The 72,089-nt window shown below is 43.2% G+C and overlaps 1 pseudogene; it reads left to right on the top strand.

Annotated features, from left to right (window-relative positions):
• Window positions 1-19,074: 19,074 nt before the first annotated feature.
• LOC113893408 lies at window positions 19,075-60,792 on the top strand (annotated as a pseudogene).
• The last annotated feature ends 11,297 nt before the right edge of the window (window positions 60,793-72,089 follow it).

Raw genomic sequence — 72,089 nt, 5'->3', positions numbered from 1 at the left:
CCGAGGTCAGGGGCAGAAGCCGGGAGGACGCCATGCCTGAGTGGAGGCGGCCAAGAGGAGCTACCCCACGTCCGAGGCTAGGGGCGGTGGCCGGGAGGAGCAACCCCACCTCCAAGGAGCGGTGGCTGCATGGGCACAGGAGGGCCTAGAGGAGATATTCCACATTCAAGGTCAGAAGGGGTGGCAGTGAGGAGATACCCCTCATCCAAGGTAAGGAGCAGTGGCTGCACTTTGCTGGAGCAGCCGTGAAGAGATACCCTACATCCAAGGTAAGAGAAACCCAAGTAAGATGGTAGGTGTTGCAAGAGGGCATCAGAGGGCAGACACACTGAAACCATAATCACAGAAAACTAGTCAATCTAATCACACTAGGACCACAGCCTTGTCTAACTCAATGAAACTAAGCCATGCCCGTGGGGCCACCCAAGACAGGCGAGTCATGGTGGAGAGGTCTGACAGAATGTGGTCCACTTGAGAAGGGAATGGCAAACCACTTCAGTATTCTTGCCTTGAGAACCCCATGAACAGTATGAAAAGGCAAATGATAGGATACAAAAGAGGAACTCCCCAGGTTGGTAAGTGCCCAATATGCTACTGGACATAAGTGGAGAAATAACTCCAGAAAGAATGAAGGGATGGAGCCAAAGCAAAAACAATACTCATTTGTGGATGTGACTAGTAATAGAAGCAAGGTCCGATGCTGTAAAGAGCAATATTGCATAGGAACCTGGAATGTTAGGTCCATGAATCAAGGCAAATTGGAAGTGGTCAAACAGGAGATGGCAAGAGTGAACGTCGACATTATAGGAATCAGCGAACTAAAATGGAATGGAATGGGTGAATTTAACTCAGATGACCATTATATCTACTACTGTGGGCAGGAATCCCTCAGAAGAAATGGAGTAGCCATCATAGTCAACAAAAGAGTCTGAAATGCAGTACTTGGATGCAATCTCAAAAACGACGGAATGATCTCTGTTCGTTTCCAAGCCAAACCATTCAATATCACAGTAATCCAAGTCTATGCCCCAACCAGTAACACTGAAGAAGCTGAAGTTGAACAGTTATATGAAGACCTACAAGGCCTTTTAGAACTAACACCCAAAAAGATGTCCTTTTCATTATAGGGGACTGGAACGCAAAAGTAGGAAGTCAAGAAACACTTGGAGTAACAGGCAAATTTGGCCTTGGAATACAGAATGAAGCAGGGCAAAGACTAATAGAGTTTTGCCAAGAAAATGCACTGGTCATAACAAACACCCTCTTCCAACAACACAAGAGGAGACTCTACACATGGACATCACCAGATGGTCAACACCGAAATCAGATTGATTATATTCTTTGCAGCCAAAGATGGAGAAGGTCTATACAGTCAACAAAAACAAGACCAGGAGCTGACTGTGGCTCAGACCATGAACTCCTAATTGCCAAATTCAGACTTAAATTGAAGAAAGTAGGGAAAACCCCTATACCATTCACGTATGACCTAAATAAAATCCCTTATGATTATATAGTGGAAGTGAGAAATAGATTTAAGGGCCTAGATCTGATAGATAGAGTGCCTGATGAACTATGGACAGAGGTTTGTGACACTGTATAGGAGACAGGGCTCAAGACCATCCCCATGCAAAAGAAATGCACAAAAGAAAAATGGCTGTCTGGGGAGGCCTTACAATTAGCTGTGAAAAGAAGAGAAGCGAAAAGCAAAGGAGAAAAGGAAAGATATAAGCATCTGAATGCAGAGTTCCAAAGAATAGCAAGGAGAGATAAGAAAGCCTTCTTTAGTGATCAATGCAAAGAAATAGAGTAAAACAAAAGAATGGGAAAGACTAGAGATCTCTTCAAGAAAATTAGAGATACCAAGGGAATATTTCATGCAAAGATGGGCTCGATAAAGCACAGAAATAGTATGGACCTAACAGAAGCAGAAGATATTAAGAAGAGGTGGCAAGAATACACAGAGAAACTGTTCAAAAAAGATCTTCACGATCCAGATAATCACTATGGTGTGATCACTGACCTAGAGCCAGACATCTTGGAATGAGAAGTCAAGTGGGCCTTAGAAAGCATCACTACAAACAAAGCTAGTGGAGGTGATGGAATTCCAGTTGAGCTATTTCAAATCCTGAAAGATGATGCTGTGAAAGTGCTACACTGAATATGCCAGCAAATTTGGAAAACTCAGCAGTGGCCACAGGACTGGAAAAGGTCAGTTTTCATTCCAATCCCAAAGAAAGGCAATGCCAAAGAATGCTCAAACTACCGCACAATTGCACTCATCTCACACACTAGTAAAGTAATGCTCAAAATTCTCCAAGCCAGGCTTCAGCAATACGTGAACCATGAACTTCCAGATTGTCAAGCTGGTTTTATAAAAGGTAGAGGAACCAGAGACCAAATTGTCAACACCCGCTGGATCATGGAAAAAGCAAGAGAGTTCCAGAAACACATCTATTTCTGCTTTATTGACTATGCCAAAGTCTTTGACTGTGTGGATCACAATAAACTGTGGAAAATTCTGAAAGAAATGGGAATACCAGACCACCTGACCTGCCTCTTGAGACACCTATATGCAGGTCAGGAAGCAACAGTTAGAATTGGACATGGAACAACAGACTAGTTCCAAATAGGAAAAGGAGTACATCAAGGCTGTATATTGTCACCCTGCTTATTTAACTTCTATGCAGAATACATCATGAGAAATGCTGGGCTGGAATAAGCACAAGCTGGAATCAAGATTGCTGGGAGAAATATCAATAACTTCAGATATGCAGATGACCCCACCGTTATGGCAGAAAGTGAAGAGGAACTAAAAAGCCTCTTGATGAAGGTGAAAGAGGAGAGTGAAAAAGTTGGCTTAAAGCTCAACATTCAGAGAACTAACATCATGGTATCTGGTCCCTTCACTTCGTGGGAAATAGATGGGGAAACAGTGGAAACAGTGTCAGACTTTATTTTTGGGGCTCCAAAATCACTGCAGATGGTGATTGCAGCCATGAAATTAAAAGACGCTTTCTCCTTGGAAGAAAAGTTATGACCAGCCTAGATAGCATATTCAAAAGCAGAGACATTACTTTGCCAACAAAGGTCCGTCTAGTCAAGGCTATGGTTTTTCCAAGTGGTCATGTATGAATGTGAGAGTTGGACTGTGAAGAAGGCTGAGCACCAAAGAATTGATGCTTTTGAACTGTGGTGTTGGAGAAGACTCTTGAGAGTCCCTTGGACTGCAAGGAGATCCAACCAGTCCATTCTGAAGGAGATCAGCCTCGGGTGTTCTTTGGAAGGAATGATGCTAAAGCTGAAACTCCAGTACTTTGGCCACCTTATGTGAAGAGTTGACTCATTGGAAAAGACTCTGATGCTGGGAGGAATTGGGGGCAGAAGGAGAAGGGGACGACAGAGGATGAGATGGCTGGATGGCATCACTGACTCGATGGAAGTGAGTCTGAGTGAACTCCGGGAGTTGGTGATGGACAGGTTGGCCTGGGGTGCTGCGATTCATGGGGTCGCAAAGAGTCGGACACCACTGAGTGACTGAACTGAACTGAACTGATTGCCATTTTCTTAATTGTTTGGCGTTTGATTTTATAGATCTTTTTCTTCTCTTATGTTTCTTGACTATATAAGTCTGTTTAACATTTGTTGTAAAGCTGGTTTAGTGGTACTGAATTCTCTTTACTTTCGCTTGTCTGAAAAGCTTTTGATTTCTCTATTGATTTTGAATGAGATCCTTGCTGAGTAGAGTAATCTTGGTTGTAGATTTTTCCCTGTCAGTACTTTAAATATATCCTGCCATTCCCTTCTGGCCTACAGAGTTTCTGCTGAAAGATCAGCTGTTAAATATATGGGATTTCCCTTGTATATTAATTGTTGCTTTTCCCTTGATGCTCTTAATATTCTTTCTTCATGATTGATCTCTCTTAGCTTGATTTGTATGTGTCTTGGTGTGTTTCTTCTTGGGTTTATCCTGTATAGGACTCTGTATTTCTTGGACTTGTTTGACTATTTCCTTTTCCATGCTGGGGAAATTTTCAACTATAATCTCTTCAAAAATTTTCTCATATCCTTTCTTTTTTTCTTCTTCTTCCCAGACCCCTATAATTTGAATGTTGGTGAATTTGATACTGTCCAAAGGTCTCTGATACCATCCTCAGTTCTTTTCATTCTTTTTACTTTATTCTGCTCTTCAGAAGTTACTTTCAGCATTTGTCTTCCAGCCCACTGATTCTTTCCTCTGCTTCAGATATTCTTAATCTCAGAATTGTGTTGTTTGTCTCTGTATGTTTATTCTTTAATTCTTCTAGTTCTTTGTTGTTTGATTCTTGCATTTTCTCCATTCTGTTCTCAAGGTCTTTGATCATCTTTAGTATCATTATTCTGAATTATTTTTCAGGTAGTTTGCCAATTTCCTCTTCATTTACTTGGACTTGTGTCTTTCTAGTTTGTTCCTTCATTTGTGCAATATTTCTCTGCCTTTTCATTATTATTATTATTATTTAGACTTATTGTGTTTGAGGTCTCCTTTTCCTGGGATTCAGGGTTGAAGTCTTTCTTCTTTTTGGTTTCTCCTCTCCTAAGGTTGGTGCAGTGTTTTGTATAAGCTTCATATAGTGTGAGGTTTGTGCTAGTTTGTGTGTGTGTGTGTGTGTGTGTTTTGTTTGTTTTTCCTCTGATGGACAAGGCTGAGTGAGGTGGTAATCCTGTCTGCTGAAGATTGGATTTATATTTTTGTTTTATTTGTTGTTTAGATGAGATGTCCTGCACAGGGTGCTACTGGTGGTTGGATGATGCCAGCTCTTGTATTCAAGTGTTGTCTTTGTGGGAGTTCTCACTATTTGATACTCCCTAGGGTTAGTTCTCTGGTAGTCTAGGGTCTTGGTGTCAGTGTGCCCACTCCAAAGACTCAGAGCTTGATCTCTGGTCAGGAACAAATATTCCACAAGTGGTTTGTTGTGGCATTAATTGAGATTAAAACAAATACCCCAAAAATGAGCAACCAAAGATGAACCCCAGACAAATGGCAGTTACAAAATCAGGCAAATTATAATTAAAATAATGGAATATATGTATATGCATATACACCCACAAGCAAAACCAAAACAGTCCAACAAAAATAAAGTACAACAGACTGACCCAGCAGACAAAGGAAACCAAAAATTATATCTACCAATTGAGAATAAAACTAAGTAAAACAGAAACTGGAAAACAAAGCTAAAGCATGGTGCCAAGTGGGAAATAAAGCAATGAAAACAAAACTAACAAATATGTTGAGAGGAAAGGAGAGAAAGGAAAGAAAGAATACATATGTAAAGTTAAATAGAGGTAAACAAAGATTTATATATATTAAAACTTAACTGCAAGGGGAAAAGAATCATAGGAAAAGCAAACAAAGGAATACATGTAGAAAAAAATAACAACTGTTTTTTAAATATTAAGATAAAAAGAGAGAGAAAAAAAAGAGGAAGGGAAAAAAGAACAACAAAAAAGGGAAAACTCCACAGAACTGCAAAAGCCCAATGTAGATAGAAACAGGTTTATAACAAAAATAAAAATGTGATTAAAAAAAAAAAAAACAACTAAAAATCTTAGATTTCATAGTGCCAATAAAATTGACAACTACAACAGAGGCATGGAAAAAAAGGGGGGAAAAAGGGGGGGAGGGAAATCCAAAAGAAACTACCAAACAAGTCAAACCATAAGAATAATGTGTTTTTCTTGAGTCACTGCTGTCAGGGTCGTTTCCCTCGCTCGGCGTCATGGTCCATCTCACCTCCCTAGGATGCCCTCCAACACTGTGCTGTCTCTGGACCTGCTGTCTGTGCAGCTCAGATTCTAATCTGGTCTACTCCTGTGTGTTCTTGCCTCCAATGTCTACAACTATCAGAACTAGTATATTTTCTTTTGTGGGAGCTTTCAATGTCCTTTTCTATATTCTGTAGATATAGGGTCTGTCTAGTTGATTGTGTGGATTTAATCTGTAGCTTGTATAGTCGGTGGGAAGGTTTTGGGTCTTCTTTCTTAGCCACACTGCCCCTGGGTTTCAATTGTGGTTTTATTTCCACCTCTGCATGTGGGTCATCCACTGGGTTTGCTCCTGAGGCTGCTCTGGAGGATTTGAATCTGCCCCAGAGAGGGCCAGGTGTGGAGGTGGTGCAGTTGCTTGGGTCACAAGGCTTCTGGCAGCACCAGGTACTCAAGGGAGTTGGCAGCTAGGGCAGCAAGAAATATAGTGCTCTAGAAGGGTATGGCAACCAGTACTGGCCAATGCACTCCAGTAATCTTGCCTGGAGAGCCCCCCTGACAGAGAAGCTTGGCAGGCCACAGTCCACATGGTGCAAGGAGTTGAACATGACTGAAGTGACCCCTCATGCATAGATGCAAGACTTTTTTTTTTTTGCCTATGGCAGCTCTGTCCCAGTGAGGGTTGAGCATGAAGGTGGTGCAGCTGCTTGTGTCACAGGGACCCTGGCAGCACCAAGTGTGCAGGGACGTGGACTGCTGCAGCCACAGGAATTATGGCCCTGTCAGAGTCTTCTTATGAGCCTTTAGTAGCTGGTGATCAGAAGGCCTCTCTGGCTAGTCTTTCTCTGTAGCTCTGCCCTTTCAGGCACATTCAGGGCTCCCTTGCCTGGGGTCCTTCTCTGTTGTTCCGCACATCAGGCACATAGAGACCCCCCCCTCCCCGCCACCGCCCTGGCTGGGGTCCTACTCTGTAGATCAGCTCATCAGGCACTTAAAGGGGCATGCTTTAAAAGTAGGGTGGGGTCCTACTCTATAGTTTGGCATCAGGTACTTGATGGGCCAGCCTCTTTATTGTTCAGCTGCTGATGCTGGTGATGCTGGCTTGTGGAGAAAGAGAGGCTATGGTGATGACTCCACCTGCAATGCGAGACTCAGCAGTATTGCCTTGCTTCTATGGCTGCCTGGCTGCCTGGCTTTCCTCCACAGGCATTTCCCACCGCGATCTCCTCCCTCATGTCCCCTCCGTACATCTCTCCACAGTCAATAGCAACCCTCACCCTGGGATTGCTCCACAATCCCTAAGCTCCAGCTCCCAGCCGCTACACCTTCTAAGGGACCTGCAGACCTCTGCAGGGTGTGTATGGCTGCAGCAAGGACTGTCTGCTTCTCATTCTATTTAGGCTGCCACAGATCAGCTGCTTCACTCTCAGCCTTAAATGTTTCTTCTGACTCAGACAGTTGCCCCGATGTGGGGATCAGACCCCTGCTTCAGTTCCCACACCCACCGAGGGCAGGTCCAGTCCTAGTAACACTGTTTTCCTCCCTAGTTCCTTTGGCCTACCGAGATTTTGCGTGTTTCTATAAATTCTTTTTACTCGTCAAGTACTCCTGTCTGCTCCCAACTGGTGTTCTGCATGCACTTCTGTGTCTGAAGGTGTATTCCTGATGTATCCCTGGAGAGAGATGTACTCCATGTCCACCTATCCATCCACCATCTTATTCTCTCTCTGTTGAACTTTTTCATAACAAAATTTTCTTCCTGTTTCAGTTGTGTGTTGTTTTATTGAAAATGTGCCTAATGATAAATATATCAACATCCTGCCCACTTTGTCATATCTGATTAAGACCAGAGCATGAGACTTCATCATCTTGACCTGTCAGTACGCTGTGGTTTTTCTTCTGTATCTTCAGATACAAGGAAATTTGCAGTATCTATACATTTTTAGAACTGGCTGTCTCAACACTGCTCTGGAAATGGGCTGTGTTCCTTCCCAGATGTTGGAATTTACTGCATTCATTGCAGAAAGGTTTTGTTGTGACCCATACTTAGCTCATTTCTTTTAATAGTTTTGAAATATCTTTACAGCAAATGATGCAACTTGCATCGTGCTGTCCCCACAACAAGTTGAATTCTGTTCTCAAAACAACTCTTTTTGATAGAAATGATTTGTGTAAAACATCTACTAGAGTACTGTTCATTTATTCATTTATTTATTAGACATAGTTTGGCATTTTAAATTAGCCAGGCATTGGGGATATGGAGGTGAATTAGACACAGAACTTTTACCAAGTAAATTCCAGCTTATAAAGTAAAATTAGCAAGTAAACAATTTAATTCATGATGGTAGGGTCAAGGTTCATGAGCAGTAGAATGGGGGCCCAGGGAGAAGGGGTCATGTGTGAAAGACTCACAACTCTGACTGGCACCAATGACCATCACAGCATGTGGTTCCTGGGAGAGTTCTGATAGCTCCAGTCAAGGCTCCAGGTTCAGTTCAGTTCAGTTCAGTTGCTCAGTCGTGTCCGACTCTTTGCGACCCCATGAATCGCAGCACGCCAGGCCTCCCTGTCCAACACCAACTCCCGGAGTTCACTCAAACTCATGTCCATCGAGTCGGTGATGCCATCCAGCCATCTCATCCTCTGTTGTCCCCTTCTCCTCCTGCCCCCAATCCCTCCCAGCATCAGAGTCTTTTCCAATGAGTCAACTCTTCGCATGAGGTGGCCAAAGTACTGGATTTTCAGCTTCAGCATCATTCCCTGCAAAGAAATCCCAGGGCTGATCTCCTTCAGAATGGACTGGTTGGATCTCCTTGCAGTCCAAGGGACTCTCAAGGGTCTTCTCCAACACCACAGTTCAAAAGCATTAATTCTTCGGCGCTCAGCCTTCTTCACAGTCCAACTCTCATATCCATACATGACTGCAGGAAAAACTGTAGCCTTGACTAGACGGACTTTTGTTGGCAAAGTAATGTCTCTGCTTTTGAATATGCTATCTAGGTTGGTCATAACTTTCCTTCCAAGGAGTAAGCATCTTTTAATTTCATGGCTCCAGGTAATAGAATTTAATTCCTGTTCTAGAGTGCTGTGATTCTGAGGATGAGATGGAGAGAGATGCCCTAATACTGCTTCTCTACCACTACTATGTTCTACTGCTAACTAGTGATTATAATATCACTAATGCCAACTTATGTAATCCTCACCCAAACTCTGTTATCTAGGCATGATCAACACCCTTCTTTGGTAAGAGGAAGCCACTACACAGAGAGAGTGTAAGAACCCTGTTCAAGGTTTCACACATGGTATGTGGCTGGGCTGTGAGTGAAGACAGGGCAGACTGGCTCCCAAGCCTGTTCTCCTGACCCCTGGAGTTCACTGTGAACACAGCTGGGTTAGTGTCCTCCCTAAAGCTTTTCTCCTTCAAATCTTCGATGAGATTGGACACTGAGGTTTCCTTATGTGTCAGAGAAGACTTAACTTCATCAGAGGGTGAGTTGGTTGATGCTGACCCTGCATCCCAAGCTCTGGGGTATAGGGTGCTGGGTATCCCATGCCAAACCCGAGTTAGCCCCTCCTTTCCAACCCAGTCCTCCCTATAACAGAGTCTAGAGTCCTAACAGTGTCTTACTTGTGAGCTCTCCATCCTGAGGTAAGTGAAATCATGTGTACCTGGTTCACTAAACGCATCCCTGTGTCATCCTGTGGGAGGGATGACTGGACCCCAGGAAGCACGTCCTGTGTTCTAGGTGTCTGGCTGGTGGTTTCTGGTGATGCTGTGGACTCCATAACTGGGTAAGGAATGATGAACCTGGGTTCATAGGAAGTAGAGCATCAACTCTAAGTGATTCAGCAGATCCTGGTCCTACTCCAGCACCTGAGTTTAAATTCTGGTTCTGACATTGATGATCAGTTATTATCATTAATGTGTTAAAGGCCCAGATATAGAAGGAAATAAGGTTCAGGTCCAGTCACGGGGCTTGGGAGTGAGAGGACCAGATGACAAGTAAGTGATTCCTGTATAAATAATGGGTAATAGTAGCATATTTAGAGGGAGAAAAAAAATGTGTTCAGTTATCTTTTCTCCCTTTTCATTCACTAGAGGCTCAAGTAGGAAGGATGGGCATAGCAGGACAGAGAAGCTTTGTCTGCTGACCGGAATGAGAGGTCCTTCTGGTGGGGAATGTGACAGGGCTGTGGACTAGCTCATAGCTGCCCTCCATGTTGACTCCACTGAGACCTTTAGGTGTGGGAAGGGGAGGGTGTGAAGCCATCTCTGAGTTCTGGTGGGGACTCTGGGGTGTGTGTGTCAAAGATGTGTCCTTCCCATGTCAGTGCTGAAATGATGAGAGTCAGGGTGAGGGGGCTTCAGGGGGGTTTGTGTGGGCTGCAGGGTTGCATCATGGGAATCCTGAGCCTGAGGGGCCGTGTGGAGTGGGGGTAGCATGTTGGTGACCTTGAATTTTGTCACTATCTTGTATCTCCTTACTGCCTTTCTCAGTTTCTCTACTCATCCCAGGGCTACTTTCCCAGGACTATCTCGGAGCTTCTCTAATCAGTGGAAACAGAAAAAGGCTGCAATGGCCACACTGGACATCAATCCCTTCTTCTTGGATCTGTCTTCTCAACCCACCAGGGCTTCCATTCTTGCCACCATCTTTCCTCTTAAATGCATAATAGGGGAGGCGGGGTCACTGATGGTTCCAGGCAGCATGAACCCCATCTCTTTCCACTTCATGTGAATCTTCTTTGCCCTCTGCTTTCAGCCACCTTCTAGCAGAAGATTTTCTATTTCCCCTTCTGTCTGGGGCAGCTCCCTTTAATTATATTTTGCATCTTCTTTAGTTATGGTTTATAATACAATTATGTTCAGGATCTTACCAAATGAAACTTTCAAAATACAATGGGGAAAATGGGAAGTTTAGAAACTCTTCATTTTTTCTAAACTATATATTTCCTTTTTGAGATCCCAAAATCCTATCTTGGAGGGCTAGAGTTGAACAATGACTCATACCTTCCCTCAGTTTCCTGTAACAGCAATCTTTCTCTCCCTGAAACCTCATTTGGAGACTAATTGAAATACAATAAAGGGAAAGGGATTTAGCATGTTTAAAAAGACCCTTATCCATTCATCTGCTGATGGACATCTAGGTTGCTTCCATGTCCTGGCTATTGTAAACAGTGCTGTGATGAACAGTGGGGTACACATGTCTCTTTCAATTCTGGTTTCCTCAGTGTGTATGCCCAGCAGTGGGGGAAAAAAATAAAAATAAATAAAAAAAGAATAATTAAAAAAAAAAAGCCCCTTATTGCATTCTATGTTTACTTATCTATCTATTTATTTAGCACCATCATCACTGTCATAAATCCATCATCCATCTATTTTTTTGCTGTTCAGCTACTAAACCATGTCTGACTCACTGAGACCCCATGAACTTCAGCAAGCCAGGCTTCCCTGTCCTTCACTAGCTCCTAGAGCTTGCTCAAACTTATGTCCATTGAATCAGTGATGCCATCCAACCATTTCATCTTCTGCTACCCATTTCTCATGTCCTCATTTTTTCCCAGCATCAGAGTCTTTTCTGATAAGTCAGCTCTTGGCATCAGATGGCCAAAGCTTTGGAGTTTCAAATTCAGCATCAGTCCTTCCAATGAATATTCAGGGTTGATCTATTTCTTTAGTGTCTATCTATATTTCTATTTTAATTAATTTTAATAGTTCAAACAATGACTGTTGTCTTCATCATAGGCCATTCAAATATGTTTAAATATGAAAATAATATTATTTGTGATTCTTAAAAACATAAAAAGCACTTAAACTTTACTTGACTCTTTTGTTTCTGTTGTTGTCATTGTTACTCAGTCATTAAAGTCATGTCCAACTCTTTGTGACCCTATGGACTAGAGTACCCAAGGTTTTCCCATCCTTCACTATCTGAGTTTGCTTAACCTCATATCCATTGAGTTGGTGATGCTATCCAACCATCTCACCCCCTGTCACTCCCCTCTCCTCTTGCCTTCAATCTTTCCCAGTATCAGGGTCTTTTCCAACGAGTCAGCTTTTCTCAGCAGGTGGCCAAAATATTAGAGCTTCAGTTTCAGCCTCAGTCCTTCTAATGAATATTCAGGATTTATTTCCTTTAAGATTGACTGGTTTGATCTCCTTGCAATCCAAGGGACTCTCAAGAGTCTTCTACAGCACCATAGTTTAAAAGCATAAGTTCTTCAGCCCTCAGCCTTCCTTATGGTCCAACTCTCACATCCATACTTGAGTACAGAAAAAACCACAGCTTTGACTATACAGACATTGTCGGCAAAGTGATGTTCCTGCTTTTTAATACACTGTCTAGGTTTGTCACAGCTTTCCTTCCAAGGAGCAAGCGTCTTTTTATTTCATGGCTCAGTTGCAGTCTGCAGTGATTTTTGAGCCCAAGAAAATAAAACCTGTGGCTCCAGTTTCCAGGAATTTGTCTTTTCCAGCTCCGCCACCCTGTTGTGATTCTGTAAACTGTAAACTTACAAAGTGGAACCTGATGGTCTTAGACAACCAACATTAGTGTAGAAGTGTAAATGTTCATATGTTGGACAAGGACTCTGCCTCTGCGCAGCTGCACAGAGAGGAGGCGTTGGGAGGGTCTATAAACACAGAAGACCACATCCTCTCTCACCCTGCAGAAGGGGAGTGTAGCCCAGGTGATATGTACCTGACGGACAGAGTGGTCTTCACTTCAGTTTAGTCTCTCAGTCATGTCCGACTCTTTCAGACCCCATGGACCACAACACGCCAGGCCTCCCTGTCCATCACCAACTCCCAGAGTTTACCCAAACTCATGTCCATTGAGTCAGTGATGTCATCCAACCATCTCATCCTCTGTCATTCCCTTCTCCTCCTGCCATCAATAGTTCCCAGCATCAGGGTCTTTTCAAATGAGTCAGCTCTTCGCATCAGGTGGCCTAAGTATAGGAGTTTCAGCTTCAGCATCAGTCCTTCCAGTGAATATTCAGGACTGATTTCCTTTAGGATCTCCTTGCAGTCCAAGGGGCTCTCAAGAGTCTTCTCCAACACCACAGTTCAAAAGTATCAATTCTTTGGCGCTCAGCCTTCTTCACAGTCCAACTCTCACATCCATACATGACCACAGGAAAAACCATAGCCTTGACTAGACGGAACTTTGTTGGCAAAGTAATGTCTCTGCTTTTGAATATGCTATCTAGGTTGGTCATAACTTTCCTTCCAAGGAGTAAGAGTCTTTTAATTTCATGGCTGCAGTCACCATCTGCAGTGATTTTGGAGCCCAGAAAAATAAAGTCTGAGACTGTTTCCACTGTTGCCCCATCCATTTCCCATGAAGTGATGGGACCAGATGCCATGATCTTCGTTTTCTGAATGTTGAGCTTTAAGCCAAATTTTTCACTCCACTTTCACTTTCATCAAGAGGCTTTTTAGTTCCTCTTCATTTTCAGCCATAAGGGTGGTGTCATCTGCATATCTGAGGTTATTGATATTTCTCCTGGCAATCTTGATTCCAGCTTGTGCTTCTTCCAGTCCAGCGTTTCTCATAATGTACTCTGCATAGAAGTTGAATAAGCAGGGTGATAATATACAGCCTTGACATACTCCTTTTCCTATTTGGAACCAGTCTGTTGTTCCATGTCCAGTTCAAACTGTTGCTTCCTGACCTGTATACAGGTTTCTCAAGAGGTGGGTCAGGAGGTCTGGTATTCCCATCTCTTGAAGAATTTTCCACAATTTATTGTGATCCACACAGTCAAAGACTTTGGCATAGCCAATAAAGCAGAAATAGATGTTTTTCTGGAACTCTCTTGCTTTTTCCATGATCCAGCGGATGTTGGCAATTTGATCTCTTGTTCCTCTGCCTTTTCTAAAACTAGCTTGAACATCAGGAAGTTCACAGTTCACATATTGCTAAAGTCTGGCTTGGAGAATTTTGAGCATTACTTTACTAGAGTGTGAGATGAGTGCAACTGAGTGGTAGTTTGAGCATTGTTTGGCATTGCCTTTCTTTGGGATTGGAATGAAAACTGACCTTTTCCAGTCCTGTGGCCACTACTGAGTTTTCCAAATTTGCTGGCATATTGAGTGTAGCACTTTCACAGCATCATCTTTCAGGATTTGAAATAGGTCCACTGGAATTCCATCACCTCCACTAACTTTGTTCACAGTGATGCTTACTAAGGCCCACATGACTTCACATTCCAGGATGTCTGGCTCTAGGTGAGTGATCATACCATCGTGATTATCTGGGTCATGAAGATCTTTTTTGTAGAGTTCTGTATATTCTTGCCACCTCTTCTTAATATCTTCTGCTTCTGTTAGGTCCATACCATTTCTGTCCTTTATTGAGCCCATCTTTGCATGAAATGTTCCCTTGGTATCTCTAATTTTCTTGAAGAGATCTCTAGTCTTTCCCATTCTGTTGTTTTCTTCTATTTCTTTGCACTGATCACTGAGGAAGGCTTTCTTATCTCTCCTTGCTATTCTTTGGAACTGTGCATTCAGATGATTGTATCTTTCCTTTTCTCCTTTGCTTTCACTTCTCTTCTTTCACAGCTATTTGTAAGGCCTCCCCAAACAGCCATTTTGCTTTTTTTGCATTTCTTTTCCATAGGGATGGTCTTGATCCCTGTTCTTGTTCCCTGTACAATGTCACAAACCTCATTCCATAGTTCATCAGGCACTCTATCAGATCTAGTTCCTTAAATCTATTTCTCACTTCTACTGTATAATCATAAGGGATTTTATTTAGGTCATGCCTGAATGGTCTAGTGGTTTTCCCTACTTTCTTCAATTTAAGTCTGAATTTGGGAATAAGGAGTTCATGATATGAGCCACAGTCAGCTCCTGGTCTTGTTTTTGTTGAGTGTATAGAGCTTCTCCATCTTTGGCTGCAAAGAATATAATCAGTCAGATTTCAGTGTTGACCATCTGGTGATGTCCATGTGTAGAGTCTTCTCTTGTGTTGTTGGAAGGTGTTGATGGAAGAGTGTGTTTGCCTTGAGAACCCCATGAACAGTATGAAAAGGCAAAATGATAGGATACTGAAAGAGGAACTCCCCAGGTCAGTAGGTGCTCAATATGCTACCGGAGATCAGTGGAGAAATAACTCCAGAAAGAATGAAGCAATGGAGCCAAAGCAAAAACAATACCCAGCTGTGGATGTGACTGGTGATAGAAGCAAGGTCCAATGCTGTAAAGAGCAATATTGCATAGGAACCTGGAATGTCAGGTCCATGAATCAAGGCAAATTGGAAATGGTCAAACAAGAGATGACAAGAGTGACTGTAGACATTCTAGGAATCAGCGAACTGAAATGGAATGGAATGGGTGAATTCAACTCAGATGACCATTATATCTACTACTGTGGGCAGGAATCCCTCAGAAGAAATGGAGTAGCCATCATAGTCAACAAAAGAGTCTGAAATGCAATACTTGGATGCAATCTCAAAAACGACAGAATGATCTCTGTTCGTTTCCAAGCCAAACCATTCAATATCACAGTAATCCAAGTCTATGCCCCAACCAGTAACGCTGAAGAAGCTGAAGTTGAACGATTCTATGAAGACCTACAAGACATTTTAGAACTAACACCCAAAAAAGATGTCCTTTTTGTTATAGGGGACTGGAATGCAAAAGTAGGAAATCAAGAAACACCTGGAGTAACAGGCAAATTTGGCCTTGGAATACGGAATGAAGCAGGGTAAAGACTAATAGAGTTTTGCCAATAAAATGCACTGGTCATAGCAAACACCCTCTTCCAACAACACAAGAGAAATATTCCCTTAGTATCTCTAATTTTCTTGAAGAGATCTCTACTCTTTCCCATTCTATTGTTTTCCTCTATTTCTTTGCACTGATCACTGAGAAAGGCTTTCTTATCTCTCCTTGCTATTCTTTGGAACTCTGCATTCCAGGGGGTATATCTTTTCTTTTCTCCTTTGCTTTTCACTTCTCTTGTTTTCACAGCTTTGTAAGGCCTCCTCAGACAGCCATTTTTCTTTTTTCTTTTTCTTGGGGATGGTCTTGATCCCTGTCTCCTATACAATGTCACAAACCTCCATCCATAGTCCATCAGGCATTTTGTCTATCAGATCTAGTCCCTTAAATCTATTTCTCACTTCCACTGTATAATCATAAGGGGTTTGATTTAGGTATATACATATTATATGTAATATATATTTATATATTATATGTATATAGATATGTGCTTCCCTGGTGGTCAGAAGGTAAAGGATCTGCCTGCAATGTGGCAGACCTGGGTTCGATCCCAGCATTGGAAAGATCCCCTGGAGGAGGTCATGACAACCCACTCCAGTATTCTTGCCTGGAGTATCTCCATGGACAGAGGAGCCTGGTGGGCTATGGGTTGCAAAGGGTCTGACACGATTGAGCGACTAAGCAAACACACTCACACAGACACACCCACAGACACACCCACAGACACACACACAAATATATATGAATATAATATATATACTTTTTGTTACACTTGATAAAGCATTGGGAAATAACATCAAAAAACAGAGATGGAGAAATTAGAAAACATAAATTAAATGAGAGCACTGAATGTGAAATGAAACAAACTAGGAAAAGATCGTATAATCCAGTTATTTTTAAACATGGCTGCTCATTAGAATTACATCTGAAGCTTTGGGGGAAAAAAATAATACCTGGGCACTTGTATTTCTCAAAAAATTCTAAGATAATTCTAATGCACATCTGGATTTTAGAAACTGATTACAGATTTTTCTCTTAAATGTAGTTTTAGTGATATAGAAGTCTGTTACTTTCTGTTGACCAATCATGATACAGTGATATTAAAATGAATAATAGTTACATAACCACAATAGTAAAAGATGTTTATCAGTTTTCACAATCAATAGTCAGACAAAAATGAAAGATAATTACAATTGCAGGCCATAATAGAAACATGACTAGCCTAACAAGATAAAATAATTACATACAATTTGGGCAGTTAAATAGAGAGATGTGGTAAGTGGAAGTGCATACATGCACATGTTTTCATCCACCCAGCAGGTCTATTTTTGGATATGAGCACAGGTCCTTCATTTTCATTATTAATAAAAGTAACTTATCATGAACTTTCAAGACCCTATTTCAATCCTTTACTCTCACTTCAGTATCTGAGTCTAAAACATCTGAGTAAGCATCACAGGACATCTCCCTGTGTCTACTGTCTCTTCACCTCCTCCTCTTGTATAGTTATTTCCTTCTGAGAATGAGCTTACACAGGTTTATGGACTGAACTGTGTCCCTCCATAACATATATCTTAAAGACCTAGCCCCACAGTGATTGCGTAGGAGATAGGGCCTTTAGGAGGTATTTGAGGTTAATTAAAGTCAGAAGGATGTGGCCTTAATTTAACAGGTGACATTACAGGAAGAGGAAGAGACAGGCCTCCCCCCCTCTCTCTAAGTGCATATGTCCAAGGAAAGGCCAGGTAAGCACACAGTGAGAAAACTGTGGCTTGCAGCCAAAGGAAGAGGTTATAAATGAGCACTGCCTTGCCAGCACTGTGCCTTGGACTTACCACCCTCTAGAACTCTGATAAGATAAATGTATTTCTGCTGTTTAACCAGCCAGTCTGTGCTGTTTTGTGGTAGGTGCTGGCTTGAGTTGTCTACACACCAGGATCTTCTCCAGTTCAGCATTTCCCCAGATGTTCCCTCTGTAATGTACCACTTCTGTCTCCAGAGCACATGGGGTGGGGTGGAGACCTGAGCAGTGTGAATGATGCCCCAGGGATCAAGTCTCTTTAGACTATAAGAAACATTCTCACGTTCTGACCCTAATTCAGAGCTAACGAAGCCAATTCATGGTCACAGGAAACTCACTTCTCAGTTCCCAACTGGAAGATACCACCTGGGAAAATGGGTGAGACTTGATATAACAGAGAGAAGTGGTTTGGGTCCCAGTTCCAGGTGGGACCAGGCAGCAGACCTGGTCACACAGGAAGGAGTCTCTTTTGGATGAAGCAGTGAAGGCTCATGTGTAAATCTCCAGCTTGTTCAACCCCTGTCTTCTGACTCTGGAGGGAAGCCCTACATTAGTCATATGTTGTTGTGCAACAAACTATTGCTGAACTTGGCAGCTTAAGTCAGAAAACACCTAGTATCTCACACTTTCTGTGGACCAGGAATTGACATGGTTTACCTGGGTCTCTGACTCATGAGGTCTCACAAGGATGCAATCATCTGAAGGTTTAACCAGGGGTGGATATTATCCAAATGTACTCACCTGGATGTTGGCAGCATTCAGACCTTAATGGACTGTTGACCTGAGAGTCTCAGTGCCAGGCTGTTTGTTGGCTAGTGACCTCCCTCCATTGCTTGTCATGAGGGGTCTCACCATGAGTAGGTCACAAAGTGGTAGCTGTCTTCATTACAGCAAGAGAGAGAGTAAGATAGATAAACAAGGGGAAACCACAGTCAATTGAAACCTAATCTAAGTGACTTCTCATCACTTTGACCAAATTACGTATCTTCAGTCAGTTCAATTCTGTTCAGTCACTCAGTCTTGTCTGACTCTTTGCGACCCCATAAATCGCAGCACGCCAGGCCTCCCTGTCCATCACCAACTCTCAGAGTTGGTACATATACCAAACTCATGTACATCGAGCTGGTGATGCCATCCAGCCATCTCATCCTCTGTTGTCCCCTTCTCCTCCTTCCTCCAATCCCTCCCAGCATCATGGTCTTTTCCAACGAGTCAACTCTTCGCATGAGGTGGCCAAAATATTGGAGTTTCAGCCTCAGCATCAGTCCTTCCAATGAATATTCAGGACTGGTCTCGTTTAGGATGGATTGGTTGGATCTCCTTGCAGTCCAAGGAACTCTCAAGAGTCTTCTCCAACTCCACAGTTCAAAAGCATCAATTCTTCGGTGCTCAGCTTTCTTCACAGTCCTACTTTCACACCCATACATGACCACTGGAAAAACCGTAGCAGATGCATGTTGTTAGGTGTATTTTTTTGGAGGAGGGGGATTACAGAAGGATGTGAGGACCAGACTACAGGAATAACTGGGACACTTGAGAGCCTGTTACCCTAGCCCTCTGTTCCTGAGCTGGATGAGATGCTCCCTATGGACAGGAAGGGAGAGGGAGGATTCCTCCCTGGATTCTGGGCCATGAGCTGTAACTGAGATGGTGAAGCTGGGCCCCTGTTCTTGGGCACATCTACAGGGAGGGCAGCATCCAGAGTCTCTGAAGGCCTGTCCTCAGTGGTGTCCCTGGAGCTGGTTCTACAGGCTCTTGAGAAATACCTGGCGCCTCCCTTCCTGCTCCAGGTTCAGTGATGGCACATTGGGAGCTTCGAGTTGGCCATGGTGAGAATATTTATACCACAGAAGTCAATAAATGTTATTCACAGGGATGTTTTTTCCCGAAGAGAGGAGATTTTTTTTTAATATTTAGCAGAACACCACTACACTGTCTCCTAAAATCTCTCCTGTGTCCTATGTCTGTATCTCTCTTGCAGCTCTGGAGCTGAGACTAATGGATGAAGCCCACAGCTGTGAGGGAAGAGTGGAAGTGAAGCACCAAGGAGAACGGGGCACAGTGAATGACTACAACTGGAACACGAAGGAGGCAGCTGTGCAGACAGCTGAGGTGTGGACCTGAAGTTGATGCTCCCAAAGGGGCTAAATTTGGACTAGGAATTGGACCCATTTGGTTTCAGTATATTTACTACAAATGGACAGAGTCAGCTATCACTGAGTGTACTTATCCTCTTGTTAAAGACCATCATCCTGAGGGCCATTCTCATAACAAGGATGCTGGAGCAGTCTGCTCAGGTAAGCCTTGTCTTGTCTGGGAATGGGGTCCCAGCAGGTTAGTTTCAGTTTTAGTCCCAGAGTAAATACGAGCATATGGATCACAGACTTTAGAACATACTTGGGAGAAGATTGTACTCACACTGTGATTTCTTGAAAGTTAGGTGCTCAAAGCAACATAAAGACTTGCTAGTCCCTGGAGAGAAAGGCTCCAGACCCATAGTCAGTGGTCCCTCCAGTCTCTGTGATGTGTCATAGAAGGCAGGGGGCTGAGTTCAAATGTTTCATGCAGGTACAACTGCTGGGTTGATCATCTATGAATTAGGTTCATCCTGGTAGCTTGTTGTTTTCTTGCATGAGATGGCCAGACAAGTGTAACTAAAAGAGAGGATATAGGAGAGTTGCAAGCAAGCATAGTTTATTATACTCACAGTTCCTAAAGAGAGTATCATCAGGTGGGTATATGGGGGAGGTACCAATAGAACAGGCTCAGCCCAGAAGTGGTGATGTAAAATGGAGTGTGAAGACCCAAGAACAAGTGACAATGCTAAAAGTCAGTGTGAAGTTATAGAAAGTAAGGTGTGAGGGCTTTCACTGGTGAAAGGTCCTTAGGTCTTTTTGAAGGTCCTTAGGTCTCAGAGGAGGACAAGATGGGTGAGTTGGACAGGATCTAGTCTCATCACACTGGTGCACCTGCTCACCTGGGTGGGGAGCTCACATCCTATTTATGGGGATGCTAAGGGATCAGGAAAACCTGAGGTTTGACAATTACAACACGAAAGCTCGAGCAAAGCTAATGTCAGTAAGGTTAGGAAAACTTGAAATGATACAGAAGAAGGTCCCAGTGTTGTCTACATGTAATTGTCTGGCGACAAGGTGGCAACTAGAATGTGATTGGGTAGTCAGAGTATTTGATAGAGATGTTCCCAGTTGTTATCAGAATGTTTGCTGAATTTTCAAGGGCATAATCCCACCACAATAGCTGGAATGAGGAAGATATTACCAGATATCACAGCAAAGTCCCTAATAGAGGTGGATGGGTCTCAGGAAAGGATCAGCCCAGCTGCTGAGATGGTGGGACAGGGGAACTCTGAGGACATCTGCAGTAAGTTCTTAGCAGGCACAGTTAATCAGCTCTCTGTGGTTTGTTGGGGAAGATCACTGGAAAGTGATCTTTTTCAATCTCGTGTTTAGCAGATCTTTGTTGATACTCTTGAAGCTGTTAAGAAAACAATTCTTTTCCTTTTATAAAACTCCTTTATTGAGGTTATGACTGATATGCAAAAAGCTATACATAGTTAATATTTACAACTTAATGAGTTTGGAGACCTGTATACATCTATGAAACCATTTCCACAATCTACGCTGTAAACCTGTCCATCTCCTCATCAGTTTCCTTCTGTCCTTTTTATTACAATGTTACCATTAAACATAATTATTGTCAAAGGACATTTGAGTTTCAGTACGAATTTTTGTTTTAAGAAAACCTATTTTATAACATTTCAAGTAATGCTGGAGCCATTTCCAGCAAAATGGTGAGATGATGATAATGTAACAACTGCAGGAGAGAAGCCTGGGATCACCCTCCAGGTCAGCTCCCATCCTAGGAGATGAAATGATGACAGTAAAATGACAATGTCTTTGTGTTTCTAAAATTTATTAAGAGGACTCCAGTTATGCCCAGAGATGTTTTGTTTGTGAAAAGCTGATTATTATTATTATTTTTTAGCTGTTTAAACATTGATCTTTGTTGGGGTGGATGGAAGCTGCCAACCCTACATCATCAGTTTAGGGATATAATGTTCTGGGGCTTTACTATTTAAAAAATAGTTTTTCAAGTATAGAGTTTTAGATGGCCTTTCTGGGAATAGCATGAGAAAATGGATCACAGCCTTTTGTACATTCTGGGTGAAAACTCCAGTGATTCCTTGAACATTAGGTGCTCAAAGGAACATCAAGTGTTACTTATTTCTGGATAGAATGTCTCCAGACCCATTTTCCCTGGTCCCTCCAGTCTCTGTGATATGGAGGCAAGGTAGTGAGCTCTATTGTTTCATATGCAGAGCTGATGGATTGGGCCTCTATGAATTAGGTTCACCAAGGTAGCCTATTGTACTTTTCCATGAGATGGTAAGACAAGTGTGATTATAAGAGGGGATAGAGGAGAGGTCAGGAAAACAAAGTTTATGATATTCGCAGATCCTAGAGAGACATCCTACAGAGTTTTATCAGGTGGGTACAAGGCGGGAGGTGCCAAGAGATCAGGCTCAGTGAAGCAGCTGTGACACATAAGAGAGTGAAGACCCATGGAGAAGTGATAATACCTGGGTCAGGGTGTAGTTATACTATGAAATGGCGTGAGGGGATATCATGGGTGCATTAGAAGGTCACTAGATCACAGGGGCGGAGAAGGCAATGGCACCCCCACTCCAGTACTCTTGCCTGGAAAATTGCATGGATGGAGGAGCCTGGTAGGCTGCAGTCCATGGGGTCGCTAAGAGTCACATGCTACTTCACTTTCATTTTTCACTTTCATGTATTAGAGAAGGCAATAGCAACCCACTGCAGTGTTCTTGCCTGGAGAATCCCAGGGGCGGGGGAGCCTGGTGGGCTACCGTCTAGGGGGTCACACAGGGTCAGACATGACTGAAGTGACATAGCAGCAGCAGCAGCAGGTCACAGGGGAGGAAAAGATGGGGGATTTGTGTCAGGGGCTAGTCTCATCAATCTGGTTCATCTGATTGCACCAGTCACCTGGGTGGGGAGCTCACATCCTATTTGGGGGGATGTTGAGGGAACAGGAAAACCCGAGGTTTGACAATTACAACACAGAAGCTGAAGCAAAACTAAGGGCAGTGAGGCTAAGAAAATTTGAAATGATACATAATAATGGCTCAGTCTTGTCTAAATGTATTTGACCTGAACCAGGTTAGAAACTAGAATGTGATTGAGTGGCACAGTGTTTGCCAGAGATGCTCCCAGGTGTTATCAGAATGTTTGATGAATTGTCCAGGATATTAACCCCATAAGAATAGTTGGAATTGAGGTATAAATTATCAGATATCACAACCAGTTCACTAATAGAGGTAGTGGGTCATAAAAAGGATTATGCCAGCTGCTGGGAACCCTGAGGACACTTGCACTAGGTCCTTAGCTACCACAGTGAATCAGCTCTTGGGTGTTAAGTTGGGGAAGATCACTGGTAAAGTGATATTACCAGCCTTCAGAATTATGATAAGATAAATACATTTCTGTTGTTTAACCAGCCGGTCTGTGGTGTCTTGTGGTAGGTAGCCTGAGCCTTCTAATACAGACAATCTTTTCCAGTTCAGTATTTCTCCACATGTTTCTTTCTTTGATTCACCACTCCTGGTTCCAGAGTGAAGTATATATGGGGCTGGGCATAGACCTGAGCAGGTGAATGATGCCCCAGAGACTGCATCTTGTTAAATTTTAAGAATTATTTCATTTTCTGACCTGAATTCAAAGCTAATGGTAATAATTCAAGGTCTCAATTGAGAATTGAGGAAACTCAATTCTCAGTTCCTGACAGGAAGGCAGGAACCTGGGACACTGGGTGAGACCTGATATGACAGAGAGAGGTGGTTTGAGTCCCAGTTTCAGGTGGGACCAGGCCTCAGACCTGGTCACACAGGAAGAAATCTCATCTGGATGAAGCAGTGAAGGAACTCGTATAAACCTCCAGTTTGTTCACCCCCAGTCTTTTGATCCTGGAAGAAGCCCTATATTAGTTATGTGTTGTTATGCAACAAATTAGTGCTGAACCTGGCAGCTTAAGTCAGCAGACACCTAGTATCTCACACTTTGTGGGGGCCAGGAATGGACATGGCTTACCTGGGTCCTCGGACTCATGATTTCTCATAAGGATGTGATCATCTGAAGGTTCAACCAGGGATGGAGATCGTCCAAACATACTCACCTAGATGTTGGCAGCATTCAGAACTTGGTGGACTGTTGAACTTAGAACCTCAGTCCCTGGCTGGCTGTTGGCTACAGTCCTGCCTCTGTTCCTTGTCATGTGAGTCTCTCCATAAGTTTTCACAACGTGGTGGCTGGTTTCATTAGAGCAAGAGAGGAAGTAAGACAGATCAATGATGGAGGAACCAGAGACATCTTGAAACCTAATCTCTTAAGTGACTTCACTTAGGCAAATTTCTTTTGTTAGATGCATGATACTAGGTATATTCGGGGATTACATGGGGATTACACAAGAATGTGAACACAGGTAACAGAAACATTTAGGACACTTTAGAGCCTGTTACCCCAGACCTCTGTTCCTGAGTTGGATGAGATGCTCCCTATGGACAAGGAAGTAGAGGGAGGATTCCTCCCTGGATCCTGGGCCATGAGCTGTAACTGAGATGGAGAAGCTGAGCCCTAGTAGCCTTGGGCACATCTACAGGGAAGGCAGCATCCAGTCTCCGAAGGTCTGTCCTCTGTAGTGTCCCTGGAGCTGGTTCTACAGGCTCCTGAGAAAAACCTGGTGTGTCCCTTCTTGCTCCAGGTTCAGTGATGGCACACTGGGGGCTTTAAGTTGGCCATGGTTGGAATATTTTTACCACAGAAGTCAGGAAGTGTTATTCACAGAGGTCAGTTTTCAACATCTGAATTTTCTTTTAGTACTCACCAGTAAACTACTACATGGTCCCCTAAATCTCTCCTGTGTCCTGTGTCTGTGTCTGTCTTGCAGCTCTGGAGGTGGGGCTGAAGGATGGATCCCACAGCTGTGAAGGGAGAGTGGAGTGAAGCACCAAGGAGAATGGGGCACAGTGAATGATCACAACTGGAAACTGGAGGAGGCACAAGTGGTGTGCAGACAGCTGGGGTGTGGAGCTGCCACTGATGCTTCCAGAGGGGTTCCTTTTGGACCAGAGATAGGCCTCATTAGGTTTCATTCTACTTACTGCAATGGGAAAGAGTCAGTGCTCATGTCCTGTACTTATCCTATTCTTAAAGACTATCATCCTGAGGGCCTTTCCCATGACAGGGATGTTAGAGCAGTCTGCTCAGGTAAGTCCTATCTGGTCTTGGAAGGGATCCCCAGTAGGAAAAACCCTAGTCTCATTCCCAGAGTAACTATGAGACTATGGATCACAGAGTTTAGAACATTCTTGAGTGAAGGTTGCTTTTACACAGTGATTCCTTGAACATTATGTGCTCAAAGCAACATAAGGTTTTGCTTGTCCCTGGAGACAAAGGCTCCAGACTCATGATCACTGGTCCCTCCAGTCTCTGTAATGTGTCACAGGATGCAGAGATGTGAGCTCAAATGCTTCATGCATGTACAGCTTCCAGGTTGGACTTTTATGAATTAGGTTCATCATGGTAGCTTTTTGTATTCTTTTATGACATGGTCAGACATCTGCAGCTGTAAGGAGGGATACAAGAGAGATGCAGGCTAAACAAGATTTATTTTGCTCATAGATCCCAGAGAGACAGGTATCATCAGGTGGGTAATGGGGGAGGTAATGATAGACAAGGATCAACCTAGCAGTGATGACTGCAGGAGGGAGTGGATACTCACGAGCAAGTGACAATACTTGGGGTAAGGGTGGAGTTACACAAGGAAAAGGCACAGGAAGATTTCACTGGTGCATTTGAAGGTTTCTAGGTCACAGTCAGGGGAGGACAAGATATGGGACTTGTGGCAGGGGCTAGTCTCATCACAGTGGTGCACCTGGTCACCTGAGTGGGGAGCTCACATCCTATTTGTGGGGTTGTTTCCACAAATAGCTCACATCCTATTTGTGGAAAATTCTTAAAGAGATGGGAATACCAGACCATCTTACCTGCCTCCTGAGAAATCTGTATGCAGGTCAAGCAACAACGGTTAGAACTGGACATGGAGCAATGGATAGGTTCTAAATTGGGAAAGGAGTACATCAAGGCTATAAATTGCCACCCTGGTTATTTAACTTATATATAGAATACATCATGTGAAATGCCGGGCTGGATGAAGCACAAGCTGGAATCAAGATTGCCTTGAGATATATTAATAATCTCAGATATGCAGATGACACCACCATTAGGGCAGAAAGCAAAGAGGAACTAAAGAGCCTCTTGATGAAAGTGAAAGTGGAGAGTGAAAAAGTTGGCTGAAAGCTCAACATTCAGAAAACTAAGATCATGGCATCTGGTCCCATGACTTCATGGCAAATAGATGGGGAAACAATGGTAAAAGTGTCAGACTTTATTTTGGAGGGCTCCAAAATCACTGCAGATGGTGACTGCAGCCATGAAATTAAAAGACGCTTGCTCCTTGGAAGAAAAGCTATGACCAACCTAGACAGCATTATAAAAAGAGACATTACTTTGCTGACAAAGGTACATCTAGTGAAAACTATGGTTTTTCCAGTAGTCATGTGCAGATGTGAGAGTTGGACCATAAAGAAAGCTAAGCACCAAAGAATTGATGCTATTGAACTGTGGTATTGAAGAAGTCTCTTGAGAGTCCCTGGACTACAAGGAGATCAAACCACTCAATTCTAAAGGAAATCAGTTCTGAACAGTCATTGGAAGGACTGATGGTGAATATGAAACTCTAATACTTTAGACACCTGATGGGAAGAAGTGACTCATTGGAAGAGACCCTGATGCTGGGAAAGGTTGAAGGCAGGAGAGGGGGACGACAGAAGATGAGATGGTTGGATGACATCACCGACTCAATAGACATGAATTTGAACAAGCTCTGGGAGTTGATGGACAGGGAAGCCTGGTGTGCTGGAGTCCATGGTGTCGCAAAGAGTTGGGCACAACTGAGTGACTGAAATGAGCTGAACTGAAGCTGCAAGAAAATCCAAAGTTTGACAATTACAAATGGTGGAGCAAACATAAGAACAATGAAGTTAAGAGAGCATGAAATAATACATAATAAGGCTCAATCCTGTCTAAATGTATTTGACCTAAGCTGAGTTTAAAACTAGAATGGTATTGTGTGGTCACATTGTTTGCCAGAGGTGCTCCCAGAAATTATCAGAATGTCTGATGAAGTTTCCAGGGCATACACATGTGAGTGCTCATTTCACTCTTTGCCACCCAATTGTCTGTAGCCTACCAGGCTCCTCTCTCCATGGGATTTTCCAGGCAAGAATACTGGAGTGGATTGTCCTACCCTCCTCCAGGAGATCTTCCTGGCCCAGGAGTTGAACCTCTGTCTCCTATGTCTCCTGCATTGCAGGTGAATTTTTACAGCTGAGGCATTGGGGAAGCCCATACATGACATGAATTGCACCAAAATAGCAGCAGCAGCAGCAGCTAAATGTGGAAGATAATATCAGATATCATGGCAAAGTCATTAATAGAGGTGGTTGGGTCTCAGGAAAGGCTCCTCCCAGCTGCTGAGGTGGTGAGACGGGGGAGCTCTGAGGATACCTGCAGTAGGTCCTTCTCCAGCGCAGCCAATCAGCTCTCTGTGTTTTGTTGGGAAAGACCACTGGTAAAGTGATCTTTTCCAATCTCACCTTCAGCAGATCTTTGATGATACTCTTGAGGCTGTTAAGAAAACAACTCTTTTCCTTTTTAATAGCTCCTTTACTGAGGTATGACTGACATACCAAAAGCAATACACAATAAATATTTGCAACTTTTGACTTTGGAGATCAGTGTGTGTGTATATGTATATATATATATATATATCTGTGTAATCATTCCCACAATCTATGCCATAAACCTGTTCATCTCCCCAAAAGTTTTCTTCTATCCTCTTTAATACAGTGTTATGATTAAAAATAATTATTTTCAAAGGGCATTTGGTTTTACTTAGGAGTGTTTGGTTTAAGAAGTCTTGTTTTCTAGCATTTCCAGCATTCTCCTTATTGTCACAATGTCCTAATCATGGTTCCAAGTGTAGATAAACATGTGGAAACACTACAGGAAGACTTGCTTGATTTTGACAAATCAGAAATGAATAAAAAATGGACTGAACTGTTAAAATTTTGAGCCATATTGGAGCTTCTCATGTTACCATTTTAAGAAAATTTATGCTTTGTTATTAATTCCAGGTAGGATATTCTTTAAAATATAAGATTTGAGAGTGCTCTGGCATTTATTTATTTTTTTAAAAATTAAATTTATTTATTTTAATTAGAGGCTAATTACTTTACAATATTGTACTGGTTTTGTCATACATCAACATGAATCCACCATGTTCATGTGTTCCCCATCCTGAACCCCCCTCCCACCTCCCTCCCCATACCATCCCTCTGGGTAATCCCAATGCACCAGCCCCAAGCTTCCTGTATCCTGCATCAAACCTGGACTGGCAATTCATTTCTTATATGATATTATACATGTTTCAATGCCAATCTCCCAAATCATTCCCCGCTCCCTCTCCCACAGAGTCCAAAAGACTGTTCTATACATCAGTGTCTCTTTTGCTGTCTCCCATACAGGGTTATACCATGATTGCAGTTTCTACTCTCTGATCACCTTGCTATACTGTATACTCTGACATTTTCATGAAGTATTCCAGTTTTCTTCTATTAATCTCCTCTCCAGTTTCTTCCTACAGGTTTGCTTTTTCTATATTTTCAGGAACATGTGTTAGTGCTGGCAAGTAAACCTAGCAGTAATTCAGCAAAGATAAGATTAGAATAGCATTGTTATTCTAATTTTAATAAGGTCGATATTTTCATTATTTTAATTGAAATTGAACTCTTGGAGTTTTTTCCTCTCAGTTTGAGGAGTTTATGGAAGAGAAATTTTATCCTCTGTAGTGAATTGTTGGAAGTCGTGAACTGTGTTTAGGAGGAATCCAGTTGTAGAAACAATGACATGCTACAGCCAATGGATTCACAAAGAGCTGGACACGACTGAGCAGTTGAACAACAACAATAATGTAGAGGAGCTTGTATGACATAAAGAGTAGACTTCAGGTGGTTCTGGAGAAAGATTTGTGAGGTGCTTCACTAGTTGAAAAAGACTGAGGTACTGAGGTACAGAATGGGGAAGGGCTGAATTTGCAAGAATTGCTGGAGGGAAGACTGGCATTTCTGATGCAGGCCAGGTCAACTCCCACATTCACCACAGCCTCTGTGCTACGTTTCCTTCCTGCTCTTACTCCTTCCCGCCCTTTCTTCCTTTATCTGGATGTGGGAGTTGTTTCTGAGCTCTGTGGAAGTGCTGGCCTTTGAAAGTTGGGGTACTTTTTGTAAGCACTTTTTATAATATGAAATCTATTTCTTTAGCAAATATAAAATTTCTCCTATATGTCTCTCTCTCTCTCTTTTTTTGGTACCAGATTTAACCCATCCTTCTTAAATTGGAGAATTTCCATTTTACCTGCAGCTTTGGTCTGACATTTTGTTCTCACCTTGTCAGCTCTTTGTCACTTTTAAGGTGATTTTTTCGGGATTTATTCTACTTTGTTTTCAGCAGACAAAATAGCTTCAATACCTAGCTTACCATAATGCGATGATCTCTCGGAACTTATCACAATAATGAGATCATCTACTTGTTTGTTTGTGTCCTCAACTAGGTAAAAGGTACATGAAACCAGGAACATGGTCTTACTATTTTCTGCATTTACAGCACAAGATGTGCCTCCAACATAAAATTTTAATACTAACAAAGGTACCTTCTTTTGTACTTTTACTATCCCATTTCAATCCTCTACACTCATCTCAGTGTCAGATTATAAAAAGTCTGAGTAAGCATCACAGCATGGCTCCCTATATCTACTGTATTATTTACCTCTTCACCATTATCTTTATTTCCTTCCTAGATGAGATGTACAGGTCCATGGATGGAACTATGTCCCTCCAAAGTTCATATACTTAAGCCTTACCCCTCACAGTGACCAAGTAGGAGACAGGGCCTTTAGGATGTAAGTAAGCATAAACAAGGTCATAAGGATGTGGCCCTAATGCGATATGTGACCTTATGAGAAGAGGATGAGATGCCTCTTCCTCCCTCTCTCCAGATGCTCATGTAACTGGAAAGCCCAGGTGAGCACACAGTGAGGGAGCCATGGCCAGAAAGTCAAGAGAAGAGGTCTCACAATGAGACCTTGTGAGCACCTTGCCAGCACATTGATCATGGACTTACCAGCCTCCAGAACTGTGATAAGATAAATACATTTCTGTTGTTTAACCAGTCAGGCTGCTGTATCTTGTTGTGACCACCTGCCTGAGCCGACTACACACCAGGATCTTCTCCAGTTCAGCATTTTCCCAGATATTCCCTCTGTGATGCATCACTTCTGTTTCCCTTGTGTGAGAGCACATGGGGTGGGGGATGGGGTAAGGTGGTGGAGACCTGAGCAGTGTGAATGGTGGCCCAGGGATCACATCTCATTAGAATATAAGAAAGAGTCTCACTTTCTGACCCAAATTCAGAGCTAATGGAACCAATTCATGGTCACAGGAAAGTCAGTTCCTGACAGCCAAGCAGGAGCCTGGGGCATGGTGTGAGAACCTGATGTAACAGAGAAAGGTGGTTTGGGCCCCAGTTCCAGGTTGTAGGAACCCCCAGTGACCACGCAGCAGACCTGATCACACAGGAGGAAGTCTCATCTGGATGAAGCAGTGAAGGCTCATGTATAACCCTCCAGCTTGTTCAGCCCTGTCTTCTGACTCTGGAGGGAAGCCCTACATTAGTTGTGTGTTGTTCTGCTACAAATTACTGCTGAACTTGGCAGCTTAAGTCAGCAAACACCTGGTTTCTCACACTTTCTGTAAGCCAGGAATTGACATGACTTACCTGGGTCCCCTGACTCACGATGTCTCACAAGGATGTAATCATCTGAATGTTTAATCATGGATACATATTGCCAAAAGTGCTCACCTGGCTATTAGCAGCATTCAGTCCTTGGTGAACTGTTTAGCTGAGAGTCTCAATCCTTTGCTGGTTGTTGCCTAGAGGCCTTGCTTGTTTCTTTGTCTTGCTAGTCTCACCATTCACAGCTCACAGCATGGCAGCTCGCTTCATTAAAGCAAGAGAGAAAGAGTAAGATAGGTCACCAAGGGGAAACCAGAATCACCTTGAAACCTAATCTAACTGACATCTCAACACTTTGTCAATTGCATTTGTTAGATGCATGTTACTCGGTACATTTTAGTCAGGAGATTACACAAGGACATACGTACCAGGCAACAGGAATAACTTGGACACTTCAGAGCTTATTACCCCAGCCCTCTGTTCCTAAGCTGGATGAGATGCTCCCTATGGACAGGGAAGGAGAGGGAGCATTCCTCCCTGGATTCCAGGCTGTGAGCTGAAACTGAGATGGGGAAGCTGGGCCCTAGTAGCCTTGGGCATATTTAAAGAGAGGGCAGCATCCAGAGGATTTATTTTAAAAAATACTTGTCAGTATACTACTACATGATCTCCTAAAATCTCTCTCATGTCCTGTGTCTGTGTCTGTCTTGCAGATCTGGGGGTGAGGCTGAAGGATGGAGCCCACAGCTGTGAGGGGAGAGTGGAAGTGAAGCACCAAGGAGCATGGGGCACAGTGAATATTCACAAGTGGAGCATAGAGGAGGCAGCTGTGGTGTGGAGACAGCTGGGGTGTGGAGGTGCTGTTGATACTCCCAAAGGGGATAAATTTGAACTAGGAATCGGCCCCATTTGATTTCATCATATTTACTGCAAAGGGCCAAAATCGGTTATCACAAAGTGTAGTTATCCTACTGTGAAAGACCATCATCCTGAGGGCCATTCCCATGACAAGGATGCTGGGGCAATCTGCTCAGGTAAGAGCTCTTTGGCATATAAAGGAATTTTATATGGGTTTGATGGGTTTCCTCATCAGGAGAAACCTCAGTCTCATTCCCAGAATAATTATGAGAATATGGATCGCAGCCTTTAGAACACTCTTGGGTGAAAATTCCAGTGAGCCAGTGACTCCTTGAATGTTAGGTGTTCAAGGGAGAAGAAGGGCTTGATTGTCCCTGGAGAGAAAGTCTCCATACCCATTGGTCACTGGATGCTTCAGGTCTCAGTGGTGTTCATAGGAGACAGGGAGGCAAGGTCAAATGCTTCTTACATATATAACTGCCAGGCTGGACTTCTATGAATTAAGTTCATCATGGTAGCTTGCATTCTTTCATGGGGTGGTCAGACATGTGCAGTTACAAGAGGGGATTTGGAGGGGTGCAGGAAAACAAAGTATTTTATACTCACAGGTCCTAGAGAGACAGAGTACCAGCACTGGGTACAAGGGAGAGGGATCAATAGAAAAGGCTTAAACCAAGACTGCTGACCCAAAATGGGGTGTGCAGACCCATGAACAAGGGAAAGTACTGGAGGTCAGGTGGAGTTACACAAGAAAAAGACATAAGGGGATTTCCATGGTGTATTTGAATGTCACTAGGTCATAGTCAGGGGAGGACAAGAAGGGGGTTTGTGGCAGGGTCTAGTCTCATCACACTGGTGCACCTGCTCACCTGGGTGGGGAGCTCACATCCTATCTGTGGAGATGCTGAGGCTGCAGGAAAACCTGATACTTGACAATTGCAACACAGAAGCTAGAGCAAAACTGAGAGCAGTGAGGATAAGAGAACTTGAAATGATACATAATAAGGGCTCAATCCTGTCTAAGTGTATTTGATCTGAGCCAACGTGGATATGCCAGCAAATTTGGAAAACTCAGCAGTGGCCACAGGACTGGAAAAGGTCAGCTTTCATTACAACCCAAAGAAAGGCAATGCCAAAGAATGTTCAAACTATTGCACAATTGTACTCATTTCACTCACTGTCAAAGTAATGCTCAAAATTCTCCAAGCTAGGTTTCAACAGCACATGAACTGAGAACTTCCATGTATTTCAGCTGGATTTAGAAAAGGCAGAGGAACCAGAGATCAAATTGCCAATATCCATTGGATTATAGAAAAAGCAAGATAATTCTAGAAAAACATACATTTCTGCTTTACTGACTAGGCTAAAGCCTTTGACTATGTTGATCATAAGAAACTGGAAAATTCTTAAAGAGATGGAAACGCCAGACCACGTTACCTGTATACAGTTCAAAAGCAACAGTTAGAACAGGACACAAAACAATGGACTGACATGGACATGAAACAATGGTTTTAAATTGGGAAAGGAGTACATCAAGGCTGTATGTTGTCACCTGCTTATTTAACTTCTATGCAGGGTACATCATGCCAGGCTGGATGAAGCACAAGCTGGAATCAAGACTGCTTGGAGAAATATTAATAACCTCAGATATGCAGATGACACCACCCTTACAACCAAAAGTGAAGAGTAACTAAAGAGCCTCTTGATGAAGGTGAAAGAGGAGAGTAAAAAAGTTCGCTTAATACTCAACATTCAAAAAATGAAAATCATGGCATCCAGTCCCATCACTTTATGGCAAATAGATGGGGAAACAATGGAAACAGTGAGAGACTTTATTTTCTTGGGCTCCAAAATCACTGCAGATGGTGACTGCAGCCATGAAATTAAAAGATGCTGGCTCCTTGGAAGAAAAGCTATGACCAACCTGGACAGTATATTAAAAAGTAGAGACATTACTTTGCCAACAAAGGTACATCTAGTAAAACTATGGTTTTCCCAGTAGTCATGTATGGATGTGAGAGTTGTACCATAAAGGCTGAGCATCAAAGAACTGATGCTTTTGAACTGTGGTGTTGGAGAAGACTCTTGAGAGTCCCTTGGACTGCAAGGAGATCAAACCAGTCAATCCTAAAGGAAATCAATGCTGAATATTCATTGGAAGAACTGATGCTGAAGCTCCAATAATTTGGCCACCTGATGCAAAGAGCTGATTTATTAGAAAAGACCCTGATGCTGGGAAAGATTGAAAGCAGGAGGAGAAGGGAACAGCAGAGGATGAGATGGTTGGATGGCATCAACGGTTCAATGGACATGAGTTTGTACAAGCTCTGGGAGATACTGAAGGAGAGGGAAGCCTGGCATGCCGCAGTCCATGGGGTTGCAAAGAATCAGACATGACTGAGCGACTGAACAAATGAACAAAAGCTAGAAATTAAAATGGCATAGGATGGATACTGTATTTGTCAGAGATATTTTCAATTGTTACAGGAATGTTTGATGAATTGTTCAGGACATTAATCACCTGACAATAGCTGGAACTGAGGAAAATATTATCATGTATCTCCACAAATTCTCTAGTACTGGTGGCTGGTCTTGGGAAAGGATCATCCCATGTGATCAAATGGTGGGACAGGGGGGCCCTGAGGACATCTGTAGTAGGTCTTTAGCAACCGCAGTCTATCAGCTCTCTGTTTTGTTGAGGAAGATCATTGGAAGAGTGATTTTTTTCCCAACACTTTTAGCAGATCTTTGATGATACTCTTGAGGACTCAAGGTTGCTAAGGAAACAGTTCTTTCCTTTTTAAAAACTCCTTTATTGAGGTATGCTGACATTAAAAATACATAGTTAATATTTACAACTTGATAAGTTTGGAGATCAGTATACATCTGTGTAATCATTACCACAATCTATGCCATAAACCTGTTCATCTCCTCAAAAGTTTTCCTTCATCCTCTTTATTACAGTGCTCAGATTAAAAATAATTGTTTTCTAAAGGCATTTGATTTTAGTTAGGGATTTTTAGTTTAAAAAACTTGTTTTCTAGCATTTCAAGTAGCTGCCCTTATGGTCACAATGTCATGATCATGGCTCCAACTGTAGATAAACTTGTGGAAACACTATAGGCAGCACTGCCTTATTTTAATTAATCAGCGAGTGAGTAATAATGGACTGAGCTTTTGAAATTTTAAGCCATATTGGAGCTTCTAATGTTAACAGTTTTAAGAAAATTTATGTTTTGATGTTAAGTCCAGGTAGGATATACTTTTAAAATATCAGGATTTGAGAGTGCTCTTCTGGCATTTAAACCTGGACTGTGGTTTTTACTCCCTGATCACCTTCCTCTAGCTTAGGCTCTGACATTTTTATGAACTGCTCCAGTTTCCTTCTATTAATTTTTGTCATTAGGTTCCTCCTACTGGTTTGTTTTTTCTGTATCTTCAGGAACATCTGTTAGTGATGTGATGGTAAGTGAACGTGGTGGTGATGCAGCAGAGCTAAGATCAGAACAGCACAACTTTTCATTACTTTAGTTGAAATTGAACCCTTGGAGTTTCTTCCTCTCCATCTTAGGAGTCGGATATGCAAGAGAAATTTCAACCCCTTCCAACAGAGTATATTATTGGAAGTGATTAACAGTGTTTGGGAGAACTGTGGTTGTAGAAACAATGACCCGAGAAGAATATAAAGGAGCCTGTAGGAAATGAGGAGTAGATTTCAGGGGGTTCAGGAAAAAGATTTGGGAGGTTTTTCACTAGCTTAAAAAGACTCAGGTACTGAGGTGCAGAATGGTGAGGGGATGAAGATGCAAAGACTGCAGGAGGGGAGGGTGTGATCACACACCCACACATTCATCACAGCTTCTGTGTTACACTTCCTTCCTGCCCTCATTACTTCCTGCCCTCTCTTCCTTTATCTTGATGTGGGAGTTGTTTCAGAGCTCTCTGGGTATTTTGGCCTTTGAAGGATGCAGTTTTCTTTGTGAGAACTTCTTATATATGAAATCTATTTCTTTAACAAATATAGGACAACTCCTATATGTCTGTCTGTCTGTCTGTCTGTCTCTCTCTTTTTTTTTTTTTTGGTACCAGATTTAACCCATCCTTCTCAAACTGGAGAATTTCCATTTTACCTGAAGCTTTGGCCTGATATTTTGTTCCCATCTTGTCAGCTCTTTGTCACTTTTAAGGTAATTTTTGTGAATTTATTCCACTTTGTTTTTGGCAGATGAAATAGCTTTAATACCCAGCCTACTGTTAATGATATGATGTGTTGGAACTTATCACAGTAATGAAATCATCTACTTGTTAGTTTGTGTCATCAACTAGATAAAAGGTACATGAAGCCAGGAACAGGCTTACTATTTTCTGCATTTACAGCACAAGATGTGTCTCCAACATATAATTTTAATACTAATAAAATTACCTTCTTGTGTACTTTTACTATCCGATTTCAATCCTTTACACTCATCTCAGGATCGCAAGATAAGAAATCTGAGTAAGCATCACAGGATGGCTCCCTGTGTCTAATGTCTCCTTCACCTCCTCCCCATATATCTTTATTTCCTTTCTTGATGAGACTCTCAGGTCTATGGACTGAACTGTGTTGCTCCAAAGTTTATATATTGAAGTCCTACTTCCCACTGTGACTGCACTGGAGATAGAGCCTTTAGGAGTTAAATGAGGTTAAATATAGCCATATGGATGTGGCCTTAATCCAATATGTGACATTATAAGAAGTGGATGAGACACAGCTTCCTCCCTCTCTCCAGGTACCCATATCCTAAAAGGCCAGGTGAGCACACAGTGAGGGAGTCGTGGCCTGCATGCCAAGAGAAGAGCACTCAGAATGAGACCTGGCCAGCCCTGTGACCATGGACTTACCAGCCTCCAGAGCTGTGATAATAGAAATACATTTCTGTTGTTTAGCCAGCCAGTCTGTGGTATCTTGTTGTGATCACCTGCCTGAGCCAACTATACACCAGGATCTTCTCCAGTTCATCATTTCCCCAGATGTTCCCTCTGTGACTCACTACCTCTGTTACCAGAGTGAGAACACATGGAGCAGGGCGGAGACCTGAGAAGTGTAAATGGTGCCCCAGGGATCAAGTCTCATTAGATTATAAGAAGATTCTCATTTGCTAACCTGAATTTAAAGCTAATGGATCTGATTCAAGGTCTCAGGAATCTCACTTCTCAGTTCTCAACAGGAAGGCAGGAGCCTGGGACACTGGATGAGACCTGATGTGACAGAGATTATTTGGGTCCCAGTTCCAGGTGGGACCAGGCCGCCGACCTGGTCACACAGGAAGAACTCTCGTCTGGATGAAGCAGTGAAGAAACACATCTAACCCTCCAGCTTGTTCACTCTGGTCTTCTGACTCTGGAAGGGAGCTCTGCATTAGTTACATGCTGTTGTGCAACAAGTTAGCACTGAACTTGGCAGCTTCAGTCAGCAAACACCTAGTATCTCACATCTTCTGTAGGCCAGGAATGGACATGGCTTACCTGGGTCCTCTGACTCAGGATGTCTACAAGGATGCAATCATCTGAAGGTGCAACCAGAGGTGGATATCTTCCAAACATACTCACCTTGATGTTAGCAGCATTCAGGCTGTGGCAGACTGTTGAGCTGAGAGCCTCTGTCCCATGCTGGCTGTTAGCTAGAGGCCTGCCTCCAGTGCTTGTCATGAGGGTCTCTCCCTACACTGCTCACTATGTGGCAGCTTGCTTCATCAGAGCAAGACAGAGAGAGCAAGACAGGTCAATGAGGGAGAAACCAGAGTCATCTTGAAACCTAATATAATCGACATTTCATCACTTTCGCCAAATTCCATTTGTTAGACTCATCTTACTAGATACACACAAGTGTGGGGATTACACAAGGACATGAATACCAGGTGGCAGGAATAAGAGGAACACTTCAGAGCCTTTAACACCAGCCCTCTGTTCCTGAGCTGGATGAGATGCTCCGTATGGACAGGAAGGAGAGGGAGGATTCTTCCTCGGATCCCAGGCCATGAGCTGTAACTGAGATGGGGGAGCTGGGCCCTGGTAGCCTTGGGCACATCTACAGGAGGGAAGCATCCGGAGTCTCTGGAGGCCTGTCCTCAGTGGTGTCCCTGGAGCCTGTTCTACAGGCTCTTGAGAAACACCTGGTGCTTCCCTTCATGATCCAGGTTCAGTGACGGAACATGGATGCTTAGAGTTGGCTAGAGTGGGAATGCTTATGCCATAGAAGTCAACAAATGCTGTTCACAGGGATTTTTTTTTTTCAAAAATCAAAGTTTTCACATGTTAATAATTATCAGTACTCCACAGCATGCTCTGCTAAAATCTCTCCTGAGTCCCGTGTCTGTGTTTATCTTGCAGCTCTGGAGCTGAGGCTGAAGGATGGAGCCCACCCCTGTGAGGGGAGAGTGGAAGCGAAGCATCAAGGAGTATGAGGCACAGTGAATGATCACAACTGGAGCATGAAGGAGGCAGCTGTGGTGTGCAGACAGCTGGGGTGTGGAGTTGCTGTTGGTAATCCCCAAAGGGCTAAATTTGGACCAGGAATTGGACCCATTTGGTTTCATTATATTTACTGCAAAGGGCAGGAGTCAGCTATCACCAAGTGTAGTTATCCTGCTGTGAAAGATCATCGTCCAGAGGGCCATTCCCATGACAAGTGTGCTGGAGCAGTCTGCTCAGGTAAGTCCTGTCTGGTCCGAAAGGGAATCCCCAACAGGAGAAGCTTCAGTCTCATTCCCAGAATAACTATGAGAATATGGATCGCAGCCTTAGAACATTCTTGGGTAAAAATTCCACTGAGCCAATGATGCCTTCAATGATAGGTGCTCAAGGGAGCAGAAGAGCTTGACAGTCCCTGGAGAGAAAGTCTCCACACCTATTGGTCACTGAGCACTTTCAGTCTCTGTGGTCTTCATAGGAGGTGAGGTCAAATGCTTCATGCAGGTATAGCTGCCAGGCTGGACCTTTATTGAATTAGATTCATCATGGTAGCTTGTATTCTGTCATGGGATGGCCAGTCAAGTGCAGCTACAAGAGAGGATGTAGGAAGGTGCAGGCAAACAAAGTGTATTATAGTCACAGGTCCTAGAGAGTCAGAGTACCAGTAGATGGGTACATGGGGGAGGTGCCAATAGAAAAGGTTTAAACCAGGAGTAGTGACCCCAAATGGACCCCAAATGTGTAGACCCATGAACAAGTGACAATAATTGGGGGTCTGGGTGTAGTTACAGTATGTGCAGGTTTGAGGGGATTTCCCTGGTGCATTTGAAGGTCACTAGGTCACAGGGAAGGACATGATGGGGGCATTGGGCAGGAGTCTCATCACACTGGTGCACCTGCTTACCTAGGTGGGGAGCTCACATCCTATTTGTGGGGATGTTGAGGCTGCAGCAAAACATGAAGTTTAACAATTACAACATAGAGACTGGGTAGTGAGGTGAAGAGTGTATGACATTGTACATAAAAAGGGCTCAATCCTGACTAAGCATATTTGACCTGGGCCAAGATGGAAATCAGAATGGGATTGAATGGTTACAATATTTGGCAAAGATATTTTTCAGTTGTTATAAGAATGTTTGATGAATTGTCCAGGACAGTAATCCCATGACAATAGGCGGAATTGAGGTAGATATTATCGTATCACCACAAGTTCTCTCATGTAGGTCTCAGGAAAGGATCCTCCCAACTGCTGAAGTGGTGGGACAGGGGAGCTCTGAGGACATCTGCAGTGGGTTCTTAGAAAGCACAGCCAGTCAGCTCTCTGGTGTTTTGTTGAGGAAGATCATTGGAAAAGTGCTCTTTTCCTATCTCCCCTTCAGCAGACTTTTGATGATATTAGTTGAGGCTATTAAGAAAATAATTCTTTTCCATTTTAAAAACTGCTTCATTGAGATATGATTGACATACAAAAACTGAGTTTGGAGATCTGTGGAACCATCACCACTCCTATGCCATGAACTGGTTCATCTCCTCAAAAGTTTCTTTTACTCTATGATTACTATCAAAAGTAACTATTTTTTTTTTAATTTTATTTTATTTTTAAACTTTACGATATTGTATTAGTTTTGCCAAATATCGAAATGAATCCGCCACAGGTATACCCGCGTTCCCCATCCTGAACCCTCCACCCTCCTCCCTCCCCTCTCCTCTCTCTGGGTCGTTCCAGTGCACCAGCCCCAAGCATCCAGTATTGTGCATCAAACCTGGACTGGTGACTCATTTCATACATGATATTATACATGTTTCAATGTTATTTTCCCAAACCTCCCCACCCTCTCCCTCTCCCACAGAGTCCATAAGACTGATCTATACCCCAATGTTCATCGCAGCACTGTTTATAATAGCCAGGACATGGAAGCAACCTAGATGCCCATCAGCAGATGAATGGATAAGAAAGCTGTGGTACATATACACAATGGAGTATTACTCAGCCATTACAAAGAATACAAAAGTAACTATTTTTGCACAATACTGGATGCTTGGGGCTGGTGCACTGGGACAACCCAGAGGGATGGTATGGGGAGGGAGGAGGGTTCAGGATGGGGAACACGTGTATACCTGTGGCAGATTCATGTTGATATTTGGCAAAACCAATACAATATTGAAAAGTTAAAAAATGAAGTAAAATAAAATAATTTTAAAAAGTAACAATTTTCAAAGGATCATTTGATTTGTAGTTAGAAACTGCTTTTCATTATGTATTTATTCATGTTTTTTGCTCTGGGTCTTTGTTGCTGGGTGTGGGCTTTCTCTAATTGTGGCAAGTGGGAGCCATTCTCCAGCTGCAGTGTGTGGGCTTCTCATTGCGGTGGCTTCTCTTGTTGCAAAGCACTGGCTCTAGGCACGTGGGCTCAGTAGTTGTGGTGCACAGGCTTAGTTGCTCCATTGCATGTGAAATCTTCCCAGACCAGAGACTGAAATCATGTCCCCTGCATTGGCAGGCAGATTCTTAACCACTGGACCACCAGGGAAATCCAGAAATTTCTATTTTAAGAAAACCTGTTTTCAAGTAACAACTCTTATTATCATGATGTCCTAATTGTGATTTCAACTGCAGATAAGCTTGTGAAACACTACAGGAGTCCCGGCCTTATTTTGAGGCATCATCATTGGAGAAGGCAATGGCACCCCTGCGGGGAGCGAGCTCCGCCCCTGGCAAAGGTCATGAGGAAGGAGGCTTGGCATACGCAAAGGCGGGATCAAGCCTCAGGAGTCTCCCTGGAAATTCTCGAGCAATCTACCTCCAAAACCAGAGTCTGCCTACTTTCTGCTTTGTGCTTTCACCTACACCTCTGACTTTACGGGGGGCTGTCCCCCACTACCTCTCTGAAAAAAGAGTTAGCTTACAGCTCCAGTTAATAATTCCTGGGTGTGACAGTGTTTCAACCTACAAACTCCCTTGGAAGTCCTCTAGCCTGCCTGAATAGGTTTTTCCGGCCACATGTGATTGCTCAGAGCCTCCAAACTGTGAGAGGCATGAGATGTTCTAAACTGTCTAAATACAGATTCCTTTGAGCAGTTAAAAGATTGATTAGAAATTGTATTGGTGAAGGGATTTTCACTTGTTGGGCCAATGTTTGCTGCTAAGTCTCCATATCCCTTACCTGCTGTGTCCCTGGCAGTGTATTGATTAATATAATTGGTGTAAATAGTAGCTTTAATGTTTGTAACCTGGGACCCTTGAGTTAATTCTTTTTCTTGTTATAGCCCACCACACCTTTGCTCTGTAGGAATGCAACTTTATCTAATGCTTTTTGGAGGCTGGCGCCTGACTTTAGAATAATCACCTTTAGAGGAAAAGGCCTCCCGGGCCAGAAGATGATGCAAATCACCTAAACTTTTGCATATGATAAGTTTGCAGGAAGAAAGCCTGGCTTACTGCCTGACTCTACCCCTTCCCCCATTATCCTCTATGCATAACTTAAGGTATAAAAACTACTTTGGAAAATAAAGTGCGGGCCTTGTTCACCGAAACTTGGTCTCACCATGTCGTTCTTTCTCTTACCTTCTGGCTGAATTATTCAGCCTCTTTTCTCCACTGAATTTCCTCACTGAGCTATCCTCATTCTATTACTCTTTATATCCTTAATTAACGTTTAATTAAGCAATTGTTTCCTGATCCTCGCCGACGCAGTCCCCGCTTCGAATTCCCTGGATCAGCCGGGGCTGGTCCCCGGCACACCCCATTCCAATACTCTTGCCTGGAAAATCCCATGGATGGAGGAGCCTGGAAGGCTGCAGTCCAAGGGGTCGCTGAGGGTCAGACACGACCGAGTGACTTCAGTTTCACATTTCACTTTTATGCATTGGAGAAGGAAATGGCAACCCACTCCAGTGTTCTTGCCTGGAGAATCCCAGGGACGGGGGAGCCGTCTATGGGGTCGCACAGAGTTGGACACAACTGAAGTGACTTAGCAGCAGTAGCAGCATCTGAATAAAAATGGAATGTGTGTGATATTGGAGCTTCCAGTGTTATCACTTCAAGAAAACTGATGTCTTGATATCAATTCCAGTTAAGATACTCTTAAAAATAAAAAGATTTGAGAGTGCTCTGGCATTTAAACACTAATTGTGGTTTGTACTCTGAGTACCATTGCACTAACTCAGGCTCTTACATTCTTATGAATTGTTCCAGTTTTCTTTCTTTTTTTAAATCTCTTTGCTACCAGTTTCCTCCCACTGCTTTGTCTTTTCTGTATGTTCAGACATGTTTTGCTACTAATAATGTGAAGATTAGCCAAAGTGGTGTTGGTGCAGCAGAGATAAGAATAGAATAGCACGTCTTTTCAGTTTTCTCGCTGAAATTCAACTCTTGCTTCTTCTCAACTGTAGGAATCGAGTATGGAAGAGAAATTTCAGCTTCTTTTAGTGGATTGTTGGATGTGATGAACTGTGTTTAGGAGAACTCTAGAGCAGAAACAATGACCTAAAACAATGTAGAGGAGCTTGTGGGAAATAAAGAGGAGACTTCAGGAGAAAGATTTATGAAGGACTTCACTAGTCGAAAAAGACTGAAGTGCAGAATGGTGAGGGGATGAAGATGCAAGGACTCCAGGAGGGGAGGGGAGGATCAACATCCATGACAACTCATATATTCATCACAGCTCCTGTGTTACACTTCCTTCCTGCTCTCAATCTTTGCTTCCTTCTCTTTATCTTGATGTGGGAGATGTTTCTGAGCTTGGTGGAAGTGCTGGCATTTGAAGGTTACAGTTTTCTTTGTGGGAATTTTTTTTTTTTTATCATACCATATCTATAAATAGCTGAGGAAAGAAGAGAAGCAAAGACAAGGGAGAAGGGGAAAGATATACCTAGCTGAATGTAGAGTTTCAGAGAATTGAAGGAGAGATAAGAAAGCCTTCTTAAATGAACAATGTAAAGAAATAGAGGAAAATAATGGAATGGGAAAGACTAGAGTTCTCTTTAAGAAAACTGGAGATACCAAGGGAACATTTCATGAAATGCAGGATAAAGGACAAAACATCAAATATCTAACAGAAGCAGATGAAACCAAGAAGACGTGGGAGGAATACACAGAATAACTGTATAAAAAAGATCTAAATGGCCCAGATAACCATGATGGTATGATCACTCACTTAGAGTCAGACATCTCTGGAGTGCAAAGTCAAGTGGACCCTAGGAAACATTAGTACAAAAAAAAGCTAGTGGAGGTGATGGAATTCCAGATGAACTATTTAAAATCCTAAAACATGATGCTGATAAGTGCTGGACTCAGTATGTCAGCAGGTTTGGAAAAAAGCAATGGCCACAGGACTGGAAAAGGTCACTTTTCATTCCAATCCCAAAGAAGGGCAATGTCAAAGAACATTCAAACTACTGTACAGTCGTGCTCATTTCACATGCTAGTAAGGTTATGCTCAAAATCCTTCATGGTAGGCTTAAGCAGTATGTGAATGGAGAGCTTCCAGATGTACAAGCTGGGTTTAGAAAAGGCAGAGGAGTCAGAGATCAAATAGCCAACATTTCATTGGATCATAGAGAAAGCAAGAGAATTCCAAAAAATCCCATCTACTTCGGCTTCATTGACTATGGTAAGGCCTCTGATGTGTGGATCACAACAAACTGGAAAATTCTTCAAGATGTGGGAATACCAGACCACCTTGCCTGTCCCCTGAGAAACCTGTATGCAGGTCAATAAGCAACAGTTAGAACTGGACATGAAATAATTGACTGATTCAAAATTGCGAAAGGAGTACATCAAGCCTCTATATTGTCACCCTGCTTATTTGACTTATATGCAGAGTACATCATGTAAATGCTGAGCTGGATGAAGCTCAAGCTGAAATCAAGATTTCTGGGAGAAATATCAATAACCTCAGATATGCAGATGACACCACTCTTATGGCAGAGGCGAAGAGGAGCTAAACAGCCTCTTGATAAAGGTGAAAGAGGAGAGTGAAAAGGCTGGCTTAAAACTCACATTCAAAAAACTAATATGTCATCCAGTCCCATTACTTCATGGCAAATAGAAGAGGAAAAAGTAGAAGCAGTGACAGATTTTATTTCCTTGGGCTCCAAAATCACTGCAGATGGTGACTGCAGCATTGAAAATAAAAGATGCTTGCTCCTTGGAAGACAAGCTATGACAAACCTAGACAATGTATTTAACAGCAGAGAGATCACTTTGCTGACAAAAGTCTATATAGACAAAGCTATGGTTTTTCAAGTAGTTATGAATGAATGCAGAAGTAGGACCATAAAGAAGGCTGAACGCTGAAGAACTGAAACTTTTGAACTGTGGTGCTGGAGAAGACTCTTGAGATTCCCTTGGACTGCAAGGAGATAAAACCAATCAGTCCTAAAGGAAATAAACCCTGAATACTCACTGGAAGACTGATGTTGAAGCTGAAGCTCCAACACTTTGGCCACCTGATGAGAAGAGCCGACTCATTGGATAAGACTCTGATGCTAGGAAAGATTGAGGGCAAGAGGAGATAGTGGAAACAGAGGATGAGATGGTTGGATGGCATCACTGACTCAATGGACATGAGTTTAAGCAAACTCAGGGAAATAGTTAAGGACAGGGAAGCCTGGCGTGCTGCAGTTCATGGGGTCACAAAGAGCCAGACATAACTTAGCGAATGAACAACAAAAAAAATCACACTTTACCTTGAGGTCACATTTTGTCACAACACACAATGTCTAACCTACTACATTAAACTTCCACTTCCCTGTTCTTGCCATTTGTGCTATTGTTGTTATACATTCTTTTAGTTAAATTATGAGTCCTATAATATGTTGCTATTATTTTTGCCTTAAATATTCTAGTATTTTAAAATTGAGAGAAAACATTTTTATATGTACCCACATAATTTCTGTTTAGTACAGTGTCCATAGCTTTGAGCGGATCCACATTTTCATCTTTTATCACTTGCTTTAGCCTGAAGACCTTTCTATAGCAGTTTTGTGCAGGGTATATCTGGTGTCCTTAAATTCTATCATCATTTATTTATCATTTAAATGTTCATTCAGTTTTAAAAAGTATTTTCATAGGTGACTGAATTCCAGGTTAGCACCTCTCTACCCACCCCAATGCTTTAAAGATTTTTTATTTTGTTATGGGACTTACATTGCCTCCGTCAAAAAGTCAGGACAACTTTTCTTTGTTTCTTGTATATAGTGTGTCATTGGAAAAGACTCTGATGCTGGGAGGGATTGGGGGCAAGAGGAGAAGGGGACGACAGAGGATGAGATGGCTGGATGGCATCACTGACTCAATGGATGTGAGTCTGGGTGAACTCCGGGAGTTGGTGATGGACAGGGAGGCCTGGCGTGCTGCGATTCATGGGGTCGCAAAGAGTCGGACACGACTGAGCGACTGATCTGATCTGATCTGATCTGATATAATGTGTCAGTTTTTTTTTTTTTTTTTCTGCTTTTAAAGACTATTTATTTCTGTTTGTTTATCACTGGATTTCAGCAATTGTATTATAGGGTTTTATAAGAATGTTTTCATGATTTCATTTGGAGTTTGTTTAACCTCCTGGACAGTGGGTTTACAGTTTTCATTAAATTTTGAAGAATCTCATCTGTCATTTCTTAACATTTCCTCCTACTCATTTCTTATTCTGAATCTTCAAAAACACATATAATTTAATATTTTTCCACATGCCATTGAGTTTCCATTCATATTTTTCTTTTTTTCTGTCTCTCCTTCTGCTTAGATAGTCCCTATTGCTATTTGTTTAACTTCCCAATTCTTTTATTCTGCAATGTCTAACTTCTTGTTAAGTTAATCCAAATACTTGTTCATTCCATATACTATATTTTTTCAGTTCGACAAGTCCCATTTGTTTTATTTTTAGTTTCTCTCTCTGTTTATTTTTATGCTTCATTAAATGTGTTTGTATTAGTGGTTCAAAGATTTTATCAGCCAATTCAATCATCTCTGTCATTTCTGAATCTGTTTATAATGATTGCTTTTTAGAAAGCTTGTTATGGATTCCTTTTTCTTTTTTTTAGGTATTGTAGTAATTTTTGACTGGATGCTGGAAACTGTGAGACAATCCTTTACCAGTAAGAACTATAACAATAAATAATCAGCAAACACTCAGGAACCAGGGAGTTTTATTTGAAAAATTAAATTTTTTTAATTGAGTTACCTTCATTCTCTTCAAAATGTGTTCCTTTGATGACCACCTTTGATGAATTTTTATTTTGGTTTTCCTCTTCTAGTTTCAAAACTTCCTGTGATCCCACCTTATCTGCCACATGCCTCACTTATACTTCACTTTTACAGCAGTTTCTTCCTTTTTTTTAAATTTTATTTTATTTTTAAACTTTACAATATTGTATTGGTTTTGCCAAACATCAAAATGAATCCGCCACAGGTATACACGTTTTGATTTTTTTTTCCATCCATCTGTGTCTTTTAAGATGGTGTTTACTTGTCTGAAGTGGAAGAAATGAAAAAGGATACCAGGGTTAGGTGGTAGACAGGAAAAGCAGAGGGAGATGTTATATCTAGAAACTTATTCAACTAGTATTTCCCCAAATATTTATATGTTTTATCCATATTGAAGCTTTCTCAACTTGGAACTCTCCAAATTATGGCTTTCTTGCTCACTGCCTTCCTCTCATTCTCTTCCTCCTTCTCCTTTCTAATATTTTCCTTTTTTTTTTTGCAGTGTGTCAGTTTCTTTTAGAATGACAAAACATTCATGAATGAAATTAAAAAAAAAAACTACAAATAAATGGAAAGTCATCCTATGTTCACAGATTGGAAGAATCAATATTGTTAAAATGTCTATACTACTCAAAATTATTTACAGATTTGATGCAATCCCTATCAAAATTCCAATGGCATTGTTCATGGAAATAGAAAAGCAATCCTCAAGTAGGAGTGTGTTGTTCAATTTTTATGCATTTATTAATTTTCCCATTTTCTTATCATCACTGATTTTTAGTTTCACTTCACTGTGGTCATAAAAGATACTTGAAATGATTTCAATCTTCTTGAATTTGTTAGGACTGGCTATAGCCTCACATGTCATATAGTCTGGAGAACATGCCATGTGTGCCTGAGAAGAATGTTTATTTTCTGTGAATAGGGATACAGAATTAGTATAATGATAGTATTAAAATCAATCACTATCACCTCTTAGCATTTTCTATGACTCCTGTCTTAGAAGAAAAACCTCTAATAGGAAGTGATCTGCAAACTCAGCTGTGTGCGAAACTCCCACTGAGAACTCCCTCTCTCCCTGGTTTATTGACAAATTCAAGGTTATCAAGAGAGATCAGGACCACCTCCATCTCGAGACTCTCTGAGCTTTTTTAACTCATCATCTTTCACACTGAGGTCACCTAATAAATTCTTAGAATTTTTTCCATAAAAATATGGGAAAAACAAAATGCAATGCTATAAAAATGAATTAGTGGTGGTGTCTATACTTCTTATCTGGGTCGTTACCTGTTTACAGGTTGGAATGCCCTCACGGATCCAGCCACATTATTTTCCCTAACCTAAGTCACATGAGGACTAGCTCCTGGGAGAGAAAATTTATCAGAATATTAGCCCCACAAGTTCCAAGAAATCTTTCTAACCTTGTCTGGATGATACATCTCTAATCTCATAGCCCATGTCCCTCTGGGTGGCTTCTGTTCTGCATATCTCTGCATTGAAGTTTAAGTGCCTGCATATTACGTAGTTTCCTTGGGTCTGTAGGTCCCAGGCTTCTAAATGAGAAATTTACTTCTCCAACAAACTCTGAAATATGTTTTCCTGGTATTCAGTCACTCCAATGATTTGTCTTAGACTTTGTAGTTTCCAGGATCCTAAACCAAGGAATTCACATTTCTAACCAATGTCAAAGTATACATTCTTGGGATGCAGCCATTTATAACTGACCCTGTAGATTTTTTTCTGGATTTGCAGTTGTGGCACTGTCAAATTCTCTCTCCACAATGATGTGAGCTTTCACATCATTGCCCATGATGTGTTGTTTCCATTTGTCAAGCCGGGATCATGAAGACTCACTGGTTTGTTGTTGTTTTCTCTTAGGGTTCTTTCATCTGGTTGGAGGGGATGGACCCTGCTCAGGGCGAGTAGAAGTGCATTCTTGAGAAGACTGGATCCCAGTATCTGATGGGAACTTCACACTCCTCACTGCCCGGGTCATCTGTGCAGAGCTGGGGTGTGGCAAGGCTGTGTCTGTCCTGGGACATGAGCTCTTCAGAGAGACTGATGGCTGGGTCTGGGCTTAAGAGTTCAGGTGTGAGGGAGAGGAGCCTGAGCTCCGGGTCTGCCCCAGAGTGCCCTGTCCCAGGGGGCACCTGTCACCACAGTGGAGCTGCTCAGGTTGTCTGTTCAGGTGAGATGCACATCAGGACTAACCTCCCTGCACTGTCTGTTGGGGTAAGAAAAGTATGAGATTCTGCTGAAATTCTGTCTTCTTCTACTAGTGTACTCAGAAGTCCGGCTCATGACAAATGGGACCTCTCAGTGTGAGGGGCAGGTGGAGATGAACATTTCTGGACAATGGAGAGTACTCTGTGCCTCCCACTGGAGTCTGGCCAATGCCAATGTTGTCTGCTATCAGCTGGGCTGTGGAGTCGCCATCTCCACCCCCGGGGGACCACACTTTGTGGAAGGAGGTGACCGTATCGCAACAGTCTGATTTCACTGTTTAGGGGCTGAGTCCTTCCTGTGGAGTTGTCCTGTGAGGGCCTTGGATGGTCATGACTGTTCCCGTGACAACACAGCCTCTGTGATCTGCTCAGGTAAGAGACAGGATAGGGCTATTGGTACTCAGGATGCTCCTGGAGTGAAATGTCCTCAAGAGCAGAGAGTGAAGGAAAAGTGGCTTCAAAAGTCAGATATTCTGTGGTGAAATGTAGTTCCTCTCAATGTTCATCCATTTTCAAGTCAGGGCAGAAATGTTAAGAGGAATAATATGTTTAAAAATAAATATTATTATTTACCTACATATAAGGGTGGACTTTATTTTGGGGGGCTCTAAAATCACTGCAGATGGTGACTGCAGCCATGAAATTAAAAGACTCTTACTCCTTGGAAGGAAAGTTATGACCAATCTAGATAGCATATTGAAAAGCAGAGACATTACTTTGCCAACAAAGGTCTGTCTAGTCAAGGCTATGGTTTTTCCTGTGGTCATGTATGGATGTGAGAGTTGGACTGTGAAGAAGGCTGAGCGCCGAAGAATTGATGCTTTTGAACTGTGGTGTTGGAGAAGACTCTTGAGAGTCCCTTGGACTACAAGGAGATCCAACCAGTCCATTCTGAAGGAGATCAGCCCTGGGATTTCTTTGGAAGGAATGATGCTAAAGCTGAAACTCCAGTACTTTGGCCACCTCATGCCAAGAGTTGACTCATTAGAAAAGACTCTAATGCTGGGAGGGATTGGGGGCAGGAGGAGAAGGGGACAACAGAGGATGAGATGGCTGGATGGCATCACTGACTTTATCTACGTGAGTCTGGGTGAACTCCGGGAGTTGGTGATGGACAGGGAGGCCTGGCGCGCTGCGATTCATGGGGTCGCAAAGAGTCGGACACGACTGAGCGACTGAACTGAACTGAAATGAACTGAAGGGTGGACCTCGTCCAAGGTAAGCAGCAGCGACTGCACTTTGCTGGAGCAGCCGTGAAGAGATACCCCACGTCCAAGGTAAGAGAAACCCAAGTGAGATGGCAGGTTTTACGAGAGGGCATCAGAGGGCAGACACACTGAAACCATAATCACAGGAAACTAGCCAAGCTGATCACATGGACCACAGCCTTGTATAACTCAATGAAAATAAACCATGCTGTGTGGGGCCACCCAAGACAGACGGGTCATGGTGAAGAGGTCTGATAGAATGTGGTCCACTGGAGAAGGGAATGGCAAACCAGTTCAGTTTTCTTGCCTTGAGAACCCCATGAACAGTATGAAAAGGCAAAATGATAGGATACTGAAAGATGAACTCCCCAGGTCAATAGGTGCCCAATATGCTACAGGAAATCAGTGGAGAAAATAACTCCAGAAATAATGAAGAGATGGAGCCAAAGCAAAAACAACACCCAGTTGTAAATGTGACTGGTGATGGAAGCAAGGTCCCATGCTGTAAAGGGCAATATTGCATAGGAACCTGAAATGTTAGGTCCATGAATCAAGGTAAATTGGAAGTGGTCAAACAGGAGATGGCAAGAGTGAACATCGACATTCTAGGGATCAGCAAACTAAAATGGACTGGAATGGGTGAATTTAACTCAGATGGCCACTATATCTACTACTGTGGGCAGGAATCCCTTAGAAGAAATGGAGTAGCCATCATGGTCAACAAAAGGGCCCAAAATGCAGTACTTGGATGCAATCTCAAAAACGACAGAATGATTTATGTTCGTTTCCAAGGCAAACCGTTCGATATCACGGTGATCCAAGCCTTTGCCCCAACCAGTAACACCGAAGAAGCTGAAGTTGAACTGTTCTATGAAGACCTACAAGATCTTTTAGAACTAACACCCAAAAAAGATGTCCTTTTCATTATAGAGGACTGGAATGCAAAAGTAGGAAGTCAAGAAACACCTGGAGTAACAGGCAAATTTGGGCTTGGAGTATGGAATGAAGCAGGGCAAAGACTAATAGAGTTTTGCCAAGAGAACGCACTGGTTATAGCAAACACCCTCTTCCAACAACACACATGGACATCACCAGATGGTCAACACTGAAATCAGATTGATCATATTATTTTCAGCGAAAGATGGAGAAGCTCTATACAGTCAGCAAAAACAAGACTGGGAGCTGACTGTGACTCAGATCATGAACTCCTTATTGCCAAATTCAAACTTAAATTGAAGAAAGTAGGGAAAACCACTAACCATTCAGGTATGACCTAAATCAAACCCCTTATGATTATACAGTAGAAGTGAGAAATAGATTTAAGGGCCTAGATCTGATAGACAGAGTGCCTGATGAACTATGGATGGAGGTTCGTGACATTGTACAGGAGACAGGGCTCAAGACCATCCCCATAGAAAAGAAATGCAAAAGAGCAAAGTGGCTGTCTGAGGAGGTTTTACAAACAGCTGTGCAAAGAAGAGAAGCGAAAGCATAGGAGAAAAGGAAAGATATTCCCATTTGAATGCAGAGTTCCAAAGAATAGCAAGGAGAGATGAGAAAGCCTTCCTCAGTGATCAATGCAAAGAAATAGAGGAAAACAACAGAATGGGAAAGACTAGAGATCTCTTCAAGAAAATTAGAGATACCAAAGGAACATTTCATGCAAAGATGGGCTGGATAAAGGACAGAAATGGTATGGACCTAACAGAAGCAGAAGATATTAAGAGGTAGAAGATATTAAGAGGTGGCAAGAATACACAGAAGAACTGTACAAAAAAGATCTTCACTACCCAGATAATCATGATGGTGTGATCACTGACCTAGAGCCAGACATCCTGGAATGTGAAGTCAAGTGGGCCTTAGAAAGCATCACTATGAACAAAGCTAGTGGAGATGATGAAATTCCAGTTGAGCTATTTCAAATCCTGAAAGATGATTTTGTGAAAATGCTGCACTCAATATGCCAGTAAATTTGGAAAACTCAGCAGTGGCCACAGGACTGGAAAAGGGCAGTTTTCATTCCAATCTCAAAGAAAGGCAATGCCAAAGAATGCTCAAACTACCACATAATTGCACTCATCTCACACGCTAGTAACATAATGCTAAAATTCTCCAAGCCAGGCTTCAGCAATACATGAACCATGAATTTCCTGATGTTCAAGCTGGTTTTAGAAAAGGCAGAGGAACCAGAGATCAAGTTGCCAACATCTGCTGGATCATCGAAAAAGCAAGAGAGTTCCAGTTTCTGCTTATTGACTATGCCAAAGCCTTTGACTGTGTGAATCACAACGAACTGTGGAAAATTCTGAAAGAGATGGGAATACCAGACCACCTGACCTGACTCTTGAGAAACCTATATGCAGGTCAGGAAGTCACAGTTAGAATTGGACATGGAACAACAGACTGGTTCCAAATAGGAAAAGGAGTATATTGTATAGGAGTATATTGACAAGGCTATATATTGTCACCCTGCTTTTTTAACTTATATGCTGAGTACATCATGAGAAACTCTGGGGTGGATGAAGCACAAGCTGGAATCAAGGTTTCTGGGAGAAATATCAATAATCTCAGATAGGCAGATAACACCACCCTTACGGCAGAAAGTGAAGAACTAAAGAGCCTCTTGATCAAAGTGACAGAGGAGAGTGAAAAAGTTGGCTTAAAACTCAACATTCAGAAAACTAAGATCATGGCATCTAGTCCAATCACTTCATGGCATATAGATGGGGAAACAGTGGAAACAGTGACTTTATTTTTTGAGGCTCCAAGGTCACTGCAGATGGTGTATGCAGCCATGAAATTAAAAGATGCTTACTCCTTGGAAGGAAAGTTATGACCAATCTAGACAGCATATTAGAAAGAAGAGACATTACTTTGCCAAAAAGGTCCATCTAGTCAAGGCTACGGTTTTTCTAGTAGTCATGTATGGATGTGAGAGTTGGACTATAAAGAAAGCTGAGCACCGAAGAATGTATGCTTTTGAACTGTGGTGTTGGAGAAGACTCTTGAGAGTCTCTTGGACTGCAAGGAGATCCAATCAGTCCATCCTAAAGGAGATCAGTCCTGGGTGTTCTTTGGAGGGACTGATGTTGAAGCTCAAACTCCAATACTTTGGCCACCTGATGGGGAGAGCTGATTCGTTTGAAAAGACCCTGATGCTGGGAAAGTTTGAGGGCAGGAGGAGAAGGGGACAGCAGAGGATGAGATGGTTGGATGGCATCAATGACACCATGGACATGAGTTTAGGTAAACTCTGGGAGTTGGAGATGGACAGGGAGGCCTGGCGTGCTGCAGTCCATGGGGTCACAGAGTGTCTGACATGACTTAGTCATTGAACTGAACTCAAGTATAAGTGTTTTATTACTAATGCTGCATAACCAAAATTCCCTGTAAACTTATCAGCTTAAAACCTGTTTATTTTGTTCATGATTTTCTGCATAAGGTGTTTGAGAAGCCCTTAGATTGGCAGTTCTCTCTTAGGATCTCTCTTGAGGCTGCAGTCAGATACTACCTGAGGCTGACATCATCTGAGGACCCATTGTGCTGAAAATCCATGATGGTTCATGATCAAGCCTGGCAGCTAGAAGTTCACCTGGGCACAGACACATGACAGTCTCTGCAGGATGAGTCTCAACAGGGAAGACTTGCCCTAAAACAAAAGTCTTGAGTGATTTCAGGGGAGGCTGAACAGCCATAGACCTAATGATGAAGGGCGAGCAGTTATATCTTCACTCCCTTCTACTGCTTACCAGGAATTCACGAAGGTCAGCAGAGATTCAAGGGAAGGAGGCATAGACATCACTTCTTGGTGGATGTTAAGATTTTGTGGGTGTTTAAAAACTACCAAGGTGTATAAAATGGGTAATTTTGGATTCTAAATTTCTACCTTTAGTTCTGTCAATTGTAGCTTTATGTTTCTAGGCCTTAGTATATAAAAATTACATCTTTTTAGCATCTTTATTTACATTTTTATATTTTCCAATTTGTTCTTGCTGTGTTTCTGTCTGTGTACTTTAATATTCCTATCTGTGCTAGTGGAGTGTTGCACACATCCTCTGGGTTATTTCAAAAACTGACTTTTTTCAGTTCTAGAATTTTTATTAGTTTCTTTGCTATCATTTCTCTGACAAAATACTATCTTGTCATTTCATTATCTAACATTTCATTCATGGTGATTTCAACTTGCCAGGTAACTCCAAGAACTGGATGTCCTGTACATTTTTTTTCTAATGGATTTTTTTCTTTATACAGTTTTGTAATTTTTTTTTTAAATCTTTTGTGATTGGGTGTTTTTGATTGACAGACATTATCGGGCTCTTCCTCCCAGGCAGACCCTGAATTGTGCTTCATGTTCCCTGAGCCTGTGCTTCTGGAAGAATTTCTGCTGAGCCTTTCAGAGACTCAGCTCTTACCTCTGAATAGCCAAAGTCATCAGAGAAGCACTCACTTCTGCCCTTTATTCTGAGAGCTTGGCTCCAAAAACTCTCACTGCTTTGGTAGCTGTACGTACAACAATATCAAAAGTATTGATAATTTCTCACTTTTGTAAATTTATTCTTAGCGCAGTGATTGGCTTAAATAAGAAATTTTGGCATTGTCAGACACAGAACTCTCCATAGAGAAGGCAAACTCTTAAATTTACGATAGTGTTACTGCTACCTTACAGCATTTATCTCCACCACTAGGTCATTATTTACCTTAATTCAGTTTTCTGTTCTTTAACCCTCTCAGGCCTGTAATCATTGCTGTTTCTGCAAGAAACCAGACCCAGGTGCTGTCCCAGTACAATGACTCCGTGTCCGAACCAGCAGGCTCTGCGGCCTTAGAGGAGGACGCCCCCTACTGCTCAGGTGAGGGTCCCACAGGACAGAAGGCCCTTCTCATTCCCCTGTCAATGCCCCATTGTCCCATTTCTCTCTCCTCAGACAGCAGACAGCTCCGCCTGGTGGATGGGGGCGGTCCCTGCGCCGGGAGAGTGGAGATCTTTAACAAGGGGTCCTGGGGCACCCTCTGTGATGATGGCTGGGACCTGGATGATGCCCGCGTGGTGTGCAGGCAGATGGGCTGTGGAGACACCCTCAGTGCCACGAGGTCTGCTCACTTCGGGGCAGGATCAGGGCCCATCTGGCTGGACGACCTGAAATGCACAGGAAATGAGTCCCACGTGTGGAGGTGCCCTTCCCGGGGCTGGGGGCGGCACGACTGCAGACACAAGGAGGACGCGGGGGTCATCTGCTCAGGTCTGCGCTGCACACTGTCCACAGGCTGGGGAATGAGCGGGGAGAGGGGGGATTGCTGGAGGACGGCAGTCTGAGCCTTGAGGGAGAGACGCTGAAAGGACCAGAGTAGGAGCCTCCCATGGAGCCTGTCTTTCCAGCAGGTGAAGACGAGGTGCTTTCGCTTCCTCCTGCAGCAGCTGACATTCTGGTCCTTTATTCTCAGCAGTGTTTCCTGGCAGAGCCATTTCCTACAGCGTCTGCGTGAAAGCAGGGCTCTCTCTTCAGTTCCCTGTGGTAGTACAGTCTAGAGATTCTGTTGTTGTTTTAATGAAAGCACAGTCTTACTCTGTTCAGTTCTGTATGCTAGAAGTCTGACCAGGGTCTCCATGGGCCAACATTCTGGTGTCCACAGAGCTGCGTTCTTTCTGAAGGCACGAGAAGGACTCCTTTCCCAGCGTTTCCCGGTTCCTATGTGGCCTCATTCCTTGGCTCAGAGCCCTCTTTCTTCTTCTTCAGACAACAATGCCTCTTCCAGCCGTTCTTTCTCACTCACATTTCCCTCTGACTGGAGCTGGGAAAAGTGATCCATTTCTGAGGATAGTGGGGCTAAGGAGGTGATTACACTGTGCTCAGGTGGTTAATCCACAATATTTCAGATTAATCTCACCATCCCAAGGTATTTACCTTTGTAATATCTATAAGGTCCCTTTTGAAATGTCAGGTAACATATTCACAGGTTCCAGGGATTAAGATTTAGACATATCTGATGTTCATTATTCTGTCTAGTTCTCCAATATCCACATTATACCCTTTCACACACTCTTGTACAGGTTTTGTCAGGAAGCAGGATTCAGCTCCCCTCCCTGCATGTGCCCAGGTTGGTCTTCCTCTCTGTTTGTATCCACTACATCATCATGGTAGAAATATTTAGAAATATAGACACAAATGGAGAAAGATAAGGAGACAAATTTCAGTCTTGTCACCTAGTGGGTACCTCCTCTTCTGGGTCAGGTGAATGTTCACAATTTATGGGAGAGAGGAAAACCCAGAGCACTGAGTGGAGTGCTCACTGTGTCCTGTTTCCTTTCTTTCAGTCTTAGATTTCCTGGCCCTCAGGATGGTCAGCGAGGACCAGCAGTGTGCTGGGTGGCTGGAAGTTTGCTACAACGGGACCTGGGGCAGTATCTGCCACAGCCCCATGGAAGACATCACTGTGTCCGTGATCTGCAGTCAGCTTGGCTGTGGGGACAGTGGAAGTCTCAACCCATCTGTTTCTCTTAGGGAAGGTTATAGACCCTAGTGGGTAGATGGGATCCAGTGCAGGAGAACTGACACCTCTCTCTGGCAGTGTCCTTCTGACCCTTGGAAATATACATGCTCTCCATATCAGGAAGCCTATATCTCGTGTGCAGGTGACTTCCTGTCTGTTCCTGTGTCTGTCCCAACAACGTAGGACGTTGTTAGTGTGATTTTATATTTTCCTATCTAAGTAATGAGTTTAGGTTGAGTCTACAAAAAGCTGTGTATGCCTGTGTTTCTGTGTGTTGTATTTGTTGTGGGGTATGGAGACTTGTCCCTGGAGGAGAGTATGGCAACCCACTCCAGTATTCTTGCCTGGAGAATCCCCATGGACAGAGAAGCCTGCCCAACTATAGCCCATGAGGTGGCAAAGATTCTGACAAGACTGAGTGACTAAGCACAGCACAGCACGTTGAGACTTGTAAACAATAAACAAAGTTATTTCACCTGGTGATCAGAATCAGTGAATTTCTCAACCCCAGAGATAATGAGCCTGTGTTTTCACATGTCATTTGCACCGACCCAAGGACCTTAGATAATCTTATGTGGGGACAGGACCACCCCCACTGTCCCTGATCCACTGTTTCCATGTTGTTTGCACGGAGAAGACCCAAGAGCTGTCCAACTGCTGCCCCCTGCACAGGTATGTCAGCACGCCCCCCTCCTCTGTGGCTCCCAGGGGCTTCTTCCTCCCATGAGGGGAGTCACAGGAGGGGCTGCTGCCTTTTCAGACAGAGAGAGCTCCGGCTCAGGGGCGGAGACACCGAGTGCCCAAGGCAGGTGGAGGTCTGGCACAGCGGCTCCTGGGGCACCATGTGAGATGACTCCTGGAGCCTGGCAGAGGCCGCGGTGGTGTGTCAGCACCTGGGCTGTGGCCCAGCCCTGGAAGCCATGCGGGCTGCAGGGTTTGGCCCTGGAATTGGGAGCATCTGGCAGGTCGCGGTGCAGTGTGGGGGCTGGGAGTCCTTGTGAGACTGTGCTGCGGAGCCCTGGGGGCAGAGCGGCTGCAAGCACGAGGAGGATGCTGGTGTGAGGTGCTCTGGTGAGTGAGGGGCTCGGGGTCCACCTTGGGTGAGCTGGGGCAGCGTGGGGGCAATGGGCTGGGCTGGGGGTGGTGGGGAGTTTGTGTTCAGACAGTGTCCTGGTGCTTAGGCTCTGATCTAGGACGGGGGAGCTAGGAGGACTGGACACTGATGTTGTGGAGACTGAAGGGTGATTTTAGGCTCAGGAGGGAAAAATGGGCTGCCCTGCATCTGGCCAATCACCCTGGTCCAAACAACTGTTTTTCTCTTTGGGTGCCAGGACAACATTGCCCCTGACTACAGCAGGTACTGTGCCTTCATCTACGGTCAGGGGAGAATACTCAGATTCTTGGGACCTGTTCTGTGGGCTCTCTGACAACTCAGGAGAGGAAAGAGTCTGAGGAACTCCTGGATGGTGGCGGGGAGGTGGGTGGGGAAGCCAGGGCATTACGTTGGGGAACTCCCCTGCCTTGATTCCCAGGGTCAAAGGTTCTCATGCCCGGGGTCCAAGTGGGTCTGGTTCCCATGTTGCATAATCTAAGTTTCTCCCATGTGCCCCTGAGTGTTGCTCCTCATCAGTGAAGTGTGGGTCCCAGGACTGTTTGATGCTCTGTCTCCTGAAGCCCAAGGAGAGGGGATCAGCCAGGTCCTCAAACGCTGTCTTGACAGGGCAGCTCCCTGACAATCCCTAGCTCTGCCTCGGGACCACACTGGCCAGAGTGGAGTTGACTTGTCTCAGGACGAGACCCAGAGGAGCACAGTCTGTTAGTGTACTTGTCCCTGAGGCTGGGACACCATCGTCTGGAGCTTCAGGAAATGCTGGCAGGGGTTTCTCTGTGCCCAGGACCTTCTCCAACCCTCTTCCCTTGTTCTTCTTAGGGACGAAACTCAAATCCCTGGCGTCTTCTCCCTGCCTGGGGTCCTCTGCCTCATCCTGGGGGCCCTTCTCTTCCTGGTCCTCATCATCCTGGTGACTCAGCTGCTCAGATGGAGAGCAGAGCACAGAGGTGGGCTGCAGGTGGAACTGGGGATCAGGGAAAGTGTGTGGAGGCGGGAGATGGCACAGGTGTGAGGAGGGGAACCTGGGCAAGGTCTCTGTTCTGAGTCTGCAGAACTCCATGTTCTCCTCCATGGAACTCTAAGGGCTGAGTAGAAAGAGGACTAGGGTGTGAACTATCATAAGTCATGGCCACTCTTGTGAGACCAGACAGAGTCGGGGCTGAGCTGTATTCAGGGTCAGATGAGGCGAGAAGGTGCCAACACAGTGCACTGGATGGAAGGTGATGCTGAGGTCCTGGCAGCCCCTGTGTGAATATTAGGGAGATGAAAGTGGGCCTGCTGGATTGGGGTGTCTGGGGCAGCATCTCTGACTTTCTGGGGGATCTTTCAGCTCTATCCAGTTTCAAAGATGCTGTCAATGAAGGCATGTATGAGGAAGTTGATGATTTTGGAACACTGGCGCAGAAAGATCTTCAGGACAGCCCACGTGGGTGTCTCTGCCAGTCCTCCGGGGACCTCTGGTTGTTAGCACCCTCTGGCTGTAAGCTGTCTTCTCAGCATCCGCAGACCCCACGTGTGCCCCAGACTCACAGAGGCGGCTCCTCCAAAGCAGTTGGATGGCCTCTTAGAGCCCCGTGAGACCCCAGCCTCTATCTACACTGCAGGAGCCAAGTCTGTCCCATCTCAGACTTAACACAGATCCTGTGGTGTGGGGAGGATCGTTCTGTGTCTTGTGTGATGTTTGTCTCCACATTAAGCTTCCTTTCAAATGACTCAGGAAATCAGCTGCCATGTTACATGAGAGACAGTGAAGACAACAATGACTACAGATCCACTCCGGGTAATAGACATGGACCTGCCGTAGCTGGGTGTTGGGGAGGAGAGTTTCCCTCATAGAGATGAGATGCAAGAGAAACAGTCTTCTTTTGATGGACCAGAGGGATCCCCTGAGTCCAGACAGGGTCTGTCCTCCCCCTTCTCTGGCTGTTCTGTGATGTCTCATGCTGGGGCTGGGCTTTATATGTCCTTAGTCACCCTCATTCCATCACAACAGGTACACATTGCTTTAAGAAATAGCATCTGTAAAGCACAGTTTGTCAACTTATTTTAGTAATCCTCACTGGTGTAAGTGTTGCTTTGAAATATTTAATTTTAATAAAGAAATATTGATGTTTTGGAATCATCTTTTGGTTTATGGACATATCAAAATGAAACATGGTCTTAAAGAAAAAAATGTATTGAAACAATGAGTGACTGGTGCTTCTGTTTAGTGGCTCAGAAACTCTGGTTCAGAAGGGATCTTAGGTTTTTTCCAGACCAACCCACTTATTGTAGTTTCATCTGACTCCCTGCTCTGCCCTCAGAAGCCCCAGATCAGAGGACTGATGCCCCTGGTGAGGATTATGATGATGCTGAAGAGGTACCAGTGCTTGGGGCTCCTCCTGCCACTCAGGGGAGCAAGGAGGAAGTGTTCCCAGAGAAGGAGGATAGGATTGAGACCCTCTCAGAGAGATGAGTGGGGTTAGCTGATCTCCTGCAGTCTTTGGTATCTGTCCTGGAAAGGGTGAATTTGAGCTCCTCAATGCCCATCCTTCTTAGAGATTCCAAACTTGGATGACCTTGTGTATTTGATAGCATCACTTTGATCATATTCCTTTCTTTGTTCCTGTCAGGCTCCTTGGGCTCCTTGGGAGGGAGGAATCACTCTGTGTTCTTGGGATCTGTGTCTCCATAATGTTTGAGTAAATTTATCAATGCATCTTTGGTATATTTTTGTTAAGACTTGTAGATTAATTGAGTATATTTACCAAGTCTAAAAATGGAAAAACTATTTTGATAACATCTTTGCACTGTCTCATTCATGAAATGTAATTAGAGATTTAAAAAAAGATATTGCAGTAATGGTATTTGTGAAGCATTTTGATAATTTAAGATGTGTTGTGTTTGTATGTTACAGTAACATGTACAAAGTCTAAGATATACAGTGGCCTTAACATTAAGCCATGGTGGTGTATTATAGATTCAGAATCTATAACCTCTGGGCATATAAGGTTTTCTCAGATGGGTGGGCAGCTAAGGGCTTCCCAGGTGGCTTAGTGGTGAAGGATCTGCCTGCCAGTGCAGGAGATGGAGGAGATAGAGGTTCAGTCTTTGTGTTGGGAAGATCCCCTGGAGAAGGAAATGGCAGCACACTCCATTATTCTTGCCTAGAAACATCCACGGACAGAAGAACCTGGCAGGTTACAATCCATGCAAAAGAGTTGGGCACATCTGAGCATCCATGCACTCCACAGACTCTAATCTGCTCCAGAAATTTCAGTGGCGGGGAGAAGACACTCATTCTCCAGAAAAGAATATATCTCCATCTGAGGGCCCATGTAGTCCCTGGGGAGGGCCCACTATGGTGCAACCTGTGATCATATTTGTGGGTATTTGGGAACACACATCAGGGCAACCAACAGCAGAGTTGGATTGTCAGTGAGGAGTCAGATTGTTTCCGTCTTCAGTCTCCCTCTCATTGTGATTTCATGTCTGTCAGTTGTGAGAGGAGAAAATTTAAATTCGCTATTATGATTCTTACCATACCTGGGCATCTTCTTGCTGGTTATGTAGCTTGGAAACACGTTTTCCCAGAGCTCCTGTGTGAGCACAGTTCTCTTGTGATGCAGGATTTCCACATGAGCTGAGGCCTCAGAGAGCATGGACTGGATCTGAGAGGACAGCCCAGGTCCATCCTCACTGTAACTGATGTGAAATAGTCTGAGCCTCCTGCCCACACCTGGGTCCCAGGGATGCTTTGTCACCACCACTTGCTTAACTCGCTTCCACCACACTGTCCAGTTCCTTTGTCTCAGTTCTAATCAAACTTCTCTTTGCTATTTCAGGCTCTTCTCTGAACGTCTCTAGAGAGGAAGCTGATGCTGGGGAAAGAGAAGAAAGCCCCTGGCTGCTTCGGGAAGAGAAGTGGGACCCTGGTTATGATGACATTGAACTAAGTGCCCAGGGAATATCCACAGTGACTTTCCCATGATGTATATTGAATATGAGATGAAACCTCAGAGAGTTTAATTGCCTGTGTTTCAATAGACTAGTGCTGATCTATGATTGTGTTATATGGAAATTGTTCAAAATGAATGATTCTGAATAGAGTACCTTTTTTACTTTATTGATAATTTAGCAAGTTCCATGTCAAATGCTTTTTGAAGATCAGTCCTGAAACACCATTTCCTCAAAGGAAATACAAGATGATGAACTGACCTGCTTTCTCACCTCCCTCAGAGACTAAAGAAGGCATGATTTTGTCCAGAATCACAGATGCTCCAGGTCATTCTTACTTAAACAAGGAATCAAAACTTGGTCCTCACTCACACTCTTTCCTCCCAAAATGAACTCATTGAAAAATCCCAAGCCAGAACATTCACGTATGTTCTTCCCTGAGATGTCATGTCTCCTGTTTTAACTAGTTTGGGGGCACTAGATTGTGTGTGAGCCTCAAAGTCAAGTGGGAGGTTGTCTACTGGGAGAGAATGGATACAGTGTTCCTTATCCTGCCTAAATTTTCATGGCCAGTTAAACATTTAACTCTATTTAACTACCTGTTCCTTTCCAAGTCTCATTCCCTAGGTTACTTTATCTGTATATTTCTCAAGTGCATACACGGCTCCTTATCTGTCTTTTTCCATGGCTAGTTGTTTATCAAACTCTTTTAAATCCAGTCTTCCCTGTCCATCACTTCCTGCAGTTTCTTCAAGACACTGTCATTTTTGGTCAGTCCAGTTATCTAGACTTTGAAGTGAATTACATGAGTTCATATTCTCTCCAAGTTGATGAATGGCAAATTAGTGCTCACCCACACCAGTATCCCGGTGGGACAAGAGGGTGATAAAGTGGAGACCTAGGCAGAGGAGGTCTAGAAGGAGGAGTGTAGACAGAAAGATTAGGAACTTTTGGTTATTTGGGTTTTACTGATGTGAATGGAAGCGTCTGATAAGACTGAACTCTTAGAGGAAGCATTTCAGACCAATGGACTTCTCTGAAAATGTATTGTTTCAAGAGTGCTTTGATCTAGTAACTACTGAAAATGTAGATGTGATCATGCTGTGATTCTTCAGCATAAAGAGAGTTGACTTGTAAGACTGGCAAGTAAAGATGATGTTTCGAAAACACCCTATTACATTATGAACATGTGGAGAAGCTGCTGAACTAGTATAAGACTTGAGAGTGGTGACCTGGTTGTGAGCTGAGCTCAACTTGTTACTTAGTTGATGGCTCTGGATGATGTCCAGGGCTCCAATCTACAGCCCTGCTTATGATCTTTGTAATTTTTAGCTATGCATGTGGATCAAAAGATGTCCAGGGCTTCTTTCCATGCAGCTCACATGGCCATTCACCATTGGGAACTGATGAGATAAATGGGACAGTAAAATGTGCCCACCAAAATGATTATATTTTACTTCTGAATCATGGTGTCAAAAAAGCCAAAGCAGAGAGCTGATTACTATAATTTTTGATGATAAAATTCAAAAAAGTTAAGGTAGAGGTTGGAGAAGGCGATGGCACCCCACTCCAGTACCCTTGCCTGAAAAATCCCATGGATGGAGGAGCCTGGTAGGCTGCAGTCCATGGGGTCGCTAAAAGTCGGACACAACTGAGCGACTTCACTTTCACTTTTCACTTTCATGCACTGGAGAAGGAAATGGCAACTGACTCCAGTGTTCTTGCCTGGAGAATCCCAGGGACAGGGGAGCCTGGTGGGCTGCTGTCTATGGGGTCGCACAGAGTCGGACATGACTGAAGTGACTTAGCAGCAGCAAGGTAGAGGTGGGTAGGACAAGATTCAGCACGCAGATTTGGGAGAGTCCCAGGATGAGCCTATTATGGATCAGGTGCTCAAGAAGCTGCCTGGAGCTGATGAACAGATTTTTTGAGTGTTTAGACCCAGTGAGTTGAGGGCAATCCTTCCAAGTGATCCATGTGGCCAGTGAAGGGGCCTTGGTGAGAGGCGGTGGTGGAGGGCATATCATTCCAGGGTCAGCCACAAAAGCCAGAAAAGTTCTTTGCATAGTAATAATTAGCTGACTACATTCATTGTCTACCTATATGAGTAACATAGTCTGAGAAACCCAAACCTGAAGTGCTGGCAATGCCTCACCTGCAGATATCCCAGTACTCTGCCTGCCCCCTCACTGTGGGACTGGCTCCCTGTGCATGTTTCTGACAGTAAGGAGATGGAGATGGCTAGTAGCCATGCACTGGAGAAGGCAATGGCACCCCACTCCAGTACTCTTGCCTGGAAAATCCCATGGATGGAGGAGCCTGGTAGGCTGCAGTCCATGAGGTAGCTAAGAGTCGGACACGACTGAGTGACTTCACTCTGACTTTTCACTTTCATGCATTGGAGAAAGAAATGGCAACCCACTCCAGTGTTCTTGCCTGGAGAACCCCAGGGACGGGGAGCCTGGTGGGATGCCATCTATGGGGTCGCACAGAGTCGGATATGACTGAAGCAACTTAGCAGTAGCCATGTACAGAAAACCTACCCAACCCTGAAGTTCTGGAAGAAACCACTCACTTGAGTGTTTGACACTGCCCTAGAAAAAACAAAAGGGAGGCTTTGAGCACTCAACCTAGCTTTGCAGGCTCAAGAGAAGGCATATAAGCTTAGGAATTCTGCCATATGTCAGAGCAAGATGTATGCAGCAAGCATACAAGTAGAAAAGTTCTGAGAAAGCCTCAGAATGCCTAGCAGGGCTGATAAAAGTTTCTTCTCTCCCAAAACTTCTCAGTAAAGACTGGAAGAAATAACTACTTTCTCAAATGTGAAGACCATAATGCAAGATTTAAAGGAATATGAAAGCAAGGAAATATGACACTACCAAAAGAGCAAATTTCCAATAATCAATCTCGAAAAAGTGGAGATCGGTGATTTGCTCAATAACGAGTTTAAAAATAGCTGTTTTAAGGAACCTCAATGAGCTCCAAGAAAACACAGAAAGACAATTTAAAAATTCAGGAAGAGCAATGTGAATGAAATGAAATTTTTTTTTACATACATAGAGATCATAAACAAGGAGCCAAATAGGGTGTTTCCTGAATTCTTAGTGGTTAGAATTTGGTGCCTTCACTGCTATGCCCGGGGTTCAATTCCTGATCAGGAAACAGATCTTCAAACTGTGCCATGAGGCAAACAAAACAAAAGAAAAAAAAAAAAAAAAAAGGAACCAAACAGAAAAAAGCAAGAAGAACTGAGCAGAAATTCTGCAGTTTAAGATTACATTGAATGAAATGTAACCAAATGAAAAAAAAAAAAAAAAAAAGGCAACAGAAAGCATCAGCAACAGCCTGGATCCAGCAGAAGAATTTTTGAAATAGAAGACAGGACCATTGACATTACCAGCCAGAGGGCAAAGAAGAAAAAGGAATGCAAAAGAGTGAAAGAAACCCAGGTGAACTATGGGATGACATTCACAGAAACATATTCACCTGCATATTACTGGAGTCCCAGAAGAAGAGAGAGAGAAATGGACAGAGATTGTACTTAAAGAAGTAATACTGGATAACTCCCAAATCTGATGAGATTTAGACATTCAAGTTCATATAGCTAATAAGTCACTCCTCAGAGTTCATTTAAAATGGTCTCTCCAAGATTCGTTGTTTATAATCAAGACAATGAGAGAATTTTAGAAGCAGCAAGAGAAAAGGAAATGCTTACAGGAAAGAAATTCTCCTAAGAATAGAGTGGACTTCTTAAGAAGAAAACTGGCAGGCCAGGAGAGTTGGGCTTATGTATTCAAACTAACAAAAAAAACCCTATAAACCAAGAATACTTTTCCCAGGAGTATTCTTTCAGAAATGAGGATGAGATAAAGACTTTCCAAACAAATAGCAGTTGAAGGATTTGATCAACACTAGGCTTGCCTTATAAGATTGCTGAAGGGAGTTTTTCAAGATAAATGAAGGATGCTGATTAATTACATGAAAAAAGAAAATATACACCAAACTTGTAAATGTAAGTATTGAATCCAACTCAGAATACTCTAACACTGAAATATGGTGATGTGTTACCAGTTTGTACTTGTATAAAGTTCAAGGGACAAAAGTATTTAAAATGGCTATAGAGAAAATATTTTGTTAATTTTTAACACAATATAAAAAGAGGAAAATTCTGACATCAAAAACATAAATGTAGAACTGGGATAAAAATGTAGAGCTTGTGTACATAATTGAAATTAACTTGTTATCAGTGTAATATAGACAGTTGCATCTATGTTTTATGTGAGCCTTGTGGCAACAAAAAATAAAAAACCTATAATAGATTCACAAAAGATAAAGAAAAGGGAATCAAAGTACACCAGTATCCAAAATTAATAGTTCACAGTTCTAACTGTTGTGCAGAACAGTTGGGTTGTCCTGGTCTCTACAGCATCCTTTAAAATCAGCCCAAGAAGACTCTCCTTTCACAAAGTGATTAAGCTGCTTTTTTCAAAACCAAAAAAGTCTTCCTGCACCTCATCTTCATGTCATATGGATGGTGCAGCTGTGCTTTTTAATCACAACCTTTCTTCCTGTAATGTCCCTGTGTGGTTGTCATTGAAAAACTGCCAAATGATAAATCATCTGAATACCCTGTCTCCTCTGTTGGGTTTGATTAAGACTAATAAGAAGCAACATGTTAGTGTGTTGTGGTTTGTCTGTGTATCCTTAGAGATAGAGATTTGCAGCTTTCGTTGTGAGGTATTTTTTGGTGGTAAGCTGCTTGTTTTTGAAAATCAATATTTGCCTTTTTAATTGCTGAAAACTTATGCCTTTGAAACAAAAACAAAGTATCGATTAGCTAAAAGATGGCTTCAAAAGTAGTTATTTTTATTTAAGGTATTTTCTCTTAAATGTCTAGCACCGTGCCTTTCAGTCATTCAACAAACATTAGTTGAACACCTATTAAGTTATAAAGAGTGGAAACACAGAGATCATACACAGGTACAGCCCTCACTCCAATCCTGGGCCCTGGAAAGGCCTCAGGAGATGCTAGCAGCCTGCAGGGGCCTTGTGTAACATGCCCAGATGGCGAAGGATTCAACACTAAGGAAAAGAGATCTGTTCACAGACTTTTAGATGTTAAAGGAGGAACACATTTTGTTGTAGTTCCAGTGTTCTTAAGCTGGTCTGCAGGCAAAACTCAGCTGCACCAAAGCTCCATGTGCAATATAACGTCAGTTCAATAAAGTTCAAGTTTGAGCAACCACACAGGCTTTGAACTCTGAGTGCCACCACAGTGACACTAACTTTGGGTTTAAGTGGTTAGAATCACCACCCATAAGAACTCAATCGCTCTGGAGTTGGTAAGTACATCAACTCTGAGCAGAAGTGGATTAATCATGAAGCTAATGAAGCTTGATCTTCACGGCCTCTCCTCGCACCTGCTGCTGCTGCTGCTAAGTTGCTTCAGTCGTGTCCGACTCCGTGCGACCCCATAGACAGCAGCCCACCAGGCTCCCCCGTCCCTGGGATTCTCCAGGCAAGAACACTGGAGTGGGTTGCCATTTCCTTCTCCAATGCATGAAAGTGAAAAGTGAAAGTGAAGTCGCTAAGTCGTGTCCGACTCTTTGCGACCCCATGGACTGCAGCCTACCAGGCTCCTCCGTCCATGGGATTTTCCATGCAAGAGTACTGGAGTGGGTTGCCATTGCCTACTCCGTCTCCTCACACCAGCTCCTTCCAAGTCCTGAGGCGGGCCCTTAGTGCTGTGCTCACAAGGACATAGGTTTTGAGTGTGCCATTTTCTTGAGTTGAGGAAAAGAAGCAATTCAGAAAAATTATTTCTTACCCAAAGGCGAAGAGGTTAAGTGCATGAGCACTAAAGCCAGGAACCAGATTTGTTCAGGAAATCAAGAAGAAACTGAAGAGGTTTAGAAAGTACATGCTGCCTGTTCATTAGGACAGGATTGGTGCAATGTTAAAATAAGATAGAAGATGATGGACTGATGAACTCAGAGCAGAGGAGAGCTATTTAAGGATGAAGGTCAAGATGCTAAGAGACAATTTGGGGAAATGGAAGCCTGATTGTCAGCACAGACTGATGTAAAGGGAAGAGGAGATGCAGCAGGTATGGATGCTCTTCAACAGGACTTAGACCTAGTTGTTGGTCAGTCTCAGAAATGGTGACTGGGAAGCAACCAAGCCCAACAGAGGAAGCAAGGTGAGACCTGAGGAGCAGCTTGGGACAAAGACACAGAGGGAAGAGGAGATGCAGGAAAGTACCTGTTTCATGTGACAGATTCTGTCTTCCTTTCAAGTCGTCTTTCTCCTTTGTATCCATCAGAATAGACTGCTCTGCTGCTGAACAGTGATCCCCAAATGTCAGTCACACACACACACATACACACACACACTCATCACAACCTACAGATGTTTGTGGTCAGTGAGGCTCTTGCACGTGCACCATCTGGAACATGCAGCTTCTGGGGCAGGAAAAAAAGAGAGACTAGGGAGTCACACTTGGGCTTTTCATGCCTCCACTCAGAGGTGACACAGGAGACAACACCCACAATTCATTGGCCAGAATGAGTCACTGAGGGCTAGAAACACAACAATTTGATGAGTATTACAGTTTATCCACATCCTTCAGTGGAACTCTTGAGAGCAGTGCTGTCAGTTTTTTCTCACCTTGGAGAAGCTTCTGAGGTACAGCTTTGTGCAGAAACTGAAAGTGATCTGACCCTCCCCAAGTGGGGTTTGAAATTATTTTCTATCTGATTCCTCTGGTTGGTATGTCTCTGACTCTTCATCCACTTCATCCAGTCTGTGCCGAGTGGGATTAATCAGATTTGTGTCTCCCCTGTCCCCACCTTCTTTCCCTCCAGTAGTTACTAACTACAGCCTTTGTTCACATTTTTAGCCTTTGTTCATTCATTCATTTCTTTAATTATCCAATATTTCTTAAGCTCTTTCTACGTGTCTTTTGGATAAGGCAATGGCACTCCACTCCAGTACTTTTGCCTGGAAAATCCCATGGACGGAGGAGCCTGGTAGGCTTCAGTCCATGGGGTCTCGAAGAGTTGGACATGACTGAGCAACTTCACTTTCACTTTTCACTTTTATGCATTGGAGAAGGAAATGGCAACCCACTCCAGTGTTCTTGCCTGGAGAATCCCAGGGATGGGGGAGCCTGATGGGATACCATCTATGTGGTCTCACAGAGTCGGACATGACTGAAGCGACTTAGGAGCAGCAGCAGCAGAGGAGAGACACTGAAGAATAAGACACAGTCTTGGCTCTTGATAAGCTCCCACTTTAGAGACAGTAAACAAATTTTTACACACTAAATAGAAACAGCAGTAATTTTAGGCTGGAGGAATTAGGAAAAGTTCACAGAGGTGAAAGCTCTGAGCATTTATAAACATGGAAATTTTATGAATTTTATGCCTTGAACATGTATCATGTAGAATTCAAATATGCATAAGTATAATATTCTCTATTTTTGTAACTGACTTCATCTTGTGCACTAGCAAGGGGTGTTTGTGTGGACTGAAAGTCCCATTAAGATAATACAGACTCTCCCATGTAAAATCCGTTACTCAGCTTAGCTTAGGTTCATTGTAGTCATTGTCTTGTCGATTTTCAGTTCCAGTTCCCTGCTAAGATTGGCTTTCCTCTTCATGAAGAGGCATCTTCTCTATCTCTTCCCAAAGGTGCTGTCCGGGATGAAGGGGCTTCTTATTCTCCATTAACAATGGGGAAGTGTCCTTTGTCTGCATGCTGTCACCCAGAATCAGCTTGTCTTTGATTTAGTCGCTTTGATTTGTTCTGGTCTCTGGGCATTGGGTGCTGGACCTGTGGAGAAATGTGTGTGCTGGGCTATGGTAAGCTGCTTCCCTCGTGTCCAACTCTTTGTGAGTCTGTGGACCGTAACCCACCAGGCTCCTCTGTCCATGGGATTCTCCAGGCAAGAATACTGGAGTGGGTTGCCATGTTCTCCTCCAGGAGAAATGAATGAGGCCAATTCAGGGCCAAACTCTTTGTTAGATGTTGCTGATCATGGACTGCAAAGGGCTGAATGAGGAGGATGGGCTGGACCTCAGCCAGCTCATGATGATTTATGAATTATCTATCTGTAGTGGACTTGACAATAGGTCCTTCAGAATTTACATATGCCTAAATGTAGTATTTTCTGTTTTTATAATTGATTTCATTTTGCTCACTAGTAAGGGGTATTTGTGTGAATTAAAAGTTTCCATAAAGTTAACACAGACTCTCTCATTTAAAATGTGTCCTTCCACTTAATTCAGTAATAATTATCTCAGTGATTCTAGGTGCAAACTCCCTTCCAGAATTGTTTTTTCAGCTTTGTGCAGAAGCTGAAATATATTCTGTTTCTCCTCCCAAGATGGTGTCTGGGACAAGGTGGTTTCTTACTGTCCAGTGGCAGAGAGGAAGGGTCCTTAGTCTGCCTGCTCTTCACTTAGAATCTGTTTGTCTTTGATTTAGTAGCTTTGATGGACTGGACCTCAGCCAGCTCATGACCTTTCTCTTTCCTTCATGCCCTTGTGATGAAGTGGTTGCTGGTAAAGGATCCTTTACTAATCTTGGGACCATCCAGGCAAGGAACAGAGATGGTGAGAGGAGTCTCCAAATCTTTGGTGTAACAACTTTATTTTTTTCTTTAAAGTTGCATAGATAGTTTTTAATTAAAAAATATTTTGTATTTTAGTCACTCTGATTGGTACTGAATATGTCCCTCAAGCAAGGATATTTAATTATCAACTTTCCTAGCAAAGAGATTACTTAACCTCTTAAGCCTTCTTTTTCTCATGATAATTTGGAAATAACAATGCTACATATTGCATTGCTTCCATAAGGCCAATTAAGCAGTTTGCCTAAGTAAAAGAAAGGAATTCTTTCTGCTCTTTACTTCTGCACTTTCAATTAGAATCTGTTACACTGAATATTTTTTATAACAAAATTTTCTTCCTGTTACAGTCATGTGCGGTTTGAATTGAAAGTGAGCCAAATGATAAATATATAAACATCCTGCTCACTTGGCCATATCTGATTAAGACCAGAAGAGGAGGCTTCATGGTGTTCACCTGTCAGTGAGCTGTGGTTTGTCAACTGTATCTTCGGATATACACAGATACTGTCAGCATCTATAGGGTTTTAGAACTGGTTGTCTCAGCACTGCTCTGGGAATAGGGTTGTGTTTGTTTTTGGATATTGGAATTTACTGCATTTATTGCAAAAATGTGTTGTATTGAACCATACATAGCTCATACCATTTGGTAGTGTTGAAATATCATTACAATAAATGATGCAACTTGCACTGGCTGTGAAGTCTTCACAACAAGGTGAATCACATTTTCAAAAGTGTTTTTAATTAGAATGATTTGTATAAAACACCCACCAGAGTGACATTCACTCATTTACTTATTCATAGACATAGTCTGGCAATTTTAATTAACCAGGCATTAGGGACATGGAACTGAATTAGATGCAGAATTTTTACCAAATATTTTCCAGGTTATAAAGTAAAATGAGCAAGTAAACATTTTAATTCCTGAAAGCTCCCAGATGGTAAGGTCGAGATTCATGAGGAGTAGAATGGGGGCACAGTGAAGGGGCGATGTGTGGAAGACTCACAACTCTGACTGGCACCAATGACCATCACAACATGTGGTTCCTGGTTGGGTTCTGACAGCTCCAGTCAAGGCTTCAGGTAACAGAATTGAATTCCTCTTATAGAGTCCTGGGATTCCCAGGATGGGATGGAGAGCGATGCTGTAACACTGCTTCTCTATCACTGCTACCATATACTACCGTTAGCTAGCAGTTATAATGTGTCTTTGTGTACTCAATTGTCTCCCACCCCAGGGGCTGTAGCCCCCCAGATTCCTCTGTCCGTGGAATTTTTCAGGCAAGAATACTGGAGTGGGCTGCCATTTCCTACTATAGGGGATCTAGAGGGAAATGGCATTTCTGACTCAGGGATCGAAACTGAGTCACCTGCATTGCCAGGTGGGTTCCTTACCACTAGTGCCACCTGCAAAGCCCGTAGCAACTATTGCTTACTAATGCCAACTCACGTGTCTTCACCAAAACTGTTATTTAAGGCCCAATCAAAAGCTTCGTTTTACAGACCAAGCCACTATGTAAAGAGTGTAAGAACCCTGTTCAAGGTCACACACATGGTATGTGGCTGAGCTCTGAGTCAGGACAGGGCAGACTGACTCCCGAGCCTGTTCTTCTGACCCCTGCACTGCACTCTCTCAAGTTCACTGTGGACACAGCTGGGTTAGTGTCCTCCCTAAAGCTTTCCTCCTTCAAATCTTTGATGAGATTGACACTGAGATTTCCTTATGTGCCAGAGAAGATGTGCCTTCGTCCGAGAGTGAGTTGGTCCATGCTGACCTGCATTCCCAGTTCTGGGGTAGAGGGTGCTGTGGGGCAGCCTGCCAGCCCCAAATTAGCCCCTCCTTTCCAGCCCACCCCTCCCAGTAATGGGGTCTGGAGCCCCTAACAGTGTCTTACCTATGAGATCTCCATCCCGAGGTGAGACTGTGTGTGCCTGTTTTACTAAACACATCCATGTGTCATCCGGTGGGAGGGATACTGGACCCCAGGAAGCACGTCCTGTGTTCTAGGTGTCTGTCCCATGGTTTCTGGTGATGCTGTGGAGCCCATAACTGGGTAAGGAATGATGACTCTGGGCCCAGAGGGAGTAGAGGATAAATCTAAATGAGCATTTCCTGGTGCTACTCCGGCACCTGAGTTTACATTCTGGCTCTGATATTTACAGCCAGTTATTTTCATTAATGTGTTAAAGATCCCGATATAGAAGGAGATAGGGTTCTATCATTGGACCTGGGAGTGGGAGGAACAAATAAGAAGTACGTAATTCTTTTATAATTAGTGGGTTAATATTAGCACATTTAAATAGAGGGAGAAAAGCATATGCTCAACTGTCTTTTCTCCCGAGTCTCAAGGAGGAAGGATGGGCATGGCAGGACAGAGAAGCTATGTCTGCTGACTGGGATGAGGGGTCCTTCCGGTGTGGATGTTACAGGGCTGTGGACTGGCCCACAGCTGCCCTCGTGTTGGCCCCACTGAGACCTTCAGGTGTGGGAAGGGGACGGTGTGAAGTGTTGCTGGGGCCTCTGGGGCGTGTATGTCACAAATGTGTCCTTTCCACATCTGTGTGCAAAGGAAGAGAGTCAGGGTGAGGGGACCTCAGGGTGGGCTTGTGTGGACCACAGGGCTGCACTATGGGAACTCTGAGCCTGAGAGGGCATGAGGAATGGGGGCAGTGTGTTGGTGACCTTGAGTTTTGAGGTGGGAGCTCTATTGTATTTCCCCTAGGCCCTTCTCAGTCTGTACTCACCCC

The sequence above is a fragment of the Bos indicus x Bos taurus genome, chromosome 5 (genome assembly GCF_003369695.1).
Source record: "Bos indicus x Bos taurus breed Angus x Brahman F1 hybrid chromosome 5, Bos_hybrid_MaternalHap_v2.0, whole genome shotgun sequence".
NCBI lineage: Eukaryota > Metazoa > Chordata > Mammalia > Artiodactyla > Bovidae > Bos > Bos indicus x Bos taurus.
The sequence above is the reverse complement of the archived record's forward strand: the minus strand, read 5'-3'. Positions and strand labels throughout refer to the sequence as shown.